This window comes from Pongo abelii, chromosome 9 (assembly GCF_028885655.2).
Source record: "Pongo abelii isolate AG06213 chromosome 9, NHGRI_mPonAbe1-v2.0_pri, whole genome shotgun sequence".
Taxonomy (NCBI): Eukaryota; Metazoa; Chordata; class Mammalia; order Primates; family Hominidae; genus Pongo; species Pongo abelii.
The window spans coordinates 118829935-118887500 of record NC_071994.2 but is presented as its reverse complement, the minus strand read 5'-3'; the positions used below and the strand labels follow the sequence as shown (position 1 = coordinate 118887500).

General features: G+C 46.4%; 1 non-coding gene across 1 annotated transcript; it reads left to right on the top strand.

The window, feature by feature from the left end:
* The first annotated feature begins 45554 nt into the window (after positions 1 to 45554).
* On the top strand, positions 45555 to 45658 carry LOC112135655 (small nucleolar RNA U13). The gene has a single exon (XR_002916911.2). It is a non-coding gene; the product is annotated as a small nucleolar RNA U13 (small nucleolar RNA).
* Positions 45659 to 57566: the final 11908 nt, after the last annotated feature.

Genomic DNA, 57566 nt, shown 5'->3' with positions numbered 1-57566 from the left:
TCTTAACTTGGGGAGGGGGTCCTAGGAGCCCCTAGGGCAATGATTCTTAACCCTGGCTGCTTTAGAATCTCAACCCTGGCTGCATTAGAATCACCTGGAACTTTTTAGGGAAAAACAAAAAAACAAAAAAAAAAACACAACTAACTAATGCCCAAACCCCACCCTGAACAAATTAAATGAGAATATCCATGTATAAGGCCCAGACCTCAGAATTTTATTAAAAGGTCTGAGATAATTCAAATGTGTAACCAGGGTGGAATGTGTACATAGACTTGGAGGATGTAACCCCCCTGAAGTAGCAGGTAAATTTTTGTATGCATGAGAATATGTGTGTTTTGCTGGGAGTGAGGGGTCATAACTTTCAGACAATTCTTAAAAACATCTGCAGCTCAAAACAGGTCTTAATAATAGGTCTGCAGCATGGTGTCTCGAGTTCCTTCCAGCTGGAAAATGATGTGCATCTAAGATTTGGTTATTAAGGGTTAGATGTTAATGGGCAAGAAAAAGGCAGGTCTCTGGTTCCTGAAAGAATGACCCTTGTTGATCTGGATCCCAGATGGCAAGAAGCTGTCAATGAGGGGCCCAGGGAGACTGGTAGGGGATAAAAGACCCACTGAAAAATAGAGCGATGTGTTCTTGCAGGGAAAAACTGGGAACTCAGTGCAATTTATGATTTAGGCAGCCCTGCCTGTGACTCAGCTGACAGCTGTGCCCAGCTTGGCCTCTGAATCTGGACACCAGAAGCCAAGTCTATAGAGAGGGATGACTGTCCAGGATCTCTTATTTTGGGAGCTCCATATTCACGGCTGATCAGTGCACTTCATAAAACTGGCCTGAGCACCAGCTTCTAAGTGTGCATTGAGGGACTGGAGGGAGGCAGCAGGCAGAGGGTGGGTAAAGAGGAAGGTCCAAGCCTCTGAATAGTGTCCACAAGACTAGAGAAGCCCCTTGGAACCTGCAGCACCTTCAGAACTTAATTTCAATAAATCCAGAGGGGGCTTAAGATTTGTGTGAATATCTAAACTGTGCTGACAGCTAAAGGAGGAAGGGGTAGGGAAGGAAAATGATCTGTTCGCCAGCCCCCAGCAGTGCTCCCTGGGCACTGGAGACCACTCTGTTGTGAACATCACTGGCCCCCCTCCTCTTACCCACCAAGGGCCTGGTTGGATCTCTGAATTTGGGCTCTGCCAGCATCAGCCAGCCCCGCCTGTAGCAGCGCTATAGCACCACCCCTGCCAAAAGGCAAGAAGGCCAGCCTTGGGGCTTCCCAGCCCCAAGTCAGCTGCCTAAGTGCTCAGCCCTGCTCATGAAAGGGCCCCCTCTTCCTCTCTTTTCAGCCCTGTGCTCTAATTTATCCTCCCCTTTGATAACCAACTCCAAACACATTCAGCCGAGGCCGGGCCATCAGTGCAGAAAGGCCTGTGCTCTCTCGGCTGAATGCAGCACTTCACTCTTGGGGGGATTTCTATAGAAGGCAAAATCCACCAAACAAGCTATTACACTTAAATCAGACAATGCCCGAGGTGACGGCGAGGAGACCAGCGTTAATGACTCAGCTAGCAGCGGGCTTCTCTATTTTATAGCTCTACCACAGCATGAGGGAGCAACCCGCTGCCCTTCCCAGCCTCTGCCAGATCCGTCTCCTCCTGCTCCGGGACTAGAAAGTTGACCCGCCATGTCTGCTGGTTCTCTGAATCCTGAGGGTGAATTCCCCCTAGGCCCACTTAGACTCACTCCTGATTCCCTCTTTGCCTCAGAAAAAGAATGGAGGAGTGAAGTCCTGTCTGCCCCCTTCTCTCTCTTTCATTCCAAAACTGAGGAAACCATGGTAACTGTTGACAGTCACAGAGTCGGCTGGTGACACAGCCAGGATTAGAACCCTTGTCTCTCATCTCATTCAATTAATACAAGAACTAATATAAATTAGATGATGCATGTAAAGTACTTAGCGTAGTTTCTGGCACACCCAAACACTCAATACCTATCAGCTGTTATTACTTGTAGAGGCATCACTTTTATACAGTTTATTTATTTTTATTTTTATTTTTTTGAGACAGGGTCTCACTTTGTCACCCAGGTTAGACTGCAGTGGTGCAAACATGGCTCACTGCAGCCTCAACCTCCCGTGCTCAAGCGATCCTCCCACCTCAGCCCCCCAAGTAGCTGGGACTAGAGGCACACACCACCACGCCTGGCTAATTTTCATATTTTTTGTGGAGATGAGGTTTCACCATATTGCCCAGGCTGGTCTCAAACTCCTGAGCTCAAGCAATCCACCTGCCTTGGTCTCCCAAAGTGCTGGGATTACAGGCGTGAGGCCTTATATAGTTCATTCGTCTATTTATGGAGTGCCTATCATGAGACAGGCAGTCTGCAGGGTGCCTGGAATAAAACAGTGAGCATGACAAGTCCTGCCCTCCTGGAGCTTACCTTCTAACGTGAGATTCAAACAGGTCAATAGGCAGATGCAGTACAGAGTGGTAGGCCATAGAATAGTGAAAGTAACGGGTGCTTTAGGAGGTCAGAGGAAGGGCATCTAATCCAGACTTTGCAGCTCACTGAGACTGAAGGCAATGGGTCAAAGTTAACCAGGGGAAGGCAGGTGGGAATGAAGGGGATGAGTTGGGGTAGACAGAGATTTCTAGGAGGAGGGAATAGTTGAATGTGCAAAGGTGAATGACAGCAAGATGAATTTAAGGAAATGAAAAAGTCAGTAGGCCAAGAAGATTGGGTAAGATAGGGCGAGGACTCAGTGGCACAGGGAGGGAGGCCGATGGCCAAGAACAGAGGCACAAGTCATCTCGTGAGGCCCGTGGTGAGCCATAGAAAGGAGCCTGGACTGTATCCTGAGGAGTAAGGGAATAAGATCCAAGAACACAGGACCTATTGCGGAAACTGGATTGGAGAGCAGCTGCAGTGAGACTAGGGAGCAGGTCCAGGCACCAGCTTGGCACTTGTTCCGCATCCTATTTCAACACGTTACTTGGTTCTAATCTTGACTCACCAAATGAGGCCCCCCATTAAGACAACTCACGAAGGGGAAATAAGTGGGAAAAAGACAACTACAGCCACAGAAGCCAAGAAATAGACTAATGGGTTTGGTTTCCCCGGCCACTTGAGTCATTATCCAAAAAGCCTTCAGCACCATGCAGTGAGATCGAATTCTTTTCCATCAACCAGATGTGTGAATTTCGGCAACCTCCATTTCCCCATCTGTCAAATGAGGACAGTTTACCAAATAATGGATAAACTGCCTTACAGTTCTCACAGTCTATGCTTTCATGACTTGAAATATATATCACATATTTTGATTCTAGGATTTCTTGTTTTGCATTTTAATGTTTATAAAACCAGGACAAAATCGTTCTCATCTTAAAATAGAGCAGACACAGTTCATCAAAATCAGGTAACCTGCACAATGATCAAAGATATTTCCTCCTCTGGGTTCTCATCATTGAGTCCAAGAAAGGACCAGCTTTGACACCAGCCAGGAAAAGCTGCTTGGGAGCCGCATTCCTGAGCTGCTCCAGCCTTTCTGAGCTGCCTGTGCACAGACCCACGGTCTTCAGGAGACCCTCTTTCCCAGGCCCTCTGCCCTCAGGTCTGCAGGGGTAAGGTTTTGCAGAAAGCTACAACCATCTCTCCTTGCCCAGCAGCTCTGGCAGCTGCTAAGGTAGAGGCCAAAGCTCCAAGAGTTTTGGGCAGGTGAACAAAACAATAAATTCAGGCTGGTGTGGGAGAAGAAAAAAAAAAAAAACAAAAACACCTCAGAGCTGTTTTTGGCTGGAAAATGCTCTCCATCCTGTGGCTTTAGGCCACAGGCAGCATAGCATCCAGAGGTGCACAGCTGCATGGAACAATATAAAAATTGCCTTGTTGGACTACAACGTGCCAATTTTTCAAATCTAGAGCCATTTTCACTATTACAGTGTGTGCAGCCTAAGCCGGGAGAATTTTCTTCTGGGAGGGAAAATTGATTCCGAGGTTACCATTAACCCCCATTATCACAGCACGCCCCATTCCAAAACTATTCTTGGGAACCAAGGGGGCTAGAGGAAGCTATGGAGGCCCACGGCGAGGTTGGTGCCCAACATCACAGGTGCTAACAGCCAAAGTCCATTAGCCCCATGTCTCAGAAGGGCATGAAAGTGAGTGAGATGGAGAAGGGGAGAGAGAGGGAGCATAAAAGAATCGGTGGCCAGGTGTGGCAGCTCACAGCCCTGGTAATCCCAGCATTTTGAGACGCCAAGGTGGGTGGACGGCTTGAGCTCAGGAGTTCGAGACCAGCCTGGGCAACATGGTGAAACCCCATCTCTACAAAAAAAATACAAAAATTAGCCGGGTGTGGTGGCATGCACCTGTAGTCCCTGCTACTCGGGAGGCTGACGTGGAAGGATTGCTTGAGCCCAGTAGGCAGAGGTGGCAGCGAGCCGAGATTGCACTGCTGCACTCTAGCCTGGGTGACAGAGCAAGACCCTGTATCCAAAAAAAAAAAAAAAAAAAAAAAAGATCTGGGTACATGTTTTCCCAAGAATTCCTAGGCTTTGGAAGTTTCCCTGCATCCCTCACTTCATTTTTATGGGTTGGGAACTTGGGTGAGCTGAACAGCAGGAACCAAGGCTAACACCTGCATAAGACCCTTTTCATTGTGACATGAAGTCCTCCCTGGTAACCGCCCTCTCCAGCTGGGGCCAGAGCCTGGTAGAGGAATGTTCTCCAGGAGTTTGGCTTAGAGGCTGCCCATCCCATTTTCATTCCTATATCCAGCTGTTCTGGGCCCAGGTGTGGGGACCCAGGGGCAGGAGGCTACTGGCTTGTCCGTTCCAGGTGCTATGTATGGAAAATCACTCCAACCCATTCTAAGCACAGTCAAGAGCCTTTATTATGGAGTGTGCTATGACCTCCACCTTCCCAAACCCACCAGCCCAGCCAAGAAGGCAGTGGCGATATTGGCTGCTGCAAAACAAGAAGAGAAAGACAGCTGTATGGACCAAGGGGGCAGCAGGTGACCTTGGAGAGCAGCAAAGCCACTGATCTCGCCATCCTTACCTTGTCATGACATAGCAGTCGGTACTGGTCTTGAATCTAGAAAGCCCAAGTCTGAATTCTGAGTTGACCTTGGACTAATTACTTACTCTCTCTGAACTTGTTTCTTTTCCTATGTTCTGGAAGTAAAAATAAACACCTAGCAAAGATGTTGTCCACATTAAATGACATAATGTGGGAAAGAAGTGACAAATAATGGTTGTTCAACCAATGTCAAATATATATATGATATATATTGCATTGTCCCTGTGAATACAATGTAATACAATGTTCCAAGTGGCTCAGCCTTCATATATAAATATATTTAATAAATTAGTTAATTATGAGAGGAATTGGATACATACAGTATATATCAAATGTATATATACATTGGAAAGAAACTCAGCATCCATTCTATTTTTTAAATTTTTATTTTATTGTTATTTTTTTGAGAGAGGGTCTCCCTCTGTTGCCCAGACTGGAGTGCAGTGGTGTGATCACAGCTCACTGCAGCCTTAACCTCCAGGGCTCAAGCAATCCTCCAACCTCAGTCAAGTAGTTGGAACAACAGGCGCACACCACCACACCGTGCTTATTTGTTTGTTTGTTTGTTTGTTTGTTTACTTTGTAGAGATGAGGTCTCCCTATGTTGCCCAGCTGGTGTCAAACTCCCAAGCTCAAGTGATCCCCCAGCCTCAGCCTCCCAAAGTACTGGGATTACAGGCATGAGCCACCATGCTCAACCCTAGCATCCATTCTAAAATGTGTCTCTGTTGTTCATAGAAGACATAGATTCATTCTCCTTGGCACAAGGGTTTGCTTTGGATTCTGGGTATTGTGGCTACATCACTGGCCAGCTCTGAACTTTAAAAGTTCCTCCCACCTGCCCCCATATCTTTTCTAGGACCGCCAATAAGCCCTCCTCCTCCTCTCCCGGGATGCCGCCTGCACACATGGCCGACCTCCTCTCCTCCCTGGAGTGACCAGTCTTCCAGAGTGTATTGCAAAGGAAGGCCTTGATGACTTGGAAGTACTGGAGAGGAATGCACTCCACTTCAGCCCAACATTCAAAGCATCTGCCAGTGCTGGGCCCTGGGGCACAAGATGAGCAACCTAAGGGTTGCCAGGCGAGCGGAGGTACCAGATACACACAACACAGCTCATTCGAGCAACAGGTGAGAGAGGGCAGGCGCGCCAGGAGGAAGCCGGACAGATGGGGTTCATGCGGAAGGTGGCCCAAGGAGGGCGCCCCCAGGAGTGGACACAGCCGTTGCTTCCGTGCCCGCCGACACTGGGAAGCTGACCTTAGTCACCGGGAGATTTGTGGAGGAGGAGAGGGGTGGGGAGCGCAGGGCTAAGTGCTGACGGGACGTCCCTGTCAACACAATGTTCCGCCTGGCCGGGCCTTCATATATAAAGATATTTAATGAATTAGTTAATTAATGAGAGGAGTTTGATTGATAGATCATATGGCGCTCGCAGCAGGGTGAGTCTGACCCCGATATCGCCGCCTCGGCTGCAATCCGTCCCCCTCATTGGTCGGGAGAGCGCGGTCGCTCTGGCAATTTGCATGCATTTAATGTAGCTCTTTAATAGGATGTAATGTTAGCGAAAGCCAAAAGCGCAGCAGCTGTAACTTAAAAGACAGCCCCATTACTGCAAGCCTTATAATTAGGGTAAGAGGGAGACTCGGTCTGCCATATGTTAAACTCTTTTGAGGTTAATAGCTCTGTAAGATTTTTGCAATTTAAAAAAATTACACTTGAAGGATGATGACAAGGCTCATCAATGAAGCGCCTCTTCACTGGAGGGAAGGGACAGAAGGATCCCATGTCCCCCAAGGTCCCCTTCCTTGGGGACATGGCGAGGTGGCCCCTCTCCTCCCGCAAGTCGCCCAGACTCCCTTCCTTCTTTCCTCTCTGCACCAGCTTCCTCCACCCGGCCCCATTAGCGCAAAGCTGCTCTCTCACTCGGTGGAGTTGGATCTCGACCCCCGCAGCCTCTGCTTCCGCAGGTCCCCGGCATCCGGCCCACGGAGGGCGGGCGCAAGGCGCTCCAGCGCGCGCCCAGGGCCAGGGCGAAGCGCCGCGCGTGCTTACCTTGCAAAGTCGCAGGCAAATCCAGAGCAATTACGGGTCCCCGCAGGTTACCTGGCGCTGATTGCACAGCTGGGGGCCGAATCAGGGAACACGCAGCGGGCACTGCCAGGGGCGGGGGGAGGAGAGGAAATCGCCGGGAATTTGCTTGGTAATTACCTGGCACAAGGCCCTGGAGGTGTTTGCCCCGTCTGTGCTACAGCCCACGCGGCTAAGGGACGCGAAAGCGGTGTGGAGCCTGGTCCTGGGCCTGAGGGAACCGAAGCCGGCAAGTGGACCCTGGAGCGCTGCCCCCTGTGTCCCAGCTGCGACATGTAACAGGAAGGCCTCCCGCCCGCTCCCCGCGAAGAGCCCAGCTGCACCCTCCCGGTCTCTGGTGTCTTTCCCGAGTGTCCCTTCCCCGTGGCCCGAGAGCACCGGGTGGGGGGCGGTCATAGGGGAGTCGCTGTAGAGATGGGAGATGGTCTCTGGAGACTGGAGCAGCCTCCTCCCGCAGGGTCCCCTCCCACGGTCTGTGCTCGGTGGGGGAGCAGGGGAGAGCCGCTTGCTAGGCAGATTCTCTCCCCCAGGAGTTCTGTCTCCTGTGTCTTTCCCCTCCCCCTGGCTCCCTTGCGGAGCGCGTGGGTGTCCAACAAATTCTTGATGACAGACACTCCAGACAAAACAACAACAAGGGATTGACAAAAAGAAATCCCTCTTATTTTTTTTTTTTTTAAAGGGGGCCCTTGTTAGAAGGAAACTACAGGAGCGGTAAAATTACTACTAATTGCACAATTATCTGATTTTCTCTGGTACCAAAAATACATGAGATCCTTTCCGCCTCCCAGCTACTTAAAGAATTCTCAGGGACACTTCTTGGGGAAGCAGACAGATCGCGCTTGTCAAAACCTGGAGAGACCAAACAATGTAAGGAAAGGGGATGTTTGGGTGAGGGTGGCAAAGGGAATCACATGTAGATCCCTAGGGAGTAGAAGAAAAAGTTTAGAACAGGCTGGGGAAGAAATGGAATGCAGGAGAGAGAGTGAGTGGCAGAAGATGGTGATGGCCATGAATTATATAAATCACAGCTAAAAGAGCTTATGAGATCGTTTAATTCCAACACTATCCCTATTCTGAAAGTGAGATCCATAGAGGTTAGGCCACTTGTCCAAGGACTTAGGAGCTAGAAAGCGTGGTGGAATGAGGGTGAACTGGTGCTGGAGGAGACAGGGGGCTGTTCAAACCTAGCTCAGGCCCAGCACAGTGGGTCACACCTGTAATCCCAGTGCTTAAGGAGGCTGAGGCAGGAGAATGGCTTGAGCCCAGGAGTTCGAGGCTGCAGTGAGCTATAATTGTGCCACTGCACCCAAGCCTGGGCAACAGAATGAGACCCTGTCTTTCTTTTTTAATTTTTTTTTTGGAGATAGGGTCTTACTCTGTCACCCAGGCTGAGTGCGGTGGCATGATCTTGGCTCACTGCTACTTCTGTCTCAGGGCTCAAGTGATCTTCCCACCTCAGCCTTCCAAGTAGCCGGGCTTACAGGTGCGTGCCACCATTTCCTGCTAATTTATTTGTATTTTTTGTAGAGGCGAGGTCTCCCTATATTGCCCAGGCTGGTCTCAAACTCCTAGGCTCAAGCAATCCTTCCACCTTGGCCTCCCAAAGTGCTGAAATTACAAGTGTGAGCCACCTAGCGTGGCAGACAGACCCTGTTTCTTAAAAACAAACAAAAATAAATCAAAACGTAATAATAAAACAATAAAATTAGGCTGTCTTTTACACCCTCACTACCTTTTTGGGACAGAGATAATGGTCAGTTTCTGTGGTCAAGGTAGAAGAAATCTTTGTATTATACATCTTGATATAAAATGCTACCTACTGGTAGCTACTAAAAGTGAACACAACACAGTAGCAATAGCTAACTTTTGTTAGTGCTTTGTGGTTTATAAAGCATTCCCATCCGCTTTCTCACATAATTCTCTCTCCTACCCTGTTCTGTCAGTATCCTCCATTTGCAAATGACTTAAGCAAGACTTAGATGGTTAGGAAGGAGAGGATGCTGGGAGCTAGTTCGATAAGTGGGTAGGTGGAGGCCAGCCTCTCTTCCTCTGAGAGGCTGCTTAAGTCTCTAATGTGATTTGGATCTGTGTCCCCACCAAATCTCATGTTAGATTGTAATCCCCAGTGTTGGAGGTGGGGTCTGGTGGGAGGTGGTTGGATCATGAGGGTGGATTTCTCATGAATGGTTTAGCACCATCTCCGTGTTGTTCTCATGATAGTGAGTGAGTTCTCTAGTTGGTTAAAAGTGTGTGGCATCTTCCCACTCTCCAGCTCTCTTGCTCCTGCTCTGGCCCTGTGGCATGCCTGTTTCCCCTTTGCCTTTGGCCATGATTGTAAGTTTCCTGAGGTCTTCCCAGAAGCTGAGCAGATGCCAGCATCATGCCTCCTGTAAAGCCTGCAGAACTGTAAGCCAACTAAACCTCTTTTCTTTCTAAATTGTCCAGTCTCAGGTATTTCTTTATAGCAATGTGAGAAGGAACTAAGAGCCTCTCACAACTTCTCCCCAGAAGTCTCACAACATGTCATGTGAACACCTAAAGTTCCAGGCCCAGCATCTTTGCAGTGTATCTCAGAGCCCTCCCTGGGGAGAGGAGCCAGGGTTTGAGGGATTTCTCTACTTGGGATTGATGGCATGTATATAAGGGGCTGAAGCTAGGTTTCATGATTTTCTTTATGTTCACTACTTCTTTTAAGCCAGCGGCTCGGGCGGCTTTTGTGCTTGGTTGTGGTTTAGTCATCTGGAGCTACTTTCCCATGGGAAGACGCTTCTCTTGGCCCACCAGCTTGAAATGTCACTGTTGGATCACTGGCGACACCTCAGCTCCTTGATGGGAAGAGGTGCTGCCAAGCCCTGCGTGCAAAGTCCACAGTACTTCCTGTTCTCCCTGCCTCCTACCTCATTAACCAATCAGGGTTAGGAGTAGAACTCCTCACAGTGCTTCCCATCCTCCCTGCTGCCACCGCTCAGGAGGGCAGAAGTGCAGAGGCACCACCTCAATGAGCCTTGGGAATGCCAAGCAGAGTCGAGGGCCACTGAAGCTTCCCGGTGACTCCTTAACAGTCCAGGCCACTGCTCCATAATCACCACATCCCCACCATGCAGCCCCCTGCAGAGCACCGATGGCTGCTTGAGAATTACCATCCACAGATCAATAGCGGGGCGATTACTGGGCCTTGCACGCAGCCAGCAGGCCTCGCTCTGGAGGAGTGTGGAGACGCATGCGGGAACATAGGTTCCCTTTATTAGGGCAGCTGGATTCCAGGTGAGACCAAAGCAAACCTAGAAACTCCCAGGATGGGGGCTGGGAGGCTTTTGTGGAGCCATGGCTCTGAACTAAGGAGTGAGGAAGAGAGAAGTGAATTGGCCTAAGATGGCCTCTGCCTATCTGCCTATCTGCACAGCTAATCAGCTCCCAGCATCCTTTCCCTCTACACACAGCCCACTTAAGAGAAGTTCATGAAAAGTAAACAAACTGATTCTTCCTATCAACTACCCCTTGATAGAAGGTCCCTTGGGCTGAAGAGGTCAATCCTCAGAAAAGCAGGAAGTCTGAGGCCACAGCAGGCACAGAGCTATAGCTTAAGGCTATCTCTTGATAAGAGCTTCTTCAACAAAGACTGCAGGCTGTAGGGAAGCTCCTTCCCCTAAGACTCAAGCCCTCCATTTATCCATCAAACACCATCCCTGTGATACAGATGCCAAGACCAGAAAGACAATCTGACTTATCCTTCTAGGAGTCTATAGTCTTGTGGGAAAAATAGAAACATGACCGCTAGACTTGAAGAACATTAGACATCTCCAAGTTCAACACCCTCAAATTACAGAGGGGAGGAAACAGAGGTCTGGAGAGTGAAATGACTTGAGTAAGGTTTCCCAGCTTCCAGGGTTCGATCTGCACCAGGTGGCCTGACTCCTATTCCAATGTTCTTCCCACCACGAGGCAGCATGTAGCAGGTGCCAGCCTCTGTAGCCGAGCCTCGCCAGAGAGCCTATCTCCTTTGCCTTTGCCTAGCCCTGGCCACCTTCCTCACCTGCTTCTTTCTTCCAAATTCAAATGCATGATTAACAGCCACTCCTCAATCCCTCCTGCTCAACCAGAGGTTTGGGGTTTCATTTCCACCCAGCAGAGGAATTGATAACATTTAAGTTATTCAAGTTAAAAAGAAACGTCTTCTTCAATACCATCTGTTCTCGGGGAGGAGAGCCTTGGCCAGAAGAGACGTAGAGAAAGTGGGGACAGGAACAGAGGGGGTACAGGTGGGGAAGAAGGTTGATGAACCTTAGCTGGAGGCCTCCCCTGGTCAATGTGGGGAAGGCATTTCACAGTCTGCCTTCTTTGTCGATGAAGATGGGGTAGGGTACTCCTTGCTGGTCTCGTAACATGCAGGACAAGCTCCTGCCTCAGGACCTTTTCATGGGCTGTTCTGTCTAGATTCCCCAGATATCAGCACACCTCACTCCTCCACCATCTCTAAGTCTTTGCTCAAAGGGCACCATGTTAGTGGAGAACTACCATGACATCCCTACTTAAAACTGCAATACCCTTCCCCCAGAATTCAGTGTTCACCACCTCCCTTACCCTGCTTTCTAGTTCTCCCTAACACCTAATGACTTCCAGTTTAGTATTTAATTGATTTATTCATCGTGTCTTTTGTGTGTTTCACCTCTGCCACTACTAGAAAGCAAGTGTCAAGAGGGCAAGGGTTTTGTGTGTTTTTTTCATCGTACCTAGAATACTGCTGAGCATATAGTAGATGCTCAATAAATATTGGGTCAAGGCGTGAATTAAGTAGTGAATCAAGAGTCTTCCGATATGAGGGCTGGGAGAGACCTTGAAGATAAACTAATCTGTAACTCTCAATTTGTGGGTGATGAAAATAAAAGCCAGAGAGAGAAAGAGAGAGTTTTGTAGAGAAAGTGATGTTCAAGCAAGGTTTTCTTTTCTTTCCTGTGTTTTCCTCTTTTTCAGCTCTTTCAGTTTGTGCATTTGTTCATTCATTCATCCTTTCACTCATTCATTCAGAAAATATTTATTGGACACTACAACATACTAATCACTGCATAAAAATAATATTTAAAATTTAAATTATTAACCATCAAAACAATAATTATTATATTTTAATGTAATATTGATCACTTTCTTCCAGACACCTTGCTAAGCACTTTACATCTGTTATCTCATATGAACAACCATACACACTATTATTGGCCTCATTTTGCAGATGATAAAATTAAGGCTAAAGATGCTACATGGCCTGCCGTAGCCACACAGCTAGAAAGTAGAGGAGATGAGACCCATGCTGAGGCCTGTTTGACTCCGAACTTCTGTGCTGTACCACTGCATCTTGTCCCCGCTCCCCACTCTTTCTTTTTCCTTCCCGTCTCTGGGATCAAACCAAATGGCCCAATCGAGGTGGCAGGAGTCAGCCAAGGTCACCCCGAGCTGAGCGCTTTTGAGGCCGCACAATGCTGCCACTCCACTGGCCTCTCCCTGTCCCCCCTGTTTTCCTAGTCCCAGCCCCACGCTCCAAGCCCCATATATGAATGCTGGTATGACTCACAGCACCAAGATCGGTCACTGGGAAAGAGGACTCATAAAACCTTACAGCAGTTTTATAACGTATTCTTAGCTTTTACAGGCGTCCTGGGCGGCCGAGGCTGGGCAGATGGGCGGGCCCCATAGACCCAGAATTGGTGAGAACCGCTACAGTGTTTGTGTGTGTGTGTGTGAAGACAGCACCGTCTTTTAGCTGCCTGATAGGAGAAGGGCAATACAAGAAATGAGCATTTCTTCAGCTCTTTACGGTTTAAAAAGCACTTTCACGTGTAATGCCCACCAGATAAGGAAGGTATAATTTCAGAGTCACAGGTAAGGAAACCGGCACAGCGCCAGGACTCGGAATTGGGCTTTCCTTCCTGAATTCAGATTTGGTGCTCTGTTCCTGGGACCCGCTGGCATGGCACTAACTCTCAGTGACCTCAGCTATATCTGCCCACAGAGAGAGATCCTAGGCAGCGTCCTCCTCAGGTAAGGGGGAAGAGTCACCTAAAGTCGACACTGACACAACCACGGGGTCTCAGTCCAGGCCCTGTTACCAGCACATCCCAGAGCAGCCTCTGAGTACATTTCTGCTACCGACACCCAAGGATAGGGGATTTTTCACTCACATCTGTGCTGCAGAAGTCCTAGCTCAACTCCTTCACCTCCCTTCATGCTCCCCTGACTCTGTTCTGCAAGCCACCCCACCTTTCATGTCCAGTGCAGACCCTCATTTGTGCCAGGCAAGGGGGCTCAGGGCAATGATGCGGTAACGATGCCTCACAGTTGTAATCACCCACACTATCTCATTTATTTGGATTATTCCTGAGTTCCTAATGAAAAATAACTAAAGTGGGTCTTGTCATTCCTGTTTTACAGATGAGGTAACAGGTTCAGAGAAGTCAAGCAATTTTTCATATGTCACACAGCTGGTGACTAAGAGAAAAGGATCTGAATCAGGTATTCTGACTCAACTCCAAGTTTCCTTCTTCTGTTCGGTAAATTTCTGATAGTCCCAGCTTGCCCCTAATTGTTCAGTCTGACGATATTTCCAATTCAATGGATTTCCTGTTTCCTCCCAATTTGAAAGCTGGAGCTGACTCTCTTAGCTACTTTGGTCCAGAATGGGCATTTTTGAGCTTGTGAGTTTTTGAGAGTGTAGCTGGGCGGTATTCCTTAGGTATCCATTTCCTTACCACTGACACTAACACCAGCCCCCAGTGAACACAACAGGCACCTCTAAGATTGTCTCACTTAGGCCTAAGCAAGGGACCCAGTTAATTCTCCTTAATCCTGCATTTATGGATCACTAGCCCGTCCATGCAGGAGAACACCTAGCATGGCGTGTTAGTCCATTTTCATAGTGCTATAAAGAAATGCCCAAGACTGGGTAATTTATAAGGAAAAGAGGTTTAATTGACTAGGAGTTCCTCATGGCTGGGGAGACCTCAGGAAACTTACAATCATGGTGGAAGAGGAAGCAGGCACCTCTTACATGAGGCGAGAGAGTGTGGAAGCTGCCACTTATGAGGCGAGAGAGTGTGGAAACTGCCACTTATGAAACCATCAGCTCTCGTGAAAACTCACTCACTATCACGAGAACAGCATGGGGGAACCTGCCCCATGATCCAATCACCTCCTACCAGTTCCTTCCCCCAACACATGGAGGTTACAATTCAGATTACAATTCGAGATGAGATTCAGGTGGGGACACAGCCAAACCATATTACATGGTTTCCATTGTCTTTCCCTGGCAATGTCACCATGAGGCTTCTCCAGCACTGGTTCCTTTATAGCATCCAGCTCCTTATGTGGTAAACAGGACCCTGCACTAATCTGGCCCCCTCCTGCTCCAGGAGCCTCATGTCTCTCTTTGCCTTGTCCCCCACTGTGCCCCAGTCACTAGCACTGCCTGCAGCCTGTCCAGGGACCCTGCTATCTCACCCTCCTTCCACGCTGCTCCCTCCCACCTGGACTGCTCCCCTACATGGAAGGCCCTACCCAGGCCTCTTGGCCTGGCAAACGCCTACTCATCTGTCAGGACACAGCTCAAATGTCACCTCCTCTGAAGTCTTTCCTGGTACATACCCCCATCTTCCCTGCCGTAGAAATCCACCACCCCTCCTCTACACAGCCCTCACTGAGCCCTAATTAAAGAACTAGCTCCCCGCTAGGTCTGAGAGCATTTTGAGAGCAGGAGTACTGTTTTATTTCTCTCATCATCTACAAAGCTTATCACAGAGCTTGGTAAACTAGAGACGCTATATGCGCCCTCACTGAATGTAACAACACGTGAATGGATAAACAGTTAGTCAATTCCACATTACCTGTGGAAAGGAAGGAAAGGAAAGCTACACCAACGCAGAGCTTAAAACTTCACCTACGTCTCCACCCACAGATGCCTGGATAAGCAAAATGTAGCAAATAACATACAATGTAATATTATTCAGCCTTAAAGAGGAAGGATATTCTGACACATGCTACAACATGGATGAAACTGGAGGAACTTGTGCTAAAGAAATAAGCCAGTCACTGACAGACAGACATTCCACTTATATGAGGTACCTACAGTAATCAAATTCAGAGATAGAAAGTAGAATGGCATTTGCCAGGAGCTGGAGGAAGGGAGTAATGGGGAGTTGGTATTTCATGGGTACAGAATTTTAGTTTTGCAAGATGAAGAGTTCTGGAAACGGATGGTGGTGATGGTTGCACAACAATATGAATGTCCTTAACGCTACGGCACTGTACACCTAAAAATACTGTTTTTTTTTTTTTTTTTTTTTTTTGATGGTGGGGAGGGAGTCTCACTCTGTTACCCAGGCTGGAGTACAGTGGTGCAATCATAGTTTGCTGCATCCTTGAACTCCTGGGCTCAAGAGATTCTCTCACCCTAGTCTCCCAAGTAGCTGGGATTACAGGCATGTACCACCATACCTGGCTAATTTTTTTAAATGTTTTTTTTTTAATGGGTAAGATGGGAAATTTTATGAGATATGTATTATGCCACAATTTTTAAGAATGAAAAACGATTTTCACCATTGTGTCCGAGGCCTTAGAGGGTATGGGGGTCACCTGAAGAGCTGGGGTAAGCACTGTTTGCTCCCTGAGCCTGCATGCTTTTCATGGAGAGAGGAAGTTCTGGGGGCAGGAGAACAAAACTAGAGGGTGAGCCAGTGGGACTATGTGAAAAACTATTTGTTTCTTTTTTTTTTTCTCTGTTTTTTGATGGTGGGGAGGGAGTCTCACTCTGTTACCCAGGCTGGAGTATAGTGGTGCAATCATAGTTCGCTGCATCCTTGAACTCCTGGACTCAAGAGATCCTCTCATCCTAGCCTCCCAAGTAGCTAGGATTACAGGCATGTACCACCATACCTGGCTTTTTTTTTTTTTTTAAGTTTTTGTAGAGACAGGGTCTGGCTATATTGCCCAGGCTGGTCTCAAACTCCTGGCCCCAAGCGATTCTCCTACCTTGGCCTCCCAAAGTGCTAGGATTACAGGTGTGAGCCACTGGACCCAGCCAGGAAAACTATTTGAAGCAGGGCATGTCTAGATCTTAGCGGCAGCATTTTCTAGGAACTGGTACCTGTACCAAGCTGGTCAAAACTTTACAGAGCAAGGTGCTAGGGACTTGGTGATCAGGACAGAAAAAAGGGGCAGGGATCATTCAGATAGCATCTCCCCTGAGTGCACATAGTGAACAGGGAGAAGGAAATGACTAACAGTTATACTTGTAATATTCATTAACTCCCCATGGCAACCCAGTGATGTAGGAACCACTATTATTACCTTAAACCTAAAGCAGCTAAGACCCAAAGAGGTCAATTAAGTTGCACAAGGTCACACTGGTTAGTAGCAGAGTCTGGATTTGAATCCAGGTCTAAGTTATTGTTCATTAACAGCATTCACTGTGGTTCCCTGCCTGGAGGAGGAAAATGAGCAGGACTTGACCCTTGTCTGTTGGAGAAACACATCCTAAAAGAGCACATTGTGATTCTGTGTACTGACAGATGTGTGCCAGGCTGCACTGGGAAAGAGCAAAAGGCTTGCTAATTGGGCCTGGGGCAATCAGGAAGGTTCCCTGGGGGCAGGGGGGAGGGGTTGGAGGGGGAGGGGGAGGGTGGATGATAGGGGCAGGGACGAGTGTAGCAGTCTGCCCCTCCCCAGCAACTACAGACCATGAGGTCTCAAGTCATCCCACAGCACTTAGCACCCCAGAGTGGAATTAAACTCCATTCCAGCTCTCCCCTTCCCCATATAACCAGGGAGAAGTTGCATCTGGCTTCTGCCTCACAGAACAGCATTTGGGAGATAGTATACATACATACAGTTTTGTTTCTGGACTTGCACAAATGCACAGCTGTTTGTCAACTTGCAGATTGCATTTCTGGGCTGTTTTGCTTTGAACGCCTCATGCCCTTTGGCCCCTGAGAATGCTGGGAAACCAAAATGGCAGCCGCTTCCTTGGCCTGAACCTTGAATTTTTACCAGGACTGTCTCACGGACATCCTCTGCAACCCTGCAGTGGACAGCCAAGGTGCTGGTGGGAACCAGGCAAGCCCCCTATGCAGAAGCACCAAGGAGAGAGGGTTGGCAGGAAGTCAGCCTCCCTTCTCCAGCACAAGCCATGAGGGGGAAGGACATTTGCAGATGGAGCCTCAAATGCAGGCTGATTGTAAAGAATGTTTCATACATAGAGCTCCTGCCAGGAAAGCCTGACTCTAAAAACTCTAGTCAGTGTGGTACTGGAGGGCTCATTTGTTTAGCACCTATTATTTGCAAGCTCTAGACTACCTGCTTTGGGGTTTTTAGTGGTGCCTATACCCTAGGAGGTCAACTAACAAGAACCCAACTAACTGTAATAAGGGGAAGGCTCAAAGTCCCAAGAGATGCATCTCAAATGCTGTAAGAGTTCAAGGTGGGGTGGAGGGAGCGAGATGCTCCAACCCTGGTAACATCTCCAGCCGAGCCAGCCTATAAACGCAAATAGCCTAGGGGGCTGCTTTTACAGGAGAGTTGGGAGCAGATTGGATCTATGACAGGAACCATTATTCTTCTGAAATGGAAAAGGCTATCGCCATAGACTGACCACTCCTCCCCAGGCAGGCAGCTGAAGTTGTCCCAAGCCTTGGAATTAAAAAAGAAAGAAGATGCTGATGCCCCAACTGGTCTGGAAAGACAAGATACAGGCTGGGCAGAAACAAAGCCAGGCTTCAAGATGAGATAGGCCTGGGGCCAATCTTGGCTCTTCGACTTAAAAGCTGCGTGACCTAAGGAATGACATTGAACCTCTCTGAGCCTTAGGTTCTCCATCTATAATATGAGGATGACAACCCTTCCATCACAGGGTTGTTATAAAAATGAAACAAAGAGGTATAATATGTAAAGCCTTTAGCCCAGACCTGGTATGTAAGCACTAACTTATTGATAGCTTGTATTATTATTAGCGTTAGTAGTAGTAGCACTTTAGTGTTATTATTACTAAGATTTGCCTGGGTGTTCCTTTTTACCCACTCATAAATGTGCTCCATATCCCAGTAGGTCCTGTGGCCTTGGAGGTCTCCCAGCACTGTGGGGAGATGCCTTATTTCTGAGCTTGGGACATTGGTGAAGGAGCCTGTGGTGCAATGTTGTCGTTAGTACCTGATACAGGGTTGTCGTGAGGATCAAATGAGCTAAACATACATGAAGAGCGTCTAGTAGTTCCTGGCACAGAGGAAGTGATGGTGTGGTATAGAAGTGAAGATTGAAGACTCTGGAGGCAGACTCAGGTTTGAACCCCAGCATCTATCATCCCTAGCAGGGTGACCCTGAGCAAGTTATTTAAGCTGCCTGTCACTCAGTTTCCTCGTCTGTGAACTGAGGAGGGAAATAATAGTGCTCATCCCACAGAGTTGTTGTGGGGATTCAACCAGATAACACAGAGTATTGGACTTGAATCCAAAATACCCAGGTTTGAGTACTGACTCTAGCAATAAACAGCTGTGTAACAGTAGACAAATGACTTAACCTCTCTGAATCTGTTTCATTGCCTGAAAACTAGAGATACTAATGCCCATTCTGGCCACGTGCAATGGCTCACACCTGTAGTCCTAGCACTTTGGGAGGCCAAGGTGGGCAAATCAATGAGTCCAAGAGTTCAAGACTAGCCTAGGCAACATAGTGAGATCCTATCTGTCCAAAAAAAAAAAAAAAATTGCTGGACATGCGGGCATGCCTACAGTCCCAGCTAATAGAGAGGCTGAAGCTAGAGAACGCTTGAGCCCAGGAGGTTGAGGCTGCAGTGAATCATGATCCCACCACTGCACTCAGCATGGGTGGCAGAATGAGACCTTGTCTCAAAAAAATAAAAATAAAAATTAATAAATAAAAATAATGCCCATCCCACTTAACTTGATGGGTTAACGTGAGGATTAAAGCATTTTTTAAACTGTAACAAGTAATAAAAGTATAATAGACAAATGAAAAAGTAAAGTTGTAAAGCAGCATCATAGTTTTCTTAGAAATACTATAATGTATATGTCTTGAGGAAAAGACATATAGATAAACATATGTGCTTGTACAACATGGAATATTTTTCAAAGACTTTTTAAACTCTTTTGTAATAATTGAATATTTAAAAACAAACAAACAAACAAACATGTTTTCCTCCCACAACTTAAAACTAAGACAAGGCCAGGTGCGGTGGCTCACGCCTGTAATCCCAGCACTTTGGGAGGCCAATGTGGGTGGGTCACCCGAGGTCGGGAGTTTGAGCCCAGCCTGGCCAACATGGTGAAACCTCATCTCTACTAAAAATACAAAAAGTAACCAGGCATGGTGGTGTATGCCTATAATCCAAGGTACTCGGGAGGCTGAGGCAGGAGAATAGCTTGAACCCGGGAGGTGGAGGTTGCAGTAAGTTGAGATCGCGCCATTGCACTCCAGCATGGGTGACAAGAGCGAAACTCCATCTCAAAAAAAAAAAAAAAAAAAAGGCAATATCGCTCTGAACATTATGGATTATTAGTAGATTGCCTAGAACTTCAGACACTTTGGGTTTTTGCCTTGACCGTGATGTCAAAATGAACGAGGCTGGGTGTGGTGGCTCACATCTGTAATCCCAGCACTTTGGGAAGCCAAGGTCAGAAGATCACTTGAACCCAGGAGTTCAAGAGCAGTCTAGGCAACATGCTGAAACTCTATTTCCACCCAAAATACAAAAATTAGCCGGGTGTGGTGGCAAGCGCCTGTAGTCCCAGCTACTAGGGACGCTGAGGTGGGAGGATCGCTTAAGCCCAGGAGGTTGAGGCTGCTGTGAGCCACAATCACACCACTGCACTCCAGCCTGACAGAGCGAGACCTTGTCTCAAAGAAAAAAAAAAAAAAAAAAAAGAACCAGCACCCAGCCACATCCCCACTCTTGGCCTCAGTTTTGTTTTGTTTTGTTTACACTCTCAGAGAGGGGAGTGTGGGCTGACCTCTGCAAGATGAGATCAGCCAGCCTCAGTGTTTTTCATCTGAAAAATGGGATGGCCATTCCCTTTACACCACCAGCTTTATGAGGTTAGGGGTAAGATAAGGAAGTGATTCCTATTAAAAATAAAAATGAAGACAAACAAAAACAAAACCCTTTTAAGCCAATGTATTGCCTCAAACTTAAAATAGGTGAGCTTCCATACCTATCTCAGGGACAGGTATTGGCCACCACCCACAGCCCAAAGAAAAAATAAAAAACCACACGCAGACCTCCTTTTATGGTACTTTGCTTTATTATGCTCCGCAGGTTAGATTTTTTTACAAATTGAATGTTTGTGGCAACCCAGCATTGAGCAGGTCTATCAGTGCCATTTTCCAACAGCACGTGCTGACTTCATGTCTCTGTGTTAGCATTTTTATCAATAAAATATTTTAAAATTAAGGTATATACTCTTTTAGACATAATGCCATTGCACACCTAATCAACTATAGTGCAAACATAACTTTCATACACACTGGGAAACCAAAAAACTTGTGTGACTTGCTTTATTGCTATATTTGCTTTGCTATGGTCTGGAACCAAACCCGCATCACCTCCATGGGTATGGCAGTACTGTTGGTTTTGCCCTGAGGTTCTCCATTGGGATCCACAGTGCCTTTGACCCTACACACAGCCCCAGCAAGCCTAGGCCCCTCCCCTCCCATCCAGACAACCAGGAGAAGAACCAAACCCACAGACGAGTCCAAGGATCCTGAGCCAAGGACTTCCAGAAGGAGCAAACCCTCCGAGGACTGGGGACTGATCTAGGACTTCCCTCCTCAACCAGACACCCCTGCACAGCCAAGGCGGGGGAAGCCAGGAACCCAGGCTGGGAAAGTGGCCTGGGCTCCCTCTCCCGCCTCGGTGCCTCCCTAGCTAAGGGCCACACGCTCAGAAGCCTCCTGCCCTGTCCCCACTCCCCTTCCCTTGGGCAGCGGCTGCTTGGTATTCAGGCCACATCACCCTTGCCTGTCTCCATTTGGAAACGGCTGTGTGTGACCTCTCTGTGTGTCTCTCAGTTGCCTTTGTAGGTCGGGGGAGGGAGAGAGAGGCGTCTCCGCATTTACCTAATTAGTGGTAATTAGAAGGCAGGGCCCGGGCGCTCTCCTCGCAGCTGCTCCTAAGGACAGAAGCTGGAGGCTGGAGAGTAGCTCTAAACGGACATTGGGCACACTCTGTCCTAGGGCGCTCTGGCCGGCCACCTCCCTCGGATCCCCGCCGCACTCCCCACACAGCGGACACGCTCATATCTCTCCTCACAGCTGCTACTCCCAGGCGTTATTTCTGGGACTAGCCCTGAATTCTCAGTCCCCAAAACAGCAGCCCTGGGCTATGTCAACCAGGCCTAGTTCCCATGGTAACCCAAGCCACGCCCCTATGAGAGAGCCTCTCTGGGTAACGGGCAGGCTGCCTTCCCGGAGAGCGGAAGCTTTGGTTCTAGCTACCCTTGGAGTAGATCCTTGCTAAGCCGAGCAGCGGGGCCAACTCCCACCCTTTGGTTGGGTCCCGATTCCTTTTCGGCTCCCTTGAGCCCAGGCAGCAAGTCCAGAACTCCAGTAGAACCTCAGCTCTGATGGCGTCTCAGCACATCTATCCCTCTTCCGGCTCATTTCAGTAGGTGGAGGGGAATTAAGAACATGGCCTGCTCCACCCCAACATTAGGCACCAGCTGTTTTGTACTGTCCATCCTGTCGATGCTTATTAATGATTCTGATCAACCTCTATGGAGATCCATTCTCTCTAAACCAGGGAATGTACTATTAATTCCCATCTGTGCCGGATTACTTACAGTTAGTGGTTGGTAGTTTTCCATGGTCTCACAACACATCTTAATCAGATGGTGAGTGGGTTTAATTAGCCGAAGTATAGGTTGTATTTTTTTATTCATATAACTACTTAATCTAATGGAAGCCTATTATCTGTGGCTTTTTCCCATGCATAATTATTGCTGTTTTTAATTGATGGTGCATCAGGGGTTGCAGCTACAATATGGCAGCTGGAACACAAAGTTGCCTTTCCCCAGAATGAAGGTTGAGAAAATGAGTTGTCAGTGAGGCATCAGATTTCTTGTTTTCATTGAGATTTGAGCTCCCATGTGGAAGCTGCCGGCTCCTGCAAAAGAAAGGAAATGTGGTTCTCAGCTGGGCGACCCCTGGGCTTCACTGCTGCAAAATGCCCTTCAGGAGCCCTGAGGCTGGAGCCAAATCAGGAACAGCTGAGAAAGAGAGCTATTTGTCAATCCAACCAGATCATAAGCAACCCCAGGGCAGGGACCAGGTCTTTTTCTTGTTCTGCTTTCTCCAACCCACAGGCCCTGGGATAGGCTTGTGTACCCTGTGTGTTCTCCATACACATGCAGCGAATTAAACACAGAGCTAAGATGGTGCAGGAAACCTGGACACTTGCAGGGAAAGTCATTTGTCTTCAACGTGAGGATGAATCTGAAGCTCTCCCTGCAGAACGCGGGATCCACTTTCAAATCTGGACTGGGGCTTTCATCCAACCTGCAGAAGATCCCGGCAGTTCCCATTTAGAAATAAGCCCCTGATCTTCAATGGCATGAATTGTCAATATTTCAGTGACCATTTGGGATAGAGTGAGATCTCTAAGAACAAAAGTGTCCCATTTACCCAGATTTATAGAAGAGAGAAGCAGAAGGGCAGAATGATGTCTGGTCAAAAGTAAGAGCCAGCAATTTTCTAATAACTTTAGAAAACTTGGGCTTCCTACAGATAAGCTATTTCTAGGGTTTGGTATGGGGAGCTGCCAGTTAGCAGAGCTCCCAGCTGACCCAGAATGGAAGGATTCCAGGGTCTTTGATCAATTTACAGAGTACCTTGGGCAGAGCAGAACAGGGAGCCCTATTCACCCCTAGAGAAGCTGAGATATTCACAGGACAGAGTATCATCCCTCCTGCTCTCTCTCAATCCCCCCTCCTTCTTGCCTCCAGCTCTCTCCAGACCCTTAGTGTCAGTCAGAGGAAATCTGCATAGCTGGGTTCAAAGACTTATTTCCCCTCCTGCTTGTCTCTTCCTGTTAAATAATGTGACACAGAAAGGAGGCCATATGGGAAGAAAAGGTGCTGGAGCTTTCTGGTTGAACTGTCTTTTCCAAGAGAACCTGAGTTCCTGGGGCAGGAGGCGTGGACTTTCCCTCCCAGCTCACAGCCATGGTGGGCTATTGTCGAAGGTGGCTTTGGGTTTATTCCATCTGTCCCATTTTGCAAAAATATTTGTACAGAGACTTCTGTGCCTGACCCACAGTCAGCAGCAGACAAGAGCCACGGATTCTTCTTGCAGCGTTTTACAGGGTGACGGATCAGATAATGTACACTTAGCGAGTGCACAAATAATGTGAATCAGGGTTGGCATAGTGCAGTGAGGTGTAAAAAAAGCAATTTGAATTGTTCTAGGGAAACGCCAGAGCCGCTCTGACATGCTTGCTTGCCAGAACGCTGCCCTGTGCCCCTCCAGAGGGCTGAGCTCCAGGCTCTGGCCGGAATGGCAACAAGGCTGCCCAGTGCTGCTGGCCTGGAGGGGAGCTCACCCAAAGATGTGGAGAAGCTCTGCATCCACAAGGGAAGGGAGAGGGCATGAGTGGCCTGATGAAACAGAGCTCCATTTGATACTAGAGGGGATGGCTTGACCCGTGATCTGTTGAGACTCTCATCAGGAGGGAGGGAAGGAGAGCAAGAAACACCAAACAAGGGATCTTTGGACAGGGCTGCACATGAGCAGGCGGATTGATGCTGTACACCTACTTGGGGAGATCTATCCTTAGTCTCTCTGAACTCCCAGAAGTCATCTAGTCCATCCCTCTGCCTCCAGACAGAACTGTGCCTCCTCTCCCACACAACAAATGGATTTCAAATGTGTTTCAACGACTCTCCAAGGGAAGGAGATTTTGCATCCTCTCTTAGTCACCTGTTCTGGTATCTCACAACGCCCACCCTCTGGAAGTTCTTTACATCCAGCCTAAATCAAATCTCTCAGGCAGCCTTCAGCTTCCACGTTTTATGAAGGACTGGCCACACTTGGCAACTTGATGGTGCCTGCGTACCATATGCCTAAGTGCAGACCTGGACACAGTGCTCTCCTGGCCAGAGGAGGTTCTGGAAGCAGGTAGCCAGCTCATCCCTCAAGTCAGCCTTTCCTCCTGCTGTCATTTCCTCTCCAACTGAGGCCCAAGCTTTGCCCTGCTCCCCTTGCTCTCTGACTCTGCAAAGCCGTGGACTACCCAATGATGACACCCTGCAGGTTGATGAGGCTGATCCCCTTCTAGTGCCCTCTCTGTCAGCCTCTGTCCTCACAGCCCCTCCTTCCACCATGCAGCTTCCATGAGGTTTCCTGTCCAGAGCAGGAGACAGGCTGTTTATCACCATGACACCTGCTGGGCAGCCTTACCTTGCAGAGCCACAGAGTTTCTGCCATCCTCCCAGCCCTCGCTTCCCCAGACCTCGCGGTTGTCTCCCATCTCTCTGGGGAACCAAGGCTGTGCACACAGAAGATGCTTACTGAATTGATCTGGATTTATTTTTCAATAACCACAAGCAGACACTGCCAACCTCCTCTATTAAGTCCCTTTGTCCAAGTCAAGCTCCAAACCTGCAACTCACCATCTGGGTGTTTTCCGAAACCTGGTCGTAGGAAAAGTGGTAGGAAATCTCTTGATTGTTGCAAATGAAAGCCGATTATAGGGAGCGAGGGAGTTTTCTGGTGGCTCGGGAAGCTGAGAGGTTTCAGGATAATGGATGGCCAGGCTGCCACCTGCCCACCTGCATTACTGACCTCAGAGTGGCCAGGCAGGGAGCCAGCACAGATTAAGAACCCAAACAAAAGGGAAGACAGGACAGGCCTGGGAACAGGCAGCCTGCTGAGGGACTGACTGAGGCCTCCAGATTTTTTTTTTCCCAGGAAATCTTGGGACACATTTCCATGTTGCCTTTGCATAAATTTGTGTGATTTGCATACATTTGCATTTCCCCCTGCAAAACACCAAAACTCCCAGAATATAAAATAAAAAGCAATTAATTAATTAATTGGTACCATGGATGGCAAATGTACCCACACTAAAAAATACAGAATCAGTAGGGAGCCCTGATCAAGAGACAGATTATCTAGATTGTCCCCCTAAGACAGTATGGTTTTGGGGACATAGTACAACCTGTTCTGAAGTTGTCTGTCTCTGCCACTAGACAGTGGACCCTTGAGAGCAGAACAGACAGAACTCTTTGATCTCTACATCCCTGGGCTTAAGCACAGGGTTTGTCATATATGAGACTATTAATAACTGTTTGGAGAATAAATGAACCAATAACTAAGTGACGAAATGACTCTCCTATAAATTGATGACCAGATGATAGGTCAAAAAGAACTGAAACTAAACCCTGTTAAAAACTGGGTAGATAAGGTTCAAATGAGCCTTTAGAGGGAAATGAGGAAGACAGCCTCACAGACCTGCTGATAAGGGACATTGTTCTACTCAAGCCCACTTGGGAAGGAGGCCTGGAACCACATCTGGATTGAGTCCAGAGATTGTGGGGCTGTCCCAGTCCAGGCGCAAGGGCTCCTGGACCTGAGAAGGCATAGAGTGAGATCTGGACCACACGTGGCAGAAGGAAGAGGGAAAAGTAGAGGCCATCCATCTGCCCTCCACCTGCCCATACTATGAGGCTTTAAAGTCTTCTGAACCTGGAGAGAGCCCAAGGAGGTGACCTGGCTCATCCTTCCTTGGTGCCTGACATAAGGCCTTGCCCAGAAAAAAATCTCAGCAAATTCCTGTTTAACTACCCTATTCATAATACTCAACAAATATTGATTGATGGATCGATTCTCTGATCACTTTCCAGAAGTCTTTAATCCTCTTCCCAGTCCCAGCTCCTCACCTATAGATATCACCTTTCCTCCACACAGAGGAACATGTGGTTTTTGCAGACTCTAAGAGAGCCACCATTTGCTACCAGGGCATCATACGATGCTACTAGCCCTGCTATCAATTCTTATAAGTAGAAAGTTCTACCTGATGTCTCACCTAATCCCGCTTACTACAACATGACTCTGTTATTTCTTATCCCAAACTTGGAAACCTTCATTACTTTTCATTCCGGACACATCTTCCCTATGTTAATCCACTGTGACAAGTAGTTAAGAAAATCGATTTTGGAGCTGACTGGCTAGATTAAAATTCTGTCTCCGTCCTTCCTAGCTGTTAAACCTTGGACAAGTTTTTAAACTTCTTAGTCTCGTCTGTAAAATGGGGATATCTACTTCATAAGACTGTCATGAGAACTAAATGAAATCATATACATAGAGTGCGTAGAACAGTAAGTGGCACATAGTAAATGCTGCTCTAGCATTAGCTACTATCATTTTACAATACAACTCCTTGCCCTTGCTTCAGAGAAAAAGAGAAAACAAAAATGGCTGACTGAAATTGATGAGGAGATGGAAGGAGAGTTTCACAGAAGTTACTTTTCAGGATGCAGAGTGGAGATTTAACGATTTTCTCCTTGCTATACATCTCCCAAAATACAAACTCTAAAGCCAGTGCCTGGAGAGATGCCAGGATGCTGTTTGGATAGAGAAGCAAGAGGTTCTTGGAAGCTGACCCAGGCATCTTCATCAGGGACAGCGGTGGAGCCAGGGATTTGGGGATGTGCCCCAGGCTTTGGAGATCAGGCTGCTGTGAAGCTGGGAGGCTGCAGAGAAAGCAGTCTGCCCTGCCCTGGGATTAGGAACAAGGGCATCCTCAGGCTTCAGACACTGGGGAAGAGGAATGAGAAAAGCCCTCAGTTAGAGGACACTGGAAGATGTCCAAAAGGAACACTGCTGTTCACACTGTTTCTCCTGCCCTTCCCCTGGTTGTAAATGCAGCTTGGACACATGACCAAGAAAGATGACGATTTGAAGAATCAACTTGCTTATCCATCAGTTCCAAGGAAAACACCAACTCCAGCGCCGCAGTTTCCCTAAATTGATATAGAAGGCATGAAGAGAGAGCTGGGACCAGAACTGGCACAACTTTTCAAGTTCCTACTGCAGGGCCAGGTGTTTTATGCTAATTTTTAGTTTATTCTTTACAACAACTCTGAGACATAGATATTATTGTTCCCATTTTACAGATGAGCATATGAGAGACCACAGGTTTGTTGAGGATCGAAAGACAGATACATGGAGGAGCCTGGACAAAAGTGCAGTTCTACCCGGAAGCAAAGCTGTGCTCTTCATACTACTTTGTAGGAGGAAGAGAACACAATAACGAGAAAAAACTCATGGGGTGAGGAAGAGGTGTTGAGAAAGGAAGATGAAGGCACGAGGTGGGAGGTTGGGGAGGTGAAGAAGCAGAAGCTGGAAAGTTGTGCACATCTGACATTAAGTGAATATATGCAAATGAGATGCAAATACCACATGCAAATGAGTAAGAGGTTTTTTGGGGTTTTTTTTTTAGCCAACCTCTCAACTCCACTTGGCACAACTGCAGCACAAGGCTAAACTGCCCAAAGCTAGCAGTATCCATGTGCAGAAATTGGGCTAGAGATGCCCCTTTCTCACTCTTGCCGTAGTCTCCTTCCTCCATCCTGCTACTCACGTCCTTTCCCCCCTCTCCTGCTCCCATCCCAAGACTGAGGTCAATCACATCAGCAACCCTCCCTCCAGACACTCCAGAAGACAGCTGGCCTTGTCAGCCTTCTAATGGAGTGACCCCTCACCCCTTGATCTATCTCCACTTCTGTTTACCTTCACTGGGAGGCTTTCTCACCACCTGGGATCAACAATTGCCATTTCCCTGACCTCACTTGTCAAACGATTCTCCCAGTCTGGTGACTCCCTTTACCAAATGGCAGCAGAAACAAAACACAGGTCCCTTTGAAGGGACGGCTTTCTGACCCTGGCTACACTCAGCAGCTTCTGAAGTTAAGCATGACAACTGTTTCTCAGCCTTGTCTCTGGAGAATCTTGGATCTGGAAGAAATCTTACAAGGTAATTTTATGAGGCACCTGTGTTAGGTAGACAGTAGTTAGTAGCCTCTCCCATTCTTGAAGACGTCTGAAAAAGAATCTCAGGCTAGCTCTGGCTATCCAGTCCAATTTTAATCCCTTCTTTCCTATCTCAAAGTTCTTGCCAATGTCTACTATAAATCTACACTGCTGTAATGCCATCCTATTACCTACTCTATTGTCTTTAGTGGGACAAAGTAGAGAATCCCTACTCTTTTAACTTTTGATATAAGAAAAGAATAGGGAATTGGAAATAATAAGCTTAGCAATACAGAGTTAAGGCACTTATTGACAAAATACTGGAGTTTTATTTTCTCCTACCTGCTCAGAAACCGTAGCTTACGTTCAGACCTCAGTGCCAATGGCTCTGGAGACCTCCTGACTCTTGGCATGGGCAAATCACAGAATCTGAGAACGGCAGTGATCTCTTTGCACTTTGTTTTTTATGTTTCCAAAAGAGGCTCAGGATAATAATTTTATTTTTAAAGTCAATATCAGAAGAGTCATTTGCAAGATGGACTGTCCATGGGGGAAATCCTTAAAAAGCAGCATCCTGTTGGCCAAAATATTCTTTTTTTGTTTGTTTGTTTGTTTGTTTAATGTCACTTATTTTATTTTATTTTTTATTATTATTATACTTTAGGTTTTATGGTACATGTGTGCAATGTGCAGGTTAGTTACATATGTATACATGTGCCATGCTGGTGCGCTGCACCCACTAACTCGTCATCTAGCATTAGGTATATCTCCCAATACTATCCCTCCCCCCTCCCCCCACCCCACAACAGTCCCCGAAGTGTGATGTTCCCCTTCCTGTGTCCATGTGTTCTCATTGTTCAATTCCCACCTATGAGTGAGAATATGCGGTGTTTGGTTTTTTGTTCTTGCGATAGTTTACTGAGAATGATGATTTCCAATTTCATCCATGTCCCTACAAAGGACGTGAACTCATCATTTTTTATGGCTGCATAGTATTCCATGGTGTATATGTGCCACATTTTCTTAATCCAGTCTATCATTGTTGGACATTTGGGTTGGTTCCAAGTCTTTGCTATTGTGAATAATGCCACAATAAATATACGTGTGCATGTGTCTTTATAGCAGCATGATTTATAGTCCTTTGGGTATATACCCAGTAATGGGATGGCTGGGTCAAATGGAATTTCTAGTTCTAGATCCCTGAGGAATCGCCACACTGACTTCCACAATGGTTGAACTAGTTTACAGTCCCACCAACAGTGTAAAAGTGTTCCTATTTCTTCACATCCTCTCCAGCACCTGTTCTTTCCTAACTTTTTAATGACTGCCATTCTAACTGGTGTGAGATGGTATCTCATTGTGGTTTTGATTTGCATTTCTCTGATGGCCAGTGATGGTGAGCATTTTTTCATGTGTTTTTTAGCTGCATAAATGTCTTCTTTTGAGAAGTGTCTGTTCATGTCCTTTGCCCACTTTTTGATGGGGTTGTTTGTTTTTTTCTTATAAATTTGTTGGAGTTCATTGTAGATTCTGGATATTAGCCCTTTGTCAGATGAGTAGGTTGCAAAAATTTTCTCCCATTTTGTAGGTTGCCTGTTCACTCTGATGGTAGTTTCTTTTGCTGTGCAGAAGCTCTTTAGTTTAATTAGATCCCATTTGTCAATTTTGGCTTTTGTTGCCATTGCTTTTGGTGTTTTAGACATGAAGTCCTTGCCCATGCCTATGTCCTGAATGGTAATGCCTAGGTTTTCTTCTAGGGTTTTTATGGTTTTAGGTCTAATGTTTAAGTCTTTAATCCATCTTGAACTGATTTTTGTATAAGGTGTAAGGAAGGGATCCAGTTTCAGCTTTCTTCATATGGCTAGCCAGTTTTCCCAGCACCATTTATTAAATAGGGAATCCTTTCTCCATTGCTTGTTTTTCTCAGGTTTGTCAAAGATCAGATAGTTGTAGATATGTGGCGTTATTTCTGATGGCTCTGTTCTGTTCCATTGATCTATATCTCTGTTTTGGTACCAGTACCATGCTGTTTTGGTTACTGTAGCCTTGTAGTATAGTTTGAAGTCAGGTAGTGTGATGCCTCCAGCTTTGTTCTTTTGGCTTAGGATTGACTTGGCAATGCGGGCTCTTTTTTGGTTCCATATGAACTTTAAAGTTGTTTTTTCCAATTCTGTGAAGAAAGTCATTGGCAGCTTGATGGGGAAGGCATTGAATCTATAAATTACCTTGGGCAGTATGGCCATTTTCACGATATTGATTCTTCCTACCCATGAGCATGGAATGTTCTTCCATTTGTTTGTATCCTCTTTTATTTCATCAAGCAGTAGTTTGTAGTTCTCCTTGAAGAGGTCCTTCACATCCCTTGTAAGTTGGATTCCTAGGTATTTTATTCTCTTTGAAGCAACTGTGAATGGGAGTTCACTCATGATTTGGCTCTCTGTTTGTCTGTTATTGGTGTATAAGAATGCTTGTGATTTCTGTACATTGATTTTGTATCCTGAGACTTTGCTGAAGTTGCTTATCAGCTTAAGGAGATTTTGGGATGAGACAATGGGGTTTTCTAGATATACAATCATGTCGTCTGCAAACAAGGACAATTTGACTTCCTCTTTTCCTAATTGAATACCCTTTATTTCCTTCTCCTGCCTAATTGCCCTGGCCAGAACTTCCAACACTATGTTGAATAGAAGTGGTGAGAGACGGCATCCCTGTCTTGTGCCAGTTTTCAAAGGGAATGCTTCCAGTTTTTGCCCATTCAGTATGATATTGGCTATGGGTTTGTCATAGATAGCTCTTATTATTTTGAGATACGTCCCATCAATAGCTAATTTATTGAGAGTTTTTAGCATGAAGAGTTGTTGAATTTTTTCAAAGGCTTTTTCTGCATCTATTGAGATAATCATGAGGTTTTTGTCTTTGGTTCTGTTTATATGCTGGATTACATTTATTGATTTGCATATATTGAACCAGCCTTGCATCCCAGGGATGAAGCCCACTTGATCATGGTGGATAAGCTTTTTGATGTGCTGCTGGATTCTGTTTGCCAGTATTTTATTGAGGATTTTTGCATCAATGTTCATCAAGGATATTGGTCTAAAATTCTCTTTTTTGGTTGTGTCTCTGCCCGGCTTTGGCATCAGGATGATGCTGGCCTCATAAAATGAGTTAGGGAGGATTCCCTCTTTTTCTATTGATTGGAATAGTTTCAGAAGGAATGGTACCAGTTCCTCCTTGTACCTTTGGTAGAATTCGGCTGTGAACCCATCTGGTCCTGGACTTTTCTTGGTTGGTAAGCTATTCATTATTGCCACAATTTCAGCTCCTGTTATTGGTCTATTCAGAGATTCAACTTCTTCCTGGTTTAGTCTTGGGAGGGTGTATGTGTTGAGGAATTTATCCATTTCTTCTAGATTTTCTAGTTTATTTGTGTAGAAGTGTTTGTAGTATTCTCTGATGGTAGTTTGTATTTCTGTGGGATTGGTGGTGATATCCCCTGTATCATTTTTTATTGCATCTATTTGATTCTTCTCTCTTTTTTTCTTTATTAATCTTGCTAGCGGTCTATCAATTTTGTTGATCCTTTCAAAAAACCAGCTCCTGGATTCATTAATTTTTTGAAGGGTTTTTTGTGTCTCTATTTCCTTCAGTTCTGCTCTGATTTTAGTTATTTCTTGCCTTCTGCTAGCTTTTGAATGTGTTTGTTCTTGCTTTTCTAGTTCTTTTAATTGTGATGTTAGGGTGTCAATTTTGGATCTTTCCTGCTTTTTCTTATGGGCATTTAGTGCTATAAATTTCCCTCTACACACTGCTTTGAATGCCTCCCAGAGATTCTGGTATGTTGTGTCTTGGTTCTCGTTGGTTTCAAAGAACATCTTTATTTCTGCCTTCATTTCATTATGTACCCAGTAGTCATTCAGGAGCAGGTTGTTCAGTTTCCATGTAGTTGAGCGGTTTTGAGTGAGATTCTTAATCCTGAGTTCTAGCTTGATTGCACTGTGATCTGAGAGATAGTTTGTTATAATTTCTGTTCTTTTACATTTGCTGAGGAGAGCTTTACTTCCAAGTATGTGGTCAATTTTGGAATAGGTGTGGTGTGGTGCTGAAAAAAATGTATATTCTGTTGATTTGGGGTGGAGAGTTCTGTAGATGTCTATTAGGTCTGCTTGGTGCAGAGCTGAGTTCAATTCCTGGGTATCCTTGTTGACTTTTTGTCTCATTGATCTGTCTAATGTTGACAGTGGGGTGTTAAAGTCTCCCATTATTAATGTGTGAGAGTCTAAGTCTCTTTGTAGGTCACTCAGGACTTGCTTTATGAATCTGGGTGCTCCTGTATTGGGTGCATATATATTTAGGATAGTTAGCTCTTCTTGTTGAATTAATCCCTTTACCATGATGTAATGGCCTTCTTTGTCTCTTTTGATCTTTGTTGGTTTCAAGTCTGTTTTATCAGAGACTAGGATTGCAACCCCTGCCTTTTTTTGTTTTCCATTTGCTTGGTAGATCTTCCTCCATCTTTTTATTTTGAGCCTATGTGTGTCTCTGCACGTGAGATGGGTTTCCTGAATACAGCACACTGATGGGTCTTGAGTCTTTATCCAATTTGCCAGTCTGTGTCTTTTAATTGGAGCATTTAGTCCATTTACATTTAAAGTTAATATTGTTATGTGTGAATTTGATCCTGTCATTATGATGTTAGCTGGTTATTTTGCTCGTTAGTTGATGCAGTCTCTTCCTAGTCTCGATGGTCTTTACATTTTGGCATGATTTTGCAGTGGCTGGTACCGGTTGTGCCTTTCCATGTTTAGCGCTTCCTTCAGGAGCTCTTTTAGGGCGGGCCTGGTGGTGACAAAATCTCTCAGCATTTGCTTGTCTTTAAAGTATTTTATTTCTCCTTCACTTATGAAGTTTAGTTTGGCTGGATATGAAATTCTGGGTTGAAAATTCTTTTCTTTAAGAATGTTGAATATCGGCCCCCACTCTCTTCTGGCTTGTAGGGTTTCTGCCGAGAGATCCGCTGTTAGTCTGATGGGCTTCCCTTTGAGGGTAACCCGACCTTTCTCTCTGGCTGCCCTTAACATTTTTTCCTTCATTTCAACTTTGGTGAATCTGACAATTATGTGTCTTGGAGTTGCTCTTCTCGAGGAGTATCTTTGTGGCATTCTCTGTATTTCCTGAATCTGAATGTTGGCCTGCCTTGCTAGATTGGGGAAGTTCTCCTGGATAATATCCTGCAGAGTGTTTTCCAACTTGGTTCCGTTCTCCCCGTCACTTTCAGGTACACCAATCAGATGTAGATTTGGTCTTTTCACATAGTCCCACATTTCTTGGAGGCTTTGCTCATTTCTTTTTATTCTTTTTTCTCTAAACTTCCCTTCTCGCTTCATTTCATTCATTTCGTCTTCCATGGCTGATACCCTTTCTTCCATTTGATCGCATTGGCTCCTGAGGCTTCTGCATTCTTCACGTAGTTCTCGAGCCTTGGTTTTCAGCTCCATCAGCTCCTTTAAGCACTTCTCTGTATTGGTTATTGTAGTTATACATTCTTCTAAATTTTTTTCAAAGTTTTCAACTTCTTTGGCTTTGGTTTGAATATCCTCCCATAGCTCGGAGTAATTTGATTGTCTGAAGCCTTCTTCTCTCAGCTCGTCAAAGTCATTCTCCGTCCAGCTTTGTTCCGTTGCTGGTGAGGAAGTGAGTTCCTTTGGAGGAGGAGAGGCACTCTGCTTTTTAGAGTTTCCAGTTTTTCTGCTCTGTTTTTTCCCCATCTTTGTGGTTTTATCTACTTTTGGTCTTTGATGATGGTGATGTACCAATGGGTTTTTGGTGTGGATGTCCTTTCTGTTAGTTTTCCTTCTAACAGACGGACCCTCAGCTGCAGGTCTGTTGGAGTACCTGGCCGGCCGTGTGAGGTGTCAGTCTGCCCCTGCTGGGGGGTGCCTCCCAGTTAGGCTGCTCGGGGGTCAGGGGTCAGGGACCCACTTGGGGAAGCAGTCTGCCCGTTCTCAGATCTCCAGCTGCATGCTGGGAGAACCACTGCTCTCCTCAAAGCTGTCAGACAGGGACATTTAAGTCTGCAGAGGTTACTGCTGTCTTTTTGTTTGTCTGTGCCCTGCCCCCAGAGGTGGAGCCTACAGAGGCAGGCAGGCCTCCTTGAGCTGTGGTGGGCTCCACCCAGTTCAAGCTTCCTGGCTGCTTTGTTTACCTAAGCGAGCCTGGGCAATGGCGGGCGCCCCTCCCCCAGCCTCGCTGCCGACTTGCTGTTTGATCTCAGACTGCTGTGCTAGCAATCAGCGAGACTCCGTGGGCGTAGGACCCTCTGAGCCAGTTGCGGGCTATAATCTCCTGGTGCACCGTTTCCTAAGCCCTTCGGAAAAGCACAGTATTCGGGTGGGAGTGGCCCGATTTTCCAGGTGCCGTCTGTCACCCCGGAAAGGGAACTCCCTGACCCCTTGCGCTTCCCGAGTGAGGCAATGCCTTGCCCCTGCTTCGGCTGGCACACGGTGCCCTCACCCACTGACCTGCGCCCACTGTCTGGCACTCCCTAGTGAAATGAACACAGTACCTCAGATGGAAATGCAGAAATCACCCGTCTTCTGCGTCGCTCACACTGGGAGCTGTAGACCGGAGCTGTTCCTATTCGGCCATCTTGGCTCCTCCCAAAATATTCTTAGGAAAGTACATGGTCCAGCTTAGAGGCTGCCTTCTCTAAGAAGGCTCTCTTTCCTCTCCAAGAATCATATTCAAATTCGAGATTCAACAAGTATTAAGTGCTTATTATGTGTCAACCACTGTGCTTGGGGCCCTCAGATACATTATCTCTTTAAATCCTGTCATTATAGTCACCTTCAAGATAGGAATTTATCCCAATTTAACAGATGAAGAAACCAATGGTCATGGCTAAGTCATTAACTTTTCAGTCTCTTTGGGACCTTGGAGTCAGGAAGTCCTCCCAAATGTCTACCTAAATTCTTTCTGAATGCTACTTTCCTCTCACTGTCCTCTATTTAGCTGTAGAAATCAAATGATTGGTAAGCCTGAACTGCCTTCTGTGGCCCAGAGTTGGAGATGACGGCAAACTCCATTCCTCAAACCATCACCACCCAACCCACGTCTCCACCCCTGCTAGAAAGAAGTCAGTGCCTCAGAAAAGGTAAATGGTGGCAGAAAGACCCTCTGGCAGGATCATGGGCAAAGTGACAGCCCCTCCCAATTTTCTGGCTTCGCTCCAGAATGACTCACTATTCCAACTTCAGGCACTTTCTCTTTCTTTGATGTTGCCGTTCCTGGCATCTTCAGCAAGGAGACTGGGGAAGTAGAATATTAAGGGGACACACGTAGGTTGGTAACTGCATTAAATGCGGCAACTCTGGTAGCTAAGTGGGCTGCTGTTTTGATAAATAGCATTTAACCATCCAGATCCTTCAGTTATCCACCTTCTGCTGAGCTAGTGCTGGGCTGAACTGTGCATGAAGTCAGCAAGACAAATACGGTTCTGCCCTCTGGGAGCTGAGGTCTGACCCCCCTCCTCGTGATGAGATAATCTCTATCAGTGGAGCCAGGTCTCCCAAATGCCATGCATCAAGACAGTTCCAAAGAAATCAGATAATAAATTGGGAAAAGGCAAAAACTGCAAGGTCTCCTCTAGGCCATTAGAAAAATTCCCAGTTTCCTCTGAAAATTGTTCTACATTGATTCTTCTCTAAACAGATGGTCTCAGGACATAGAACAGTGTTGGGTACAGAGTAGGCAACGAATATGTGTTGGATGGATGGCCAGATGAGTAGATGTCAGATGAATGGATAAATAAAATTGGATCAAGAAGCAGTATGGAGAAAGACTTTTCTGATCTCCTTAAACTCACCAGCCACACTAGGGGCAAACGACCTTGTCTCATTGTCTAACGGCCATCCACACTCTGCCTACACCAGCCCCTAGGGAGCTTAGATGTGCTTTCCTCATATCTCTGTGGAAAAGCAGTTCAGACACCTCACTCTGCCTGGGGAAGCTTCACTCTAAACCCAGGGACAGCTGGGATTATGCCTGACCCAGAGTTCTTTATAAAGAAGCCTTAGACAATGGGAGCCGAGCTCCTTGGGAGACAAGAAGCTTTATTAAAAAGACAGCTAGTTAGAGAGTGGACAGTATTTTTAAATGCATGAGTGTGCTGAATAATTAAGCAAAAACTTTTGTTTTCATGGAAAAATTTCCTCCAAATGCTGCATCAAGCCAGGTACTGAATTTGCCACAGGCAGTTGTTGGCAAGATAGTGAGACTGTGTTTCTTCCAGTCCAGGGAAAGGGAATTCGGATCAGACCTCCAGGCTATGGCCCTCAGTTCAAACATAGCCCATGCTTCCTGATGCAGAACAGTCACTCTGGGCATATTAGGAAAGGTCATTTGAAGGTCATTGTGTTTCCCCCGCCTCTGTACTGAAATCACTCATGCTCTTCCCTTGTCAAGATTATCTTTTCACTGGATCGTAAAGTTTTACAGCAACCAGGCCAACTCCCATTCTACAGAAGAAAGCATTGAGAAGAACTCCCATTCTACAGAAGAAAGCATAAGAGAGGTTAACAGTTTTGCCAAAAGTCCCACAGCAAGTAGATGGCAAAGCTGATACTCTTATCAAAAATGCAAAAAAAAAAAAAAGTGTTTTTTTGAGACGGAGTTTCACTCGTTCGTTGCCCAGGCTGGAGTGCAATGGAGCGATCTCAGCTCATTGCAAACTCCGCCTCCCAGGTTCAAGCGATTCTCCTACCTCAGCCACCCGAGGAGGTGGGATTACAGGTGCCTGCCACCATACCCTGCTAATTTTTCTATTTTTCAGTAGAGACAGGATTTTACCATATTGGTCAGGCTAGTCTCGAACTCCTGACCTCAGGTGATCCACCCGCCTCAGCCTCCCAAAGTGCTGGGATTACAAGAGTGAGCCACTGCGCCCGGCTGAAAATGCCCAATTCTTAACCTTTATCATTTTCTCTTCCAACACAAATGGAATTCATCCTTCAATAACCTGCTCAATTCTCCTCTTGCCTAATTGTTTCTTAATCTATCCCCCTACAAACATCTTTCTCTCCTTCTCTAAATTATTTTTCAAAGCATTTTTTCTTTTCCCTTGTTTTTTTCTTTTTTTTAATTGACATATAATCATTGTACATATTCATGGCGCATATAGTGATGTTTTGATATATATAGGTAATGTATAGTGATCAGGGTAATTAGCATATCCATCATCTTGAACATTTATTACTTCTTTGTCTTGGGAACATTCAATATCCTTCTAGTTATTTGAAACTATATAATATAAACAGTTACTTCTTAGAATGTTTATCCTCTGCATCATTCATAATGTAATTGACTCCTACTAAATCATGTTGCTAGTTAACTATCATATGCCAACATCGTTTTTTATTTAAAAAAAAAAAATCATAAGGTCTTGGAGGGCAGGAACTCTCCCTTACAGTTCTTTTGTATCTCCTTCAGCATCCAGCACATAAGTGATACTTGATAAATATTTGTTGAAAATGTGAATCAATGGATAGATGGATGGACTGAAGGACTAAGTGATAGTGTTTACTAGGTACTTAATGAGAATAAATAAAATGATAAACTCATAAATTATATCATGTCTGTATTTTGCTTAAAGACTTAGCAGCAGCCGGGCATGGTGGCTCACACTTGTAATCCCAGACTTTGGGAGGCCCAGGTGGGCAGATCACCTGAGGTCAGGATTTCAAGACTAGCCTGGCCAACATGGCAAAACCCCATTTCTACTAAAAATACAAAAATTAGCCAGGCATGGTGGCCCGAGCCTGTAATCCTAGCTACTCAGGAGGCTGAGATAGGAGAACTGCTTGAACCAGGGGGTGGAGGTTGCAGTGAGCCAAGATTGCCCCATTGCACTCCAGCCTAGGCGACAGAGCAAGACTCCGTCTCGAAAAAAAAAAAAAAAAACGTATAGCAGCAGCTTAGAGTTTACACACACACACACACACACACACACACACACAGTGTTCAGGCAGGCCATTTCACTTCATATTCATTTTATAGATGATGAAACTGAGGCACAGAGAAAACAGAAGAAACCAGCCACTCTCTCATGGCTAGGAGAAGATACAGGAGAAATCAGAAGCCCCAGCTGAAGACACACGGTCTCACTCCTTTTCCGTGGATGTTTGTGCCTTTAGTCTAAGGGATGAAGAGAAAGTAAGGTCTCCTGGAAAACCTAGGGCACCTTCCAGTGGGTTTTCTCAGGCCCTGGGAAACTGAAAGAAAATAATTCCACTCTTCAGAAAAAGCAGAAACAAAGAATACATAGTAAACGTTTATTTTTCATACCCCAAATTACAGGTGTGACTAGTAGCTTAGCTTATTAATTACAAAACTGCCTTATTATGCTCTAATGAAGGCATGGCCTTCTTTTTTTTAATTCTCAAAGTACTTGTAGCAAATTTTAGCATTAAAAATTACTCAAGTCAAAATTACTTACCAGTATGGTAGTTCTTTCCAAGGCAACTAGACTTAAAGTCATTTTCCCTACCAGTACCACCAGATAGAGTAATTGGCTGCAATTAGCAATGACTTTGTCATTCCTCTCAGAATCCGGCTTCAGCGTCCGTGAAACATGCAGATCTTTTTCTCTTTCCCAGCAGGGACTCAGAGCTTCTGCAAATTCTGTCCTCCATTTAGAAAGGAAAAGGAAGGTATTCCCCTGTGTAAAACACCATAGACTCACAGAGATGGGGGAGGAGTGGACCACGATCACCTGACCCAGAGTTCCTGAATGGGTAACACAAAAGGGAATTTTAGGTAGCCCACAGATGGGCCTTAAATGAACTTAATAGTTTGTTTCAATATACATTACAGAAAGTATTGAGAGGTGACGGCGTGTGCCCTCGCTCGCTCTCCTCGCTCTCGGCGCCTCCTCTGCCTGAGCTCCCACTTTGGCGGCACTTGAGGAGCCCTTCAGCCCGCCGCTGCACTGTGGGAGCCCCTTTCTGGGCTGGCCAAGGCCAGAGCTGGCTCCCTCAGCTTGCAGGGAGGTGTGGAGGGAGAGGCGCAAGCAGGAACCAGGGCTGCGCAGGGCGCTTGCGGGCCAGCTGGAGTTCCGGGTGGGCGTGGGCTTGGCGGGCCCTGCGCTCGGAGCGGCCGGCTAGCCCTGCCGGCCCTGGGCAATGAGGAGCTTAGCACCCGGGCCAGCGGCTGCGGAGGGTGTGCTGGGTCCCCCAGCAGTGCCGGCCCACCGGCGCTGCGCTGGATTTCTCGCCGGGCCTTAGCTGCCTTCCCGTGGGGCAGGGCTCGGGACCTGCAGCCCGCCATGCCTGAGCCTCCCCCCACCCTCTGTGGGCTCCTGTACAGCCCGAGCCTCCCTGACGAGCGCCACCCCCTGCTCCACGGCGCCCAATCCCATCGACCACCCAAGGGCTGAGGAGTGTGGGCCCACGGCGCAGGACTGGCAGGCAGCTCCACCTGCAGCCCTAGTGCGAGATCCACTGGGTGAAGCCAGCTGGGCTCCTGAGTCTAGTGGGAACTTGGAGAACGTTTATGTCTAGCTAAGGGATTGTAAATACACCAATCAGCACTCTGCCTCTAGCTCAAGGTTTGTAAACACACCAATCAGCACCCTGTGTCTAGCTCAGGGTTTGTGAATGCACCAATCCACACTCTGTATCTAGCTACTCTGGTGGGGACATGGAGAACTTTTATGTCTAGCTAAGGGATTGTAAATACACCAGTCAGCACTCTGTATCTAGCTTAAGGTTTGTAAACACACCAGTCAGCACCCTGTGTCTAGCTCAGGGTTTGTGAATGCACCAACTGGCACTCTGTATCTAGCTACTCTGGTGGGGACTTGGAGAACCTTTGTGTCCACACTCTGTATCTAGCTAATCTGGTGGGGAGGTGGAGAACCTTTGTGTCTAGCTCAGGGATTGTAAACGCACCAATCAGCGCCCTGTCAAAACAGACCACTTGGCTCTACCAATCAGCACGATGTGGGTGGGGCCAGATGAGAGAATAAAAGCAGGCTCCCTGAGCCAGCAGTGGCAACCCACTTGGGTCCCTTTCCACACTGTGAAAGCTTTGTTCTTTCTCTCTTTGCAATAAATCTTGCTGCTGCTCACGCTTTGGGTCCACACTGTCTTTATGAGCTGTAACACTCACCGGGAAGGTCTGCAGCTTCACTCCTGAAGCCAGCGAGACCACGAACCCACCGGGAGGAACAAACAACTCCAGACTCGCCGCCTTAAGAGCTGTAACACCGCAAAGGTCTGCAGCTTCACTCCTGAGCCAGTGAGACCATGAACTCACCAGAAGGAAGTAGCTCCGAACACAGCTGAACATCAGAAGGAACAAACTCTGGACATGCCGCCTTTAAGAACTGTAACACTCACCGCGAGGGTCTGCGGCTTGTTTCTTGAAGTCAGTGAGACCAAGAACCCACCAATTCCGGACACAGTATGACTTCCACAGCAAACCCATTAGTATGTTCAGAATGAGGACAAATTTTAAAAGTAAACCAATTGAGGCTGGGCATGGTGGCTCACACCTGTAATCCCAGCACTTTGGAAGGCCAAGGCGGGTGGATCACTTGAGGTCAGGAGTTCGAGACCAGCCTGACCAACATGGTGAAGCACCATCTCTACTAAAAATACAAAATTATCTGAGCGTGGTGGTGCACACCTGTAATCTCAGCTACTTGGGAGGCTGAGGCAGGAGAATTGCTTGAATTTGGGAGACGGAGGTTGTAGTGAGCCAAGATCATGCCACTGCACTCCAGCCTGGGCAACAAGAGTGAAACTCCATCTCAAAAAAAAAAAAAAAAAAAAAAAAGTAAGCCAATTGAAAAAATATATATTTGAAGCTCTGATGAAACTTATGAAAATAGTGTGTGAATAAATTGAGGTTTGGAAAATTCTGATAACTATACACCCTCTTTCTATGGGACCAGAAACTGAAGCTCTGAGAAACAGCTGTGGCACCAGAACTCAGCTCTGGTCATTCCCAGATCATTTTTGCTTTTCTCTGCACTATGCAACATCTCCCTTCACCCCAGAGCAGTGGTCATAAACAATGTGAGATTAGCCATGCCTCCTTTGTGTGCAGAAAGACACGTTGTAGGATTGCTTCTCCGTTCCCCAAGCGCTCTCCCATTCCTCTCCTTCTCCAAGGTCCTGATTCCCCACTGAGGGAACAAACTTATTCTCGGATAATTTCAAAATCCACCATCTGCCCCGTGGCTAGCAACTCACACACCTACCAAACCGTACTTGCCCTGGAGCCCCAGTCCTTCATGGCTCCACATCAAACCAGTTACACCCATGGCTTAGCATGCTTTTCTTTACTATTAATAATTACATATATGTATTTTTAGAGGTGCTTCCTAGAATCAAGAAAATGGTTCTAATGGTGACATCACAGGATGACAAGGAAACAGGAAGGCTTCTTATCACCTTTCAAACATCAAACTGGGAGATGTTCTTTCAACTACCAAGGTTTTGGGTCCCTGTGTCCCACTCCTATGAAAGAGTTGTTGGATTTACACTGTTTTGCAAATAGTCTCCAGCTATGAGAACCTCCTCACTGACATTATCCTTCCTGCTCTCCAGCCTGAGCTGCACAAATGTTGCATTGATGGTATTTACAAGGTCCTGTGCATGTCACTGAGCCCAAGTGATATGAGCAACCAGGTCACCTCCTCCCCAAGGCCTGATCAGGTACCCCAGGCCAGGGAGCTAAAAGAAAGGTGGCACTTGCTAACCAGCCCTATCCACTGACCAAAAATGGGTACCTCTTTTAGGACTTGTGGCCATGGGGACTCTTACCCTTTCAGAGTTTAGGAGGCTAGAAGTGTTACCTCATGACTGCTCATTTATCCTGAAGCCTCTGGCCATTGCTGGCCATCCTACGCCCCTTCTTTACCCTGTCTCCTGGCCTCCCTGGGGTAACCCCTAGGTGACTTCCACATCTCCCTCCAGATGATGAAGGAAAGCTTTCTGAGGGTTCAGCAAGTCTTAGCTGCTGAGCCCAGTGAAAGCAAGAGTAAGACCCAGCTCTTGCTAGTCCTCAGTTTCCCTGACTGTAAAATGAAGGGACTTAATGTAGGTACATTCCGTTCCCCATCCATTAGTCCTTGACCTCTCTGTAGCACCATGCTTTCAAACATTTTTCTCTTGTGGGTTTTTTTAAATCTTTGTGCCTGGTAATCTGCATTCTCTACCAAAGATAAAAGAGCTCAGAGATCACCTGTTAGATACCATCACAGAAGAGTTCTTCATAGTTCCTTCTTGGCCTTGACAAAGACTTTAAAACCAGAGGAGTGACAGAAATCCTTTCTCTTGAAGGCCTGGATATCAGAGAGCAAGGCATATGAAGCAAAACCTGGATTCAAGGCCTGGTTGTACCTCTGCTGGTCGAGGGCTGTGAGCAAGTTTCCCAGTCTTTCTGAGCCTCAGTTTCCTCATCTGTTCAATGGGGAAACAGTAGCTCCTAGGCCACAGGGTCCTCATAAGTAAATGAAATCATTTACATAGCTGGTATATAGAAGGCGTTCAGCATGTGCTAATGGTTAGGATTTGAACAACTGCTTTCTGAGAACAGAACCAGTTCCCTTAAAATCAGCCTACTTCCATTAATGACTTTCTCCCAAACTCTGAATTTAAATTGTGTGTTGAGTTTTACTGGAAAACAAAAGAGAGGAGGGTGGAAGACTGGATCTGGTGCAGATAGCCAAAAATCACAGTCAGCATCGCCCCTACCCAGATGGGCAAGGAACAGAGAGGGTCGCCGGAAGTCTGGGTCACTGGTTTCAGAGTTGCTAGTTAAAGCTGGAATCCTTGTTCCCGCCACTACCAACCCCCATCACCCCATCCCTTTCCATCCCCTCTCCTTTCAATCAAACACTTCAAAGAGGCGCCCGGAGAAGGGAACTGTGAATTCTCTGCTCACTAGTTTTCATGAGAGGAAACCAAAGAATGTTTCTTTTCCAGACTGCGTCTGCTCATCCAAACCAGTTTTACTAGCTGGGGGGACTTGAGCTCAAAGGCAGGCTCAGGGGCTGATGAAATTCAGATGTGAGGCCACAGAGAAATTGCACCACGGACAGGAAAATGAGAGGCACCCAGCAACACTGGGCTGGGCAAGGGCCAGGACAGCAGGAGAGGGCGCAGGTGAGGGAGAGAAAGGGGCACTGTGGGGGTCAGAAGAGGGAGAGGGGGCGCCCGGGAGAAAAGCAGATAGTGAGAAGAAAAGAGCCGAGAAAGGCAGAAAGAGAAAAGAGGAGAGAGGAGAAGAGAAGAGACAAAGCCCAAGAAGGCATTTTATTTTTCTTCTTTAAAGAGTGAAAAAAACAAACACTCCAACTGTTTCAACTGATGGGGAATGTTCATCTGCTGAAGGCATTATTAGGACGGGAGATAAGGAAACCACGGAGATAGGAAATAATTATTTTGTATCTGTCTTTATAAATGAAAATGAAGGGCATTAACTTAAATAGGATTTAGATTTTCAGGGGCAGAAGGGAATGAATTAGGAAATAATTCTGATAACAAAGGAAATGTTTATTAAAAGGTCGGGGGGGCTCTTGAAACTGACAAGGCCTCATGGGCCAGATTTAAAACCCCTGCTAAGCTGCGAGGGAGTTCCAGCAGGGCCAGAGCTGCGGGGTCCCATGGGTACCACTTGTGTGAGATAACGCAGCTCAAGGCAGAGGATCAGTGGAAAAGATGACTAAGTGACATAATATTAAAAAGTTCATTGGGAGGTCAAGGTGGGCAGATCATCTGAGGTCAGGGGTTCGAGACCAGCCTGGCCAACATGGTGAAACCTTGTCTCTACTAAAAATACAAAAATTAGCCAGGCGTGGTGGTACTTACCTGTAATCCCAGCTACTCTGGAGGCTGAGGCAGGAGAATCACTTGAACCCAGGAGGCAGAGGTTGTAGTAAGCCGAGATCACGCCACTGCACTCCAGCCTGGGTGACACAGTCAGACTCTGTCTCAAAAAGAAAAAAGAAAAGAAGAGGAAAAAAAAAAAAGTTGATAGAACAGTAAATATAGTAAATAATAAAATTATAGTTATTTTAACACAATTATTAGAGGTATCCTGGCTAACCTTCAAAACCAAGTAAGTTCTTCTTTATGTCTAAATTTAGTGCCTCCTCCTGTCATTTGGGCCTCTCCTGATTGAAAAGAATTAATTGCTACTCAAGTCCACCTACATGTCTGCCTGCCTGCCTTGGCCTTGATTTCTGTCACAGAAGTGGCTCTTCCTCACCCCGCCCCCATCCTTCTTTTCCACCCCCAGCAAGGTTGGAGGTGGAAAGCTTTTCAACAGCCAAAACTAGTGTCTGTAGACTGACCGTGTTAAAGGCTCCAACAGGAGAGGGAATCAGAGGCTTAAGTTCAGGAGCAAGGGAAGCCACAGATTGCCGTGGCCTGATCTCCCAGAACCAAGTGGCAACGTGAAGCTTGGAGGGTGTTTTGGAGCTGCAGGATCTGCCTCCAATGCTGATACTGTAAGTACCCAGGACACCTTGCAGAGGCAGAACTTCACACGAGGACTCCTTTGCAGATGTCTAAGCTTAGCGTTTCTGTGAGGAAATCTGGGGGCTGGCTCTGTGGACTCACTGAAAGCTCCCTGCTGACAGAATCAGATAATCAGCTAATACCTGACCCAGCCGCATCCTGAGCCTTGGACTGATACATAACAATGTCATCAGGCCTGCCTTCTAAGAGCCTTAGCTAGCTTACCTCCTCTTTCAGAGAGTCTACCCTGCGTAATTATTCCAAACTCGTGCCTGTGAGGAGGGCTAAGTGTCCTGTCACTGTAATCCTCTGGGACGATCTCTCATAACACCCCCTTCTCTTCACATTTAGCACTCCTGAAGTTCTGTGCTGGCCCTTGGAGATGGTAGCTTACTCCCGCCAGGGGGTAGCTCCCTTAGATGAGTTCCTGAGAAAATGGGTTGAGACAAAAGATTGGCCCTGGGATTTGCAGAGGTGGAGGCCAAGAGAAGACCCCCAGGTGCACCTGTTCCAGGAATCCCAGGCTGAGAGCCAACCCTTCCCAACCAACCTCGCAAATAGTCACTGGTCCACCCATTCAGGTCAATGGAAAACCAGTGTAAACGAAGTAGCAGAGGCCCAAGATGTCCAACTGCCTCCAGCTTAGGAGGATCCCAAGGAGGGGAAAATATTTGACTTGTTGGTAAATCAATATTTGTGTTTCTGCGCAAGGCCAGGAGAGTTACCTGCTCCTCAGTCTGGAATGGGTACCTGCAGAGTGGGAGGGAAGAGACAGCCTAGACTAGAATCTCAGCTCTGGACTTCCCTTAACCACCTCTCTGAGTGTCCTGAATTTCCTCATCTTAAGAAAGGGGAAGTCCTTTTGTAGTTCATAAGCGAGATGATTGGGTGTTCAGGCACATGTGTGAGATGTGCCTCCTTCAAACCTTGTTACAACGTCAGCGCATTACCCGCCTGACGTGAAAAAAAAAAAAAAAGGAGGGGGAATAGTAGTATCAACCTCATGGGGATTTCTGTGAAGATTAAATGAGCAAGTAAGTGCCAATTGCATAATGTCAAGCACATCGTGAATGCCTAATACACTTCGGCCTTTTTAAATTGCTTTTATACTCATTCAGTATTTTATAGTTTACAAAGCATGTCCACATATACATATTAACTAATTCAGTCCTCACAGCATCCCTGTAAGGAAGTCATTATGGACTCCAAGTTTTGGGGACGGAACATCAAAGTTCAGGGAAATCTAATGACTTGCCCAAGGTCAATAATTCATATTTTTAAACAATCCAATCAAGCCCAGTTGCTTGCTTAGGATTTTGACCATTTGGTACAGGTATCAAGAGCTAAACACCAAATGTGAATCGTTACCCACTTCCTTGAAGTGTCTTGCCAAAAGGGTATGATTGTAGTTTCATGCTGACCTGACCTGCAGCTGTACCTGAGCCGGACCAGAACTTGGCCCTGTATGGGGCGTTTGCAAGGTTGAAGATAGATCAGTGTCATTGTGCAAATTATTTCAAAGCCATGAGGATTCAGGGCTCTGTTGTAGCTCAGTGGAGAGTGTAGAGAAGAGGGTGACGATGTCACACATGAATAATGCATAGAGGGTGCTAAACTTTAGTTTAAGCAAGATCCGAATGCTCATTTCATCTTTGATTTCTCCTTCTGGCTGTGCCATTCCCTATAGCCACTGATCCCGGGGCCTTCTGCTGGAACTGTATGGCTGCCCGCTAAATTGGCTGTTCTTGATAGTGAATAGAAAGAGGAGGGGGGCTGGAGGCAGAGAGAAAAAAAAAAGATAAGTTGAGGGGAGGGGATTAGGGAAGATGAAAGAGGGAGATGAGAGAAGGAAGCTCTTTCACTGTGCTACTCTTACACAGACTGCCATGGACCCCGAGAACTTGGTGAGGTTTTGTTCCGGAAGAACTTTTCCGGTCTTTTCACTGTGTGGCTGTCACAGACTGAACTCACTTCTCAAGAAGTGGGAGTGGTACAGGGCCGGGCCCCAGTCTGATGGGGAGACCAGCAGAGGAGTCCTGCCATCGTTTGCAGGGGAGTGAAAGGAGACTTTCAGACAGGGCAGAAGGCAGACTTTGCTCAGCATGACCCAAAGCCCAGCCTCAGGAGCTGAACACAAATATGGAAATAACAGCACAGATTCTGGGGATGTGACACAGGCGGCTTTTGCCCCGGCTGTGAATCTGGAAACAAATGAGAACTACAAAACCGGCTTGTTTGGTTTAGTGAGGAGGCAGGTGCCAAAACAGCAAATGTCACCCTCCCCATTAAGCCTGGGCAGTTTAGATTCCCATTAGTCCTGGAAATGGGATACAGCCTCCGTGGGGTCAGAAGGCCAGAGGCTGCAGCAGCGTTGCAGCAGCATCAAGGGGGGAGAGAGGACACAGAAAGATTTGTGATGTCAGTCCTAGGTGGGGCCGGTCTGTTTTAAGGAGATGTTCTAAGTTCAAACCCAGGGAAGATGGGCTTTGGCAAGCACGACTGAAAAGATTTCCACTTGTCCCCTTTTTAAAAATCAGTAGGTAGACTGACTCCTCTAGGATAAACTGCCAACAGCTTTGTTTTCTTTGGGGCAGCCATCTGAAGCAGCTGCAGCTGATTTTAATGAGACATAATAATATTCTATCAGTTCTGTGAGCTATAGACTGAGCCCACTGAGGGAACCTGCTCAACCCCCAAAATGATCAGACTTGTCAAAATATGATCATTTTGTTCCTTATTATAAATGAAAAGAAGATATGATTTAAGTGTCATCCTCTGGGTATGGGAGCTGGATTCCTATAAATCAATCATCCCAAATAAACTCTTTGGAGTGATTTCACTACAAATATGCTGCAAACAATTTCTTTAAACAAAGCATAAAAGTATTACTGTATCTCTGCAACGTCAAAATGGCTTTAGATATGCATTATTGGGTTGCTGGGGTGTTCTTTGCTTAAAATATGTTATTTATGGTGTTGCGCCTGACAGGCGAAGTCAGTGCTGACTGCCTGCTGGATAAACCTCCCTCTTGGTTGCCTGTCAGTCCCCAACAGTGAAAATGGTGAAAGAGGACGGGTGCCCAGGGTAGGGAGAGGTCCAAGGGCCAGGCTGGGGTCCCTAGACTTTGCACATGTGACATATTTCATCTTCATAATGGCTCCCATTGTATTGAAGGGTGGTAAGCATATAATTTCAGGCTATAGCCTATTTGAATAGGATTTCTAGGTCTGTTACTAGCCATCAGACTTAGAAAATCATACGATGCCTCTTTCATTCAGTTTGCTTTCTTAAAGTGGGGACAATGGTGACAACAATAACATCTAACTCTTTTGTTTTTTGAGAGGATCCAAAAGGGGTAAACATGGGAAAGTACTTAGCATGGTGTCAGCCACATGGTTGCACCAGGTCATGTTAGTTAGCTATTGTTATTATTATTAGAAACCCCGGGAGTTGCAGGGCATGGCGGCTCACGTCTGTAATCCCAGCACTTTGGGAGGCCAAGGCAAGTGGATCACTTGAGGTCAGGAGTTTGAGACCAGCCTGGCCAACATGGGGAAACCTCCTCTCTCTACTAAAAATACAACAATTAGCTGGGTGTTGTGGTGCATGCCTGTAATCCCAGCTACTGGAGAGGCTTAGAACTCTCTACTGGAGAGGCTTAGATTCTCTCCCAGCTACTGGAGAGAATCGCTTGAACCCAGGAGGCAGAGGTTGCAGTGTACCAAGATCACACCACTGCACTCCAGTCTGGGCGACAGAGCCAGACTCCTTCAAAAAAAAAGAAAAAAAAGGAGAAACCCAGGGAATTTTCTGTCCCAAGGAGGTGCTATGGAGCAAAGCTAAGCTCATAGACTGTAATCTGTCTTAACATGATGTCTTCACTTTATTTTGTCCAGAAAACTAGACTTGCAGAGGACAATGAACAATCCTATGCCATAGAGTTCTGAAGCCGCATCTTCCCCTAAGGTGCCTGCATCATCGGTCTCAGAAAGAAGGCAGTGTAGGGAAGGAGGTGACGTATTAAGAGTTTTTCCGCAAAGTAGATTTGTCTATTAAGCCCCATGTCACCGGCTTTCCATCTCTCTCCACTCACCTGGACAGGCATTTCTTCCATGCCACATTTTTGTAGCACTCCAATCTGTCCACATTTTAACAACCTTGTACCTCAGTCGAGATAGAGTCTGAAAAGTTTAATATCATGTCAAATGAGAGAGCCAATAAAACTTGACATTATTAATACGATGTCAAGGGTTTTTTTTCCCAACTGCTTAGGGAAAAAACATTGTGTCCCATTAAGTTGAGCTCCTTGCACTGAGAAATATTAAGTGACTTTTCAATGACTACCAGCTGGAACTATTAGTTTTCTTCATAAGCATTGCTGCCGTCGATTCTGAGAGGCCAGTTGAGAACCTTTTATGAAGATACTGGATGAGCTGGTGCAATCAGAAAAGCTTTTAGGTTTCCCTGGGATCCCTCTTTAAGTGGGGCTGTGTATGGAAATGGGGATATGAATTATTAAAAGGCTTAAATACACTTGGCTGAGAGAGCATGGGCTTCATACTCCCTCTGTCCATTTATCCCCAAAGGACTGCAGTAGCCTTTCAGGACAATCTGGTGTGGACTGGAAAACCAAGGCCAGAGTCCTGAAAAGAGGAGAACACAGGGCTTCCCTCCCTGCCTGGCACCCCCTGCCCCAGCCGTCAGCGGCATCACGGTGGGTACAAGAGCTGCTGGTGTGGTGCGGCCCACTGTTCTGCCCTGGCAAGGGAGGGGGCATGAGTGCCCACAGCTGCTCCTGGCCCTTGCTCACACTGGGCTTCTGGGAAGGACGCTGTCAGGAAGCTGTTGGGGGCCTCTGTTTCCCTTGGCCGGGGTCCATGGTTGCTTCACAGCACGTGGCTTTCCATGTTGGAGTCCCTTCCCAGGAAGAGGTCAGGACTTAAAATAAGCTGGCGTGACTCATGTCTGAGTTGGGAGATGCCTCGCACAAGTGCTGGCTTTTCAGGAATGTGCAGCTGGGGCAGCTGAAAAGAAAGCTCCAGAGGCTCAGACCTGGATTTCCAGAGTCTTTTGGCTGCTCAAGCCTAAATAAGATTGTTTCAACTGTTCCTATATCTGGACTGTTCAGAAACCAGCATTTCTCCTAGGCTTTCTTATCCCCAGGGAAGCTGTTTCTGTAGCATTTACCCCATTTCCGACCCCACTCCAACACCATTTGGCTGCCCACCCAAGAGTCTCATCACTTTCATTGTGGATGACTTTTATAGTTCCTAGCTGTAACACCTTCTAAGGGGTATACCTGTGTTCTTAATCTCAGGAATCCAGTAAGCTGGCTACAGAGGCAGTTGCAAGCTGGTGCTTATTTATGTAAGGCTGGAGTGTTTATTATAGGGTTGTATTCCTTTAGTGAGATAAAAAAAATAAGACATGGATGGCAAAAAGAACAGTCCTTATTTAGACTTCGGTGATGTTCCAGTTGACATACTTCCCCCTTGCCCTTTGCCCCCACTCATCCTGCACCATCTGGGGGCACATGACCCCGGGGATAGCAGATGGAAGGTAGCTTGCTCTTCTTAAATTTCACCCAACTCTTAGAGACCTCTAGGGAAAATACCCTTGGGATTGTTCCTTTGGGGCACCTTGAGCACTCAAACCCCAATACTGTGGTCAGGAGCCGCTGATGAGGAAAATCCCTGTCCATGGACTTCTCTCTTCTCCATGGAAGTTCAGGATTCGATGATTCAGCCGAGGGCAAGGAGGTTGGATGAGAAATTTGTCTTGTACAGATGTAGCATAATTGACAGCAGCTACTCCTCTCTGCTTCCATTGATCTCAGGATAAAAGGGAAGACAGTTATTATTATTGTAGAAGGAATTTAGTTCAAATGCCAGAAGAATCTCCCAACTCCCAAGATGGTGGCCTTCATGAAGCTGTGAAATCTCTAGTGCAGTGGGTCCCCCTGTTCTGAGCTCTTAGCTTCACCCCAGCTCAAATCTGGCAATTCCTAAGCAGCACCTTTCTTTTTCTGGGACATGATCTAGAGGCTTATATAGTTGACTTGGGGTTTTGAAGTGATAACTCCAAGAAAATTGGGAAAGAGTCAAGTGAACCTTGGATAAAGAATGAAATAGAGGCTGGGTGCAGTGGCTCATGCCTGTAATCCCAGAACGTTGGGAGGTTGAGGCAGGTGGATCACTTGAGGTCAGGAGTTCCAGACCAGCCTGGCCAACCTGGTGAAATGCCATCTCTACTAAAAATACAAAAATTAGCCTGGCCTGGTGGCATGCACCTGTAGTCCCAGCTACTCAGGAGGCTGAGGCAGGAGAATCGCTTGAACCTGGGAGGCAGAGGTTGCAGTGAGCTGAGATTGTGCTACTGCACTCCAGCCTGGGCAACTAAGTGAGACTCTGTCAAAAAAAAAATGAAATAGAAACAGGTCTGCAAACCTGGGCTACTGTGGGAAAGGATGGAAGACTGAAAAACAAGAGACTCCATCACAATTGTTCGGAAGCAAATTCAACTCTACCTCTGGGCTTTAGTTTCCCTCTTGGTAAAACAGGAGAATAAGACCTGCCTGGACCTACATTAGAATTGTTGTTAGGATCCAGTGAAATCATAGATAGAAACATCTCAGGAAAAAATGTAAATTACTTAAAAAATATAGAGGATTACCACTCTTATCAGTCCACCTTCCCGCTCAGAGCTGACAGTGAGGATGTCCCCCAGGAGGTAGAATCAGATGACATTTAAGATCCCCTTCACCTCTGGGAGTCTATTGATATATTCTCATTTTTCCCCCTATAGGTTTCACTTAGCCCACTCTTCATTTCGAGGCAGGGCAAGGGAGCAGAGTATATGAGCTGGCAACTCTCAGTCTACTTAGAGCAAAGACTGACATCAAGGACACACGCTACAACACAGACAAACCCTGAGGACATTATGCTAAGTGAAATAAGCGAGGCACAAAAAGACAAATGCTATATGATTCCCCTTTCGTGACATACTTAGAATGGACAAAACCGTAGAGACGGAAAGTAGAATAGTGGTTACCAGGGGCTGTGGGGAGTGGGATGAGGAATTAGTGTTTAATGGGTATAACGTTTCAATTCAAGAGGCTAAAAAAGTTCTGGAGATGGATGGTGGTGATGGGTGCACAACAATCTGAATATATCTAATACCAGTGAGCTGCACACTTAAAAATTGTGAAAATGGGCCAGGCGCGGAGGCTCATGCTGTAATCTCAACACTTTGGGAGGCTGAGGCAGGTGGATTACTTGAGCTCAGGAGTTTGAGACCAATCTGGGCAACATGGAGGAAACTTGTCTGTACAAAAAATACAAAAAAAAAAAAAATTAGCTGGATATGGTAGCATGTGCCTGTAGTCCCAGCTACTGAGGAGGCTGAGGTGGGAGGATCACTGGAGCCCGGGAGGCCAAGGCTGCAGTGACTGTGACCGTACCACTGCACTCCAGCCTGGGGGACAAAGTGAGACCCTGCCTTAAAAAAAAAAAAAAAAAAAAAAGGTTAAAATGGTAAATTTTGTCGTGTATATTTAACCACAATTTTAAAAAATCCCTGACATCAAGTCATACAGCTATGAAATAATAAATTCCAATTCAAACCTAGGAGTAAGGTTTAGCTACTAAAATATACTGCCTGTCATGACAAACTGACCTGCCACAGTCCCCCTATGATTTGGGAAGGCTATCTCATTCACTGTCCCATTGGTGAGGGCAGCAAGAAAGGATTCCACAATGGTGTGGGGTTGTCATCAGTGCACCTAAGCACCCAATGTTGTACATGTCACAGAATCTGGGATTTTAAGAAAGCCTTAAGTTTGTGTTATCCCAGCTGGGGTAGCTCAAGACCATCCTTGGGCCCAGCAATTGGAGGCGTTCTCCCAAGCAAATGGAGGGAATTGTCTCTCCCTTTTGCTGCAGCTCAACCTTTCTTCACCTTCCTGCTTTAATGACTTAATCAAGTGGCAGATGAGAGGAACTGATCCATGCAAAGGACAGAAGGTTCAACAGGATGTGTGGAACCCACTGCTGCTCCCTTCCCCTGCCTCAGAGTCACCGCCCTACCAGAGAAAGACGGGAGAGACAGAAAAAGAAAAGAGAAAAAGGCGAGAGAGATTTTGTACCCTTAAGCCTCCACTGCCGCAGTTCAAAAGACCAATCTTTACTGAAAATAAATTTAAAGGAGAATTTTTGATGTATATTATGGTCTCTGGTGGTAGACAAGAGCGCTGCCGGCAGTGTATGGAGTTATGCAAAGCCAAAGTGGGATTACTTAAAAGTGTCTGTAGTGCTTTGATTAACTGGTGTGTATTTTATTTTTTATATGACACAATCACAGGCCTACATTGATAATATCTTGCTATTATTGTTTGACACTTGAATCTCCCTTTTTCCTATCACTTGGAAGTGGGCTTTGTGCAGTTCAGGGCAAGGGGCAGAGGATCAAGATGATCCCCAAAGGGATAAAAATGAGATGTGGTCCCAACTTCGCATTTTAAAAAAATAAATAAAAGCAGTGTATAAAAGCCCCAGGACCTGTCGTAGAAAACGAAGAACTGACAGATCAGACAATAGAGACTCAAACAGATGGCCAAGTGCATGGGCTGAAAGAGAGTCCAAACTACCTTCTGAGGTTCTTTATGCCTGTCTGGAAAATATCCCCCCATGAATACATCCTCTGGGAATCAGAGGATGCCCCACCTTTCTCTGTTCTGCTTTGGGACACAGGCTCTGGAACGCTACAAATTGCATTTCTCCTTTGCCAGTTAGCTCCTGCTTGGTTCTGCATCTAGCAGGAGCTAGAGGGAGGTTAGAAAGCTGGAGGAGATGAGAAAGGATTTGTTGCTCCCTATTTGCCTGGTGCTTCTGCCAGTGTCGTGCCCAGAGAGAAGCGCTGTGCCTCCACAGCAGTAATTGCTTCCAACTGACAGCTTCGTTGGCTCTCTCAGTACCAGCCTCACTGCACGCCCCCCCAAGAGGTCACAGCACCAGTCAGGCAGTGCCCCCTTCTTGGACGTCTGAGTCCCCACTCCACAGAGCCCCTTCCCAAGCTCCTAAGATATTAGCAGCAGCTGGGTCACACCTTAGAACTCTGAGCCTTGGGGCACCTCCTTCAAGCTTCAGAGGCAGCAGCAGCACCCAGGCAGCACCACCAGCTTTGAGGCGTAGCTCCAAGCGCTGCAGGGTTCCTCCTTGGAGCTTCTAGGTTCTGGTAACCCCAGGTTCTCCTCATTGTTCATCCAGACCTAGGTAAGGACTGCTTCCTTCCATTTAACCAATCCCCTGTATAAAATATTTTCTGTTGAAATGCCTAGAGTGGTTTCTGTTTTTCTGACTGTACTCTGAACAGAATATGCTCCTTGAAACAAAGTTGTCTGAGCACTTGGGGCCAAGGGATGGAGGATTGCACCATCCTCCTTAAGGCAAAATGATGCAGACCTGGACTTGGGCCTGGCTGGACAGCATTCCTGAGGCTCACAAAGCCCAGGAAGAGAGACCCATCAAGCCAGTTCACCACCTCACAGGGTAGGAATAATTCTAATGGAGGTAAGGATACCAACTGTGGTGGCTGAGAAACCTGGAGAATCCTCTTCACTCCACTGGGAAGGAAATGAAAGGTGAGGCAAGGAGAAAATCCACTCAGGGCCAGACATGGTGGCTCATACCGACAGTCCCAGCCAGCACTTTGGAAGGCTGAGGCAGGAGAACCACTTGAGACTGGGAGGTCGAGGCTGCAGTGAGCCATTGTCATACCACTGCACTCCAGTCTGGGTCACAGAACAAGACCCTGTCTCAAAACAAACAACAACAACAAAAAACCCTCACTCAGGCCTTGCCTTGGAAACTCTCTAGAACGAGGAAATAGGCCCTTGGGATGCATCCTCTTCGTTCATAGAATGGGCAGAGCAGCTGTTTTCCTGGCTGGCTTTTCCCAACTGAGTCTCTTGCCATCCCCCTCTGGAGCTCACAAAAACAAACTCAGAGATTTATTTTTCTTTCTAATTTCCTGAGATCTCATAAGGACTAGTCTGACTCTCCCTGCACCCTAGTTCCTTACATCCTCTGCTAACGCACACACTGCACCGTGGAGGGTCTTGTCTAAAGCCTGAGCTGAGAATTCCATCGTTGACCCCATCCTCCATATCCACTGGTGTCTAAAAATAGAAGCCAAGTCTCTATTGTCACTGTGCTAGGAGGTATGTGTTTGAAGGCAAAACATACACTCTGGTGTGCATGGGCACAGCCCTTCTGCCCTCCCACCTGCCCTGGTATAAGCTTGAGGCTTTGGGGAGTCATTTTATTTCCTCCCCAGCCAGATTCTCTATCTGAACTTCCTCCAAACATAGTGGGGAGTCTTCTATTCTTAAAAGATAACTATGAAATTTCTTTATTCTTTAGCTCTGTATGTCCTCTGGTTCATTCAGGTAGATCTCCTTTTAGCATTGTAAAGTCAAAAGACCTGGCCTCTCACTAGCTGTGTGACTTTTGGTGAATTGATTAATCTCTCTGAGTTCCAAACTCTCTCACTTGAAAATCCTGGCAAAGATTGTCTATTTCACAGGGTTGTTGTGAGGGTCAAATACGATAACATATGTAAGAGCATTTTGTGCACAGCAAAGTCCTGTACAAATAGGAGGTGATATTATTGCAACAGTTGCTGTCCAAGCCACTCACTGCATTATTATTATCTAAGTCCTCCTTCTGGTGCTTTAAACTCATTTCTTTTTGCTCTGTCTGGTTGGGTTATGGCTGTTGATTTCTCCCTGGGGCTCCAGCTGCAGACACGAGAAGGCTGAATCAGCCCTGTGTTTCCAGTCCTGATTCTAAGAACTCTCTCCAGGCCTCTAGCCCCACCAGGCTCCCCAGAGCATGGCCCAAGCTGTCCCTGGGGGGCCATATTTTTAGGCCTATCCAGTTCCAACTGTGAAGCTTCTTCAGATCGGGCTGGCAGGAGCCCAGGCAGCGTGTGCATGAATCATAACTGCCTGTGGTCCCATTATGCAGGTCAGGGTGGCTGCGGAGGAGGCAGGGCCCTGACCTCAGAGGTCTGGGGATTATTTATTGCCTTTGGCCTCATGGGCTAATTTGGGCCTTTGCCCAGCCTGGGGGAAATGGCTTCATCTTCCTTCTTCCCCAAAGGCAAGGTGAATTCAACTCTCTTTATTGTCTACCTCATAGGAATAAAAGATGGGGGCTGGCGGGGAGGGGAGAAAAAATGTAGCACTCCCACGAACAACATCCTATACTAAATTCTGCAGTTAAAAAAAAAAAAATTGTCCAGGCGCAGTGGCCTACGCCTATAATCCCAGCACTTGGGGAGTCCAAGGTGGGCAGATCGCTTGAGATCAGGAGTTTGAGAGCAGCCTGGCCTACATGGCAAAACCCTGTCTCTCCTAAAAATACAAAAATTAGCTGGGCATGTTGGCAGGTACCTGTAATCCCAGCTACTCGGGAGGCTGAGGCATGAGAATCACTTGAACCTGGGAGGTGGAGGTTGCAGTGAGCTGAGATTACACTACTGCACTCCAGCCTGGGTGACAGAATGAGACTTCGTATCAAAAAAAAAAAAAAAAAAAATTAAACAGAGGACCTCAGCCCTCAAAGAGTTTATAAAGGGAATGAAAATCACCTATGGGAACAATCTTAGGCCCTTACAATTGATCTAATAGCACGCATGCTAAAACAGTGCCAGGCAGTGGGAGCATCAGATCTAGGAAGGATTAAGGAAGGCGAGAGGTAATCAGGAAATATTTCTTAGATAACATCCCCTTTTTCTTTCTTTTTTAAACAAGTGCTTTGCAGAAAATTAGAAAATGAATATGTAAAAAGAAGAAAATAAAAATCACCCATAATCCCTACCTGAGGATAACGACTCTCTACAGGTTGATCTATGCTCTTCCAGACATTTTTCGATACATGTATTTATATTCATACAATATTAATAAAAATCAAATTATTCTGGGTGTACTATTTTATAACCTACTTATTTCACTTAATTTCTTGTGTCAATAGATATATATCTTCATTATTTTTAATGACTGCTAAGAATTCTCTTGCATGGATGTAAAAGAGAATGTGTATGAATTTTGCCAATCCTCTGTTATTGGACATTTCAGAGATTTCCAGTTTGTGCCACCTTAAACAATGCTTCAGTGAATATTCTGGTGCTTAGCTCTTTATGCACATGTATGATTATTTCTTTAGGATAAGTTCCTAGAAATAAAAGCACTGAGCCAAAGGCTAAACATATTTCTAAGGCATTTATTATCCTCTGTCAAGTCGTCCCTTGCATTTTGCACCAAGGTACACTTATAATCAAATGAAAAATGTGAAGATTTAAATTAGGCTTCGAGGCCAGGCACGGTGGCTCATACCTGTAATCCTAGCACTTTGGGAGGCCAAGGCAGGCAAATTGCTTGAAGCCAAGAGTTAAGGACCAGCCTGGCCAACATGGTGAAACCCCATCTTTACCAAAAATACAAAATTCAGTAGTCCCAGCTACTTGGGAGGCTGAGGCATGAGAATCGCTTGAACCCAGGTGGCAGAGGTTGCAGTGAGTCGAGATCATGCCACTGCACTCCAGCCTGGGCAACAGAGCATGGATCTGTCTCAAATATAAATAAATTAGGCTTTGAAAGTGGGGAGAGATGTGGATTGGAAAACAGGTATGGAGACAAACTTGGGATAGGGAAAACGGGTATAAGGCATTGAGATGTGGTCTAAACAAGTCATTTCTTTATTATTAATTTTTTATAGAGAGACAGGGTCTCGCTTTGTTGCCCAAGCCGGTCTTGAACTCCTGGCCTCAAGCTATCCTCCCACCTCAGCCTCCCAAAGTGCTAGGATTA